Genomic DNA, 72,089 nt, shown 5'->3' on the forward strand with positions numbered 1-72,089 from the left:
CTAATTAACTGCTGGTCTGACTTAGTCTAACCACAAATTTCTAAGAATTCACGAGAGTTACACCAGGTTTATCCAACCCAAAGGTCTGCTGGGTCCTCACAGGCTTCAACCACTCTGGGCCCAGTCCTGTCTGAGGCATTTCACAGCCCAGAGCAGTTTTCAGGCAGCTCTTCGGCTTCAAGCACAGTTCAGCAAACATTCATTCATGATGACTCCATGCTCATTCATTCATGATGACTCCATGCTCATTTAGACTCTAAGGAGCCTGATGGGAAAGGCTCCCTGGGGGGCTGGAGTGGGTTAAACTGTCCCCTGCAATGCCAGCATCCTATGTGGGTGCTAGTTCGTGTCCCGGCTGCTCCACCTCTCATCCAGCTCCTTATTAATTGCCTGGGAAAGCAGTGGGAGATGGCCCACGTCCTTGAGCCCCTGTACCCATGTGGGAGACCCAGAAGAAGCTCCTGGCTCCTGGCTTCAGCCTGGCCCAGTCTGTGCCACTGCAGCCATTTGGAGAGTGAACCAGTGGATAGAAGTCCGATATCTCTCCCTCTCTCTCACTCTTGCTCTCACTCTGTAACTCTGCCTTTCAAATAAATGAAAAAAATCTGTAAAAAAAAAAATGCTCCTGGCCCAGGATAATTTACAATGTAGTACACGAGACAGAAGACTTGACCCAAGTTACAGTGGTTGGAGTCAAGATCCTTGGAGCAGGTAAGAAGAGAGGATTTATCTCGGGGATGAAATCTGAACTGAACCTTCAAGGAGAAGCGAATCGTCAAATAGGGGCTATTTTGCCAAATCAATGGTTAACAATGTTATACCACTACAGTTTTAATGACCTTAGATGACTTTAAAACTTACTGTATACGGGTAAGATGGTCATTTTTCCATTCAATTACTGTTTATAACCATTGTCTATTTCCACTAAATTAGGGTCTTTCTGATTTTTAAGTGTTAAACCTCTTATTTGGTGAAGTATTAAGCCTTTTTACTGTAATGTAAACTATGTCATCTCCAAAACCAAAAAAGGGAGAAGGGAAGGGGGTGGGAGGCAGGGGAGGAGGGAGTAAGGGAGTAAGGGAATATCATCAAGTTCTTAGAATTGTATCTACGAATCACACTGAATCTGTAAAACTAATTAAAATTAAAATTTATAAGAATGTTTTAAAAAGAAGGCTGTTTTCTGGTCCAGGCCACAGCACATGAAATGTGGGGAAAGAAGAGCGAGAGGCAGCCAGTGGGCAGCCCAGGGGTGGGCACATGGGCTGAAGGTGCCCCTGCAGGGTTCTCAAGGGCAGAGCCAGGATGGGGCTTGTTCTAGACAATCTGGGGTCTTCCAACGTTGTAAACCAAGACAACAAGATCATCGGTAGCTTTTAGAAGCATGCCTGTGACTGTGTGACAGAGAGAAGGAGAAGGTGCAAGAGAGAGGCCACGCACGAACGGGACACTGCAGTGACCCAAGCCGAGACGGAACAATGAGGCCCGGTCTACAGGAGCTGAGTATGGGCATGGTGAGGAGCGCGGAGAAGGGCGAGGTGAAGTCAGCGAGAGTAATGACCCCAGGCTAACCTGGCCATCTGGCTGGGAGCGCAAACAAACCCTTTTGTCAGTTGTAAGCCCCAATTTTCCTTCCTTTTACAAACTGCTGTTAGAGAGGCAGAGACAGGGATCCCATAGTTTGGTTTTTCCCCAAATGCCCACAACATCCAAGGCTGAGACAGGCTGAGCTCAAGACCCAGGATCTCCACCCAGCTCTCCCACGTGGGTGGTAGTGACAACTCCCTGGGCTATCACACTGCTGCCTCCCACGGGATCCTCCCTCCGAGCATGTGTAGGGAGTGTGCCCTTACTCCCACGCTGACTCCAGACATTGCAGCCAGAAAGATAAAAAAGCAAAATTCCACGGTGAAATGTATGGAGTTTGAGGTCATTTCCGATGGCAAGCACAGGAAGGTGTTACAGAAGATCCTGACCCTTGCTCAGGGCTTTAGAGCTGCTGCACGCACCTTCCCGATTCAGTCACAGTATTTTCAGAACGTCAGCGTCAGAGCACTCTGCCACACACTGAAGACCAAGGCACGAAACCACCTTCCCGGCAGTACAAACTACAGGCGGCAGGACCAGATGTGCCTCTTTTGTTTTCCCCAGTGTTCTCAAAGAAGGCACCAAAGGTGGGGTCTTATGGTGGCCTCCAGTGAATATTTTTATTCCATTCTAATTGGAACGTTGTAAAATAAAAAGAAACAGTAACTCTTCAGAAGAAAATATTATTTGTATTGGTGATGGCCCTGGTTTAAGAACTCCACAATGAATACGAGCTAAACAGCCTCAAACAAAACTCCAGAGTTGGGAAGACTTGCCAACTGGTAATTCGCAGGGTTACAGAAGTAGAAGGACTTCATGTGGACTTTCAAAGAAAAGGAAACATTACTGAAGCTGAGCATGCACATGAATGTTTTCTAGACTTTGCACATGACTCTTGTCCCTAGCTAAGAGGCAGAGTCCGGAAACAGAGCCTGGAATGACCATGAGCTCTTCTCACAGAAGGAACCATCAGGCTCCCCGACATCACCCTCTCCCCAGAACACCTCCACATATAAACGATAAAGCCAAACACTGCCTCGGCCCTGTGGACTCCGTTACTAAGCCTTGTGCAGAGGCACCTTGCAGCTGCTGATGCCAGCCTTTGGGAGCAGATCCCTACCAAGCCACAGAGGAAGGATGGAGAACTGTGTGCTTCAGGATTCTGCTCCCAGGAACACCCAGATGCCCTTAGGCATCAGCCAACCAGAGCTGTGGCCTCGTCCCTCCCTCACCTGCTTTCCTTGGATTAGTCCAGAAGACACTGATGGAAAGAAAGAAAAGTTACAAGGGAGAGGATGCAAGATTACTGAATGGAGAGGACCTGCACGCACCTCCAACACAGACAACAGCAAAAACAAAAACCAAAAAGCTGAATAACAAAGGAAACATCACTCTTCCAGGAGATCCACTGAGGCTAAACTTCAGTAATCGAGTGCCAAGAACTGAAAATAACAGAGTCTGGCGTAGAGAGAGGAACAAAGAACAGCACAGCTCCAACCCTGGCTCCCTAGCAGGGGACTTGGCCTTGCCTGGAAGACCTCAGTGACTCTCATCCTCTCCACAGAGCACTGCTGACAAGAACCAAGATACAGAACGACTTGGGTGTCTGTCATCAGATGAATGAATAAAGAAAATATGGTATATATACACAATGGGATACTACTACTATTTGTATACTGAAATAAAAGAAATTCTGTCATTGCAGCAAAAGGGTAAACGAAATAAGACAAACAGAAAGACAAATACTCCATATTCTCCCTCATATGTGGGAGCTTAAAAAAAACTTAATATGAACACAGAGGTGAACACTGATAAGAAGGAATAAAGGGAGTTTTGAGAACAGGTGCCACATCAGAGTTAGATCAAAGGAGTAAGATCCTAGTGTGTAACAGGGCACAACGGGCTGACAACAGTTCACAATGACCTAGTATATATTTTAAGAACAAACAGAAGAAAGGAGTTCTGAGGGAGTTCTGAGTCTCCCATCAAAAAGTCATGTCAAAGGGGGGATGGGGCAGGGATTTGTCACAGTGGCAAAGCTGGCACTTGGGAGGCCCACATCCCACAGTGGGGTGTCAGGTTTGAGGCCTGCCTACTTCACTTCCCATCCATCTTCCTGTGAAAGCATACCACGGGAGGCAGCAGATGATGACTTAAGTATGCGGGTCCCTGTAACCACACGGAAAACTGGGCTGCATTCCGGCCTCCTGGCTTCGACGGGACCAGCCTGGCCACTGCCGGCATTTGCAGAGCCAATCAGCAGACGGAAGCAATGTCTTTCTTTCCAATAGAAACAGTAAAAAGTTGTTTGGAACAGAGATGTTAGTTATCCTGATTTGATCAGTATGCACTTCATACATGTATTGAAGTGTCATCATGCAGCCCACAAATGGGTACAATTACTAATATTGTTTCATTTATAAGGAAGAAATGTATAAAACAGTGGGAAATCATTAGAACTGGTGTCAAGCACTGGCCCAACTGAGCAGGGTGGACTCCGGGCACCATCATTAATGTGCATGTATGAGGTGATGACAAGTGATATGTACACAATGTATACATGTATACAATGCTAATACCGTCACATCTCATTTTACAGCCAACCACTGCACAGCAGATAACACATTAAGGCAATGCCAAGAGATGAATAGAGGTAGTTCCTGTCCTCATGGACTTTGTCGTTTAGGAGGGCACAGAGGGCATTAGCCAGGCGCTAGTACCACCTAAGGATGAGGACTGAACCCCACCCAATCACTGAGCCCATTTCTCATTTGTAAATATCACAGCCTGATTGGCCTGTCTAGAAAACAGCTTATCTGTTACTCATTTCAGATCAAGGGGGAAGCTTCTAGAAGTGCAGAATTTTGGTTTATGAAGCAGCAGAAGATCAGGTGATTATCTGGCACTTAGACAACTTGCTCGACATGAAGATAGAGTTGTGAACCTCACAAAACTGGGAACACTCTTCAGAATTCAGTGCTTCCTGCTATTGACTGCAGGTCCTACAGGAATGTTCTCCTTTAAAACACACTCACAATATGCCTCCCACTTAATCCCTCAGTGTTAGCCAGGTGAGCTAAGAACTGGAGGAAAGCACGGGTCTTACCTTCATCTACTTTGGATCTGAAGTCATCCATTCCTGCACTGTCTCTGTCGTCTCGTCCTCTAGAAAACGGAGGACACTCCAGAAGTACAGCTAGGGAGCAGCTGCACAGCTCACAGTTCATGTGTCACTGTCTTCAGTCAGAACGCCAACGACGTCCAAACCATTACTGCACAGAATTCAGGTACCGCAAGGAGGTGGAAAAAACAACAACAAAATACCTCATGAAAGTGGAGCTAAGTGTAGGAGCAAGCATTCGGTGCACCTGTGGGGACACCCACATCCCGTACTGGAATGCCTGGGTTCAAGTCCTCGTTTCATTTCCAGTTCTCGTTTCCTGCAGATAAACAGCAGGTAACTGCTCAGTACTTGGTTCTGTAGCACCCATGTGGGAGACCCAGATAGAGTTTCAGGCTCCTGGCTTCAACCTGGCTGTTGTAGGCATTTGGGGGGTGAATCAGTAGATGGAAAATCTCTCTCTAAATAAATAAATAAGAAACAAATAATGAAAACTTCTAATATACATGTCAGGACTGGGATTATTGTCCACTGGTTAGTACACTAAGAAGCCAGTATCAATGTCACACTGCTTGGGTTTGATGCCTCCAGCTCCTGAATCCAGGTTCCTACTAATGCAGAACCCTGGGAAACAGCCGGGATGGTTAAGGTAACGGGGCTTATGCCAGCCTCCTGGGAGATCTGGATTGGCTTCACACAGACACAGCCATTATGGGAATTTGAGGCGTGAACCAGTGTGTGAGACCCTGCCTCTCAAATAAGTTACTGCATCAGCTAAATTTAACTTGGTGTAAAAATACTTAGCTTCAAATCAACACTTTGGAGACCCTTCATATTTGGAATCACCTGTGATAATTTTGTAAATATAAATAAGGGGAAAAGGGTCTAAATATCTATGACATTCCCAAGGGAACATACTTATTTTGTGATGGATTGGGAACGTACTCCAGATCTCCTCCTTCCCACTCCCGTGTTCTTTCATGGGTTCCAAACACAGACAAACAAAAAATGCAATTCTTCCATCCTAGGCAAGTGAGCTTAGCAAGTTTGAAATTGGAACACAGAGTAAGAAGAAGCATCCAGGAAACTGTGCCGTCTACGTCAGACACCTACCAGGTCTAAAGATGATGATTCTGTGGAATGGGTATAACTGATCGTCGCCGGGGTGTGTGGACTGCACCGCCCAGCGGGTGGGTAGACTCTTGTCTTGGCACCTTGGAAGTTCCCCTCCAATGTACAGTCCTAAAACAGCATTGGGACAAAATCACAGTCGATTCTGCACGCCCCTGTGAGTCCATGAGATGCTGTATGTATCCATTAAACAACCAGCTGTCTCGGTGTTTCTTCTCTACTTGATTCTGTCCAAACCTCTAACAGAGTTTGGAAAGAGACAGGCAGGAGGCTGCGGGAGTGGAATAAGCTCCTTCCTCGTGAAAACCAAGACCGGAACCTCTCGGTGGTTGAGGTGAGGACGGTTTTCCACTCTGCGAATTCTCCCGAGTGTCAGAGCCAGGCAGCCTGGCTGAGCACGCCATGGCCAGCTCGCCCCCTTCGGTGAGCTGAGGCCTGCTCCCTCCAGAGAAACCACCGTGGACAGCGACACTAACCATCCCTCTTGCCTTGTGTTACCCAGATCACGTCTCCCAGCTCTGAAACAGACACCGCACACTGGGGTCCCTGCGGTGTGTGCTGTTGGGAGCTCGGAGAACCTGCTGGCTCCATGATCTTACCGGTCCGTCCTGGGTACCGGGCAGGGTATGACCATTTCACATCTCTGGTGAGACACTGATACTCCACCTCCAGGGCTCCCGGCCCTAAGAGCAGGGCAGGCACCTGCTCCGGGCGCACCGGCCAGCGCACACCCGCCCGCGCCCCGCCAGCGAGCCGGCCCGGGGGGGGCCCTGCACGGGGCGCCCCCGACGCTGCGGCAGCGCGCTCGGCCCTGCGTGGGCCCGGACACGGCCCACGACGCCCGGGCCCGGTGCCCCCGAGCGTCCCGCCGAGCGCCAGGAGCCCGCAGCGCCGCAGGCGGCTCCGTCCCCAGGGGCCACCCGGGCCATGGCCGCCGCCGTCCCTGGGCGCCCGGGGAGGCCGTTGCCGCCCAGCCCGGCTCGCGCCGGCTCGCGGGCGCCCCCACGTGGCCGCCGCGCGCAGCGGGAGGGGCCGGGCCCTGCAGCTGCTCTGCGGGGCGGCGCGCACACCGGCTCGGGGCGCTCTGCGCTCTCGGGAGCCCGGGCCGGGGCCCTGGCTCCGTGATCCTGGCCGCTGTCGCCGGCCTGCCCCAGGCCGCTCTGCGGGCCCCTCCGCTCCCGGCCATTGCGGGTGCACGGAGAAGCGGGGGCGCTCTAGGGCACCTGCCAGACGTCGCACCCCCGGCTCGGGCCCACAGGTGCGAACCCGCCTCCAGCGCCTGAGCGAGAGTCAGGGCTGCACACACAGCGCCGTCACCTCCTCTGCCCCAGCCTGCAGGAGCCTGGGCCCAGCCGGCGCCCCAGGACCAGGGCGGCTGGAGAGGAAGAGAAGCGGGAGAGGACTCGCGGCCGCAGCCACGGGCGAGCACCGGCCTGGACCTGGGGGAACAGCAGCCTGGACCTGGGGGAGCACTGGCCTGGACCTGGAAGCTGAGGGCGACCCGCTGCCTCCCGGGGAGGCGCCGCCCCGACCTCCGACGACCTGGAGTGAGCAGGCCCGGGGCCTCGGCTGAGCGTCTGCTCAGGACTGCGCTGTCCGGGCGCCCACAGCCCTGTGCCAGGCCCCCAGCAGGGCGCCTGGACTCAGGGAGCCGCGGGCCAACGACCTGCTGGGCGGACACGGAGATGCGGAGGCAGCAGTCAGCTGTCTGCCCGCACCACGCCCCAGGTTCTGCTCTGAGATGGCGGTGAGCGGCCCCAGCTCCCAGACTGGCCTGCATTGCTATAGGAGGAGACGTGGGCACCGGGGAGAGCATCACCCAGGGCCCCAGGAACCCCGAGACCCCCTCAGTAAAATGGAAGTCTTGGAGGATAAAGCAGGCGGCAGGGTGGGCTCTGTGCCTCTCTCCCCAGCTGGGGCAGAGAGTGCAGACTGCCTGACCCGGCCCTTGGGTGCTGCGTGGCTCCCAGCGGCTGCTGCCACCCATGCCGGCCAGATCTGTCTGCCCCTGCACATCCCTCCCACGTCCAATGTCAGTGAGACCCCTGACTCTAATCCTCTGGCTGTCCCCGACTCTCCTCCCTCGTTATGTCCCAGACAGTGTGCAGGCTCCTCCGTCAGTCAGAGTCCAAGGCCCTGTCCACCAGCTGGTCACCTTCCCTCTCCACAGTGCAGCAGGACATGAGCCCAGTGGACGGGAGGTGGGCCCACCATGTCTCCAGCCCAGGTGGCCTGGCAGCCTGCCCAGCCTCCACACCTGCACCCCCGGTACATAAAGCTCCCTCAGTGGCCCAGGGGCCTCCCACTGGTTGGGGGGCCGGATTCTGTCTTGGTTGCTCCTCTTCCAGTCCAGCTTTCTGCTGTGGCCCAGGAGTGCAGTGGAGGATGGCCCAAGTGCTTGGGCCCTGCACCCGCATGGGAGACCAGGAGAAGCATCTGGCTCCTGCCTTCGGATCAGCGCGATGAGCCGGCCACAGCAGCCGTTGGAGGGTGAACCAACGGCAAAAAGGAAGACCTTTCTCTCTGTCTCTCTCTCACTATCCACTCTGCCTGTCCAAAAAAAAAAAAAAAAAAAAAATTTGCTAAGTAACTAGACCTCAAGTTTTCTCACTCACATAAAACATAAAAAGGCAACTAGGTGAGGACATGAGTATGTTAGTTTGCTTCATTGTGATTACTTTATGATATATACTTATATCAAAATATCACAGCTGTATGCCTCAAATACATGTATTTATTGTATCTTCTTCAGACATATCATGACTAGTATGAGTTTGCATTGATGCAAACAAATTGAAATCTATGCATAGTTTTTTGTAATTATGCATATGTTTGTAATATCCATGAACTTCTTAAATGTGTGTGTGTGTGTTGCACACATGTGTATCAAATTTAATTTATCCATTCCTCTGTCAGTCAATACATAGGTTGTTTCCGTATCTTGGCCATGTGAATGATGCAGCAATGAACAATGAGTCAAACATCTCTCCTGAGAGTGATTTTGATCCCTTTGCATATATACACCCAGTTGAGGTTTGTTGGGTCATACAGCCATTCTATTTGTAATTTTGTAGGTGTTTCCATGTGGCTTTCCACAATGGGTGTACAAACTTACATCCCCACCAACCAAGTATAAGGATTTCTTTTTCAAAATATCCTTGCCAACCTTTGTTCTCTTGATTTTATTTAATAAAGACTACCCTGACAGTTGAGAGGGGTATGCTGTCATGATTTTGATTTACATTTCTCTAATGATTAGCATTGTTAAGCATTTTTCTATATACATGTTTATCACTGAATGCTTTTTTTATTTTTTAGAAAAAAAATAGTCTATTCAGGTCCTTTATAATTATATGAGTTCCTTACATATCTTGCATATTAAACTTTATTGAACATACAATTTTCAAATATTTTCTCTGGAGGGCTGGCACTATAACATAATAGGTCAAGCCTCCGCCTGCAGTGCCAGCATCCCATATCAGCACAGGTATGTGTCCCGGCTGCTCCTCTTCTGATGCGGTTCTTTGGTAATAGACTGGGAATGCAGTGGAGGATGGCCCAGATGCTTGGGCCGCTGCTCCTATGTGAGAGACCAGGAAGAAGCGCCTGGCTCCTTGCTTCGGACAAGCCCAGCTCCAGTCTTTGTGGCCATCGGGGAGTGAACCAGCAGATGAAAGATCTCTTTCTCTGTCTCTCTCTCTCACTCTCTCTGTAGCTCTGCCTATCAAATAAATAAATAAATCTTTAAAACAACTTTTTTCTCTGATTCCATAGGTCACCTTTTTATTTTCTTGAGTATTTCTTTTGCTCTGAAGTTTGATGTAGTCCCACTTGTTTATCTTTGCTGTGTGTGCTTTGGGTGTCAAATGCAAAAAAATAGTTGCCAAAGGTGACGTCAGGTAGTTTTTCCTCTACATTTTCTTGTAGGGGTTTTGTTGTTTCAGGTCTTACATTTAGGTCTCTAATCCATTTTCTTCTTATTCTTTTTTTTTAAGATTCACCTACTTATTTGAGAGACAGAGCCACAGCCAGAGAGAGGGAAAGACAGAAAGAGAGGTCTTCCATCCACTAGCCCACTCTCCAAAAGGACATGAACTGGTGCCCACATGCGATGCTGGCACCACAGGTGGAGGCCCAGCCCACTACAGCATAGCACTGGCCCTCTAATCCATTTAGAGTTGTTTTTCCTATGTGGGGTAAGATAAGGATTCAATTCCACTCTTACACTGTGGGTATCCAGTTCTCAGCACCATTTATGAGAAAGACTAAACATCTCCCATGTGTTCTCTAGGTACCATCAATAGGATCAGTTAACTGCAAAGTCAATGATTTATGTATTAATCATCCTTCATTACAACAAAATAACTTAGGCAACTAATCTTATAAAGAGAAATATTTTATTTAGCTCACAGTTCTGGAGGTTCAAGTTCAGGATCAGGTGGCCCCATTGACTTGGCACCTGTGAGAGCTGTGGATGGCGGTGGAGCACATGTGAAGGCACATCACATAGTGAACCAGAAAGAGAAAAAGGATGCCAACTCAGGCTCAAATAAACCACCATCTCATGAAAATTATCACTTGAGGGCACATCCCCAGTGACCCCAGCATGCCCCGCTAGGCCTACCTACTAAACATCATAATTGAACCCTAACGCCATACACTTGTGGCATGGGGATTTAATCATATGTGTGCAATCAGGAGCCAAATAATATTCAAGCCATAGCAATTAAATTCTAGGCACACACAATAGTGATCTACTCATCTTTATGTCTCTTCCTATGCCAATATCAATGTTTTAATTCCTATGACTTTTGTAATACTTGTACTATAATTTGAAATCTAATAGCATTTTGCCTCTAGCGTTTTTCTTTATAGTCAAAAGTGCTTTGCCCATATGGGACTTCAGTAGTTCTTCTGAAATTTTAGGATTGTTTTCTTCTAAAATTAACACTAAATTGAGGGAGTGGTGCATCACACCTACAAGGTTATAGTCACCACACTCATGAGGTCATGTGTTTCTCCAAAAGAGAACATATTGAGGTTTGGCCTTGTTACAAAAGGTTTCTTTTCCAGGAACTACAGCAAAAAGAATTTTTTGCCTACAGCAGAAAGAAATTACCACCTACACAGAGCCCCCAAACTGAATCACACCTTGCCATACCAAAATACCATAAAGAACAAGCTATCCAACTGAAGGATAGTCATGACTATTTTAGACCAGCTAGGAATTTGGACATGAGCTAAACACTCAGCTCTCAGGTCTAACCGCAATTTCTAATAACTTTTACCTCTAACTCCTTGGGGAGCTTGGGAATTAAGCAGTAGCTGCCCTTCTCTTTGCTTTGTGTTTTGCAATAAATGCCTCCTTTCAAATACCACCCTGAGAGACTTAGACCCCAATACAATAGTACTGGGGGAATTCAATACTCCACTCTCAGAGATAGACAGATCAACAGGACAGAAGATCAACAAGGAGACAGTAGATTTAAATGACACTATAGCCCAAATGGATCTAACAGATATCTACAGAACATTTAATCCTACATCTAAAGACTTTACATTCTTCTCAGCAGTATATGGAACCTTCTCTAGGATTGACCACATACTAGGCCATAAAGCAAGTCTCAGCAAATTCAAAAGAATTAGAATCATACCATGCAGCTTCTCAGACCACAAAGTAATGAAATTGAAAATTAGCAACTCGGGAATCCCCAGAGCACGTGCAAACACATGGAGATTGAACAACATGCTCCTGAATGAACAATGGGTCACAGAAGAAATTAAAAGAGAAATCAAAAGTTTTCTGGAAGTAAATGAGGATAAAAGCACAACATACCAAAACCTATGGGATACAACAAAAGCAGTGTTAAGAGGAAAGTTTATATCAATAGGTGCCTACATCAAGAAATTGGAAAGGCACCAAATAGAAGAGCTTTCAGGTCATCTCAAGGATCTGGAAAATCTGCAGAAAACCAAACCCAAACCCAGTAGGAGAAGAGAAATAATTAAAATCAAAGAAGAAATCAGCAGGATTGAATCCAAAAAAACATTACAAAAAATCAGCCAAACAAGGAGCTGGTTTTTTGAAACAGTAAACAAAATTGACACCCCATTGGCCCAACTAACTAAAAAAAGAAGAGAAAAGACCCAAATCAATAGGATCAGAGATGAAAAGGGAAACGTAACAACAGACACCACAGAAATAAAAAGAATCATCAGAAATTACTACAAGGACTTGTATGCCAGCAAACAGGGACATCTATCAGAAATGGACAGATTCTTGGACACATACAACCTACCTAAATTGAGCCAGGAAGACATAGAAAACCTAAACAGACCCATAACTGAGACAGAAATTGAAACAGTAATAAAGGCCCTCCCAACAAAGAAAAGCCCAGGATCAGATGGATTCACTGCTGAGTTCTACCAGACATTTAGAGAAGAACTAACTCCAGTTCCTCTCAAACTATTCAAAACAATCGAAAAAGAGGGAATCCTCCCAAATTCTTTCTATGAAGCCAGCATCACCTTAATTCCTAAGCCGGGAAAAGATGCAGCATTGAAAGAGAATTACAGACCAATATCCCTGATGAACATAGATGCAAAAATCCTCAATAAAATTCTGGCCAATAGAATGCAACAACACATCAGAAAGATCATCCACCCAGACCAAGTGGGGTTTATCCCTGGTATGCAGGGATGGTTCAACATTCACAAAACAATCAATGTAATACACTACATTAACAGACTGCAGAAGAAAAACCATATGATTCTCTCAATAGATGCAGAGAAAGCATTTGATAAAATACAACACCCTTTCATGATGAAAACTCTAAGCAAACTGGGTTTGGAAGGAACATTCCTCAATACAATCAAAGCAATATATAAAAAACCCACGGCCAACATCCTATTGAATGGGGAAAAGTTGGAAGCATTTCCGCTGAGATCTGGTACCAGACAGGGATGCCCACTCTCACCACTGCTATTCAATATAGTTCTGGAAGTTTTAGCCAGAGCTATTAGGCAAGAAAAAGAAATTAAAGGGATACAAATTGGGAAGGAAGAACTCAAACTATCCCTCTTTGCAGATGATATGATTCTTTATTTAGGGGACCCAAAGAACTCTACTAAGAGACTACTGGAACTCATCGAAGAGTTTGGCAAAGTAGCAGGATATAAAATCAATGCACAAAAATAAACAGCCTTTGTATACACAGACAATGCCATGGCGGAGGAAGAACTTCTAAGATCAATCCCATTCACAATAGCTACAAAAACAATCAAATACCTTGGAATAAACTTAACCAAGGACGTTAAAGATCTCTACGATGAAAACTACAAAACCTTAAAGAAAGAAATAGAAGAGGATACCAAAAAATGGAGAAATCTTCCATGCTCATGGATTGGAAGAATCAATATCATCAAAATGTCTATTCTCCCAAAAGCAATTTATACATTCAATGCAATACCAATCAAGATACCGAAGACCTTCTTCTCAGATCTGGAAAAAATGATGCTGAAATTCATATGGAGACACAGAAGACCTCGAATAGCCAAAGAAATCTTGTACAATAAAAACAAAGCCGGAGGCATCACAATACCAGATTTCAGGGCATACTACAGGGCAGTTGTTATCAAAACAGCATGCTACTGGTACAGAAACAGATGGATAGACCAATGGAACAGAATAGAAACACCAGAAATCAATCCAAACATCTACAGCCAACTTATATTTGATCAAAGATCCAAAACTAATCCCTGGAATAAGGACAGCCTATTCAATAAATGGTGCTGGGAAAATTGGATTTCCACATGCAGAAGCTTGAAGCAAGACCCATACCTTTCACCTTACACAAAAATTCACTCAACGTGGATTAAAGACTTAAATCTACGACCCGAAACCATCAAATTATTAGAGAGCATTGGAGAAACCCTGCAAGATATAGGTACAGGCAAAGACTTCTTGGAAAAGACCCAGGAGCACAGGCAGTCAAAACCAAAATTAACATTTGGGATTGCATCAAATTGAGAAGTTTCTGTACTTCAAAAGAAACAGTCAGGAAAGTGAATAGGAAACCGACAGAATGAGAAAAAATATTTGCAAACTATACTACAGATAAAGGGTTGATAACCAGAATCTACAAAGAAATCAAGAAAATCCACAACAACAGAACAACCCACTTAAGAGATGGGCTAAGGACCTCAATAGACATTTTTCGAAAGAAGAAATTCAAATGGCCAACAGACACATGAAAAAATGTTCAAGATCACTAGCAATCAGAGAAATGCAAATCAAAACCACAATGAGGTTTCACCTCATCCCGGTGAGAATGGCTCACATTCAGAAATCTACCAACAATAGATGCTGGAGAGGATGGGGGAAAAAGGGACACTAACCCACTGTTGGTGGGAATGCAAACTGATTAAGCCACTATGGAAGTCAGTCTGGAGATTCCTCAGAAACCTGAACATAACCCTACCATACAACCCAGCCATCCCACTCCTTGGAATTTACCCAAAGGAAATTAATTTGGCTAATAAAAAAGCCATCTGCACATTAATGTTTATTGCAGCTCAATTCACAATAGCTAAGACCTGGAACCAACCCAAATGCCCATCAACAGCAGACTGGATAAAGAAATTATGGGACATGTACTCCATAGAATATTATACAGCAGTAAGGAACAATGAAACCCAGTCATTTGCAACAAGATGGAGGAATCTGGAAAACATCATGCTGAGTGAATTAAGCCAGTCCCAAAGAGACAAATATCATTTGTTTTCCCTGATCGGCGACAACTGAGCACCAAAGGGGAATCCTGTTGAAGTGAAATGGACACTATAAGAAACAATGACCTGATCAGCTTTTGTCCTGACTCTAGATGTACAATGTAATACTTTATCCTTTTTAGTATTTGTTGTTGTTGTTGTTCTAGTACTAGTGGTTGAACTCTGTAATTAACACACAATTATTCTTAGGTGTTTAAATTTTAACTGAAAAGTGATCCCTGTTAAATATTAAAGTGGAAAAAGAGAGGGAGGAGATGTACAATTTGGGACATGCACAATCTGACTTGCCCCAAATGATGGAGTTAGAAATGTGCCAGGGGATTCCAAGGTGGCATGTACCAATGCCATCTCACTAGTCCAAGTGATCAATTTCAGTTCACATTCGATGGCTCTGATAGGTCTAAGAATCAAAGGGATCACACAAACAAGACAAGTGTCTGCTAATACTAACTGATAGAATCAAAAAGGGAGAGAAAGATCCAACATGGGAAGTGGGATACACAGCAGACTCATAGAATGGCAGATGTCCTAAACAACACTCTGGCCTCAGAATCAGCCCCTAAGGCATTCGGATCTGGCTGAAGAGCCCATGAGAGTATTGTAGGCATGGAAAGCCAAGATACCATGGAAAAGAAAAAAAAAAAAGAAGAAGAAAACCTAAATGAAAGATCTCTGTGAGTGAGATCCCAGTGGAAACAACGGGCCCATCAAAGAAGGAGGTACCTTTCTCTGAAGGGAGGAGAGAACTTCCACTTTGACTATGACCCTATCGGAATAAGATCCAAGTCAGCGAACTCTAAAGGCTTCCATAGCCCTGGCAACTCATGACTAGAGCCTAGGGAGATTACTGACGCCATGAACAGGAGTGTCAAATTGTTAAGTCAGCAACAGAAGTCACTGTGTACTTACATCCCATGTGGGATCTGTCCTTAATGTGTTGTCTAATGTACAGTGATGCTATAACTAGTACTGAGACAGTATTTTTACACTTTGTATTTCTGTGTGGGTACAAACTGATGAGATCTTTACTAATTATATACTGAATCGATCTTCTGTATATAAAGATAATTGGAAATGAAAAAAAAAAACCTGGTGTTAAATTGGAAATGGCATAGAAAATTAATTAATTTAAAAAAATATTATGTAGGATCTCTGTCTTTAATGTGCTGTACACTCTTATTTAATGCTATAGCTAGTACTCCAACAGTATTTTTTTTTCACTTTGTGTTGCTATATGGGAGCAAACTGTTGAAATTGTTACCTAATATATACTAAACTGATCTTCTGTATATAAAGAGAATTGAAAATGAATCATGATGTGATTGGAAGGGGAGAGGGAGCGGGAAAGGGGAGGGTTGTGGGTGGGAGGGAAGTTTTGGGAGGGGGAAGCCATTGTAACCCATAAGCTGTACTTTGGAAATTTATATTCATTAAATAAAAGTTAAATTAAAAAAAAATACCACCCTGACATCAGTCATTGGCTTTCTGAATATCCGGGAAGTGGAGCAGGTTTGGGAGGTCTATAGCAACTCCTCCAAGTAGTTTGATGGTGGGGAAGTATTCAATATCAGAAATTACATTAAATGTACAGATTGCTTTGGATAGTATGGATATTATAACAATACTGAATTATGTATTAATGCATGAATTTGTGTCCTCTTCAATTTCTTTCATCAATGTTTCATATTATCAGTATATATATTATATAAATGTATGTGTGAGCACATGTGTGTGTGTGTGTGTTTAGATAGAGAGAGAGACATAGAGAAAGGCCTTCCACCCACTGGTTCACTCCCCAAATGGGCACAATGGCCAGAGCTGAGCCAATCTGAAGCTTGAAGTCAGGGGCCAGGAGCCAGGAGCCAGGAGCCTCCTCTGGGTCTCCTACGAAGGTGCAGAGGCCCAAGCACTTGGGCATGTTCTACTGCTTTTCCAGTCCATCAGCACAGAGCTGGATAGGAAAAGGAGCAGCCAAGACAAAAATTGGCACCCATATGGGATGCTGGCACAGCAGGTAGAGGTAGCCTACTATGCCATGCGCCAGCCTCAGTATACATACATTTTACCTTCTTGCTTAAATTTATTCCTAGATATTTTATTCTTTCTGATGTAATTATAAATGCAACTGCTTTCTTAAATTCTTTTCCAAATGGCTCATTTTTAGGATATATAAATATAATTAATTATGTATCATAAAACTTTACTGAATTTAACAATTGTAATACTTTTCAAAAATTTATTTATTTGAAAGAGTTACAGGGAGAGAAGGGGGAACAGAGAGAGAGTGAGAGATTGACCTTCCATCTGTTGGTTCACTCCCCAGTGGCTGCTATGGTTGGGGCTGGGCCAGGCTGAAACCAGGAGCCAAGAACCCTTTCTGGGTCTGCAACATGGGTGACAGTAGCCCAGGCACTTAAGCCATCTTCCACTGCTCTCCAAAGCACATTATCGGGGAGCTGGATCAGAAATGGAGCAGCTGGAGCTTGAACTGGTGATCATATGGGATGCTGATGTCACAGGTGGCAGCTTAACTTTCTATGTCACAATGTCAACCCCGTAAGAGATTTTTTATTGGAGTCTTTAATATTTGCTACATATACAATCTGAAAAAAAGACAATTACTCCTTCCTTTTCAATTTAGGTGACTTTATATGTCATTTTCTAGCTGAATTGATCTGGCTAGGACCTTAAGTCATAATCATACCAGAAAAAAAAAAAAAGCTGCAGAGGTGAATCATCATTAGATTTCTCAAAAGTAATTCTTTAAGATGAAATGAAAACAGACTAATTAGTAAAGTGAAGCTATATGTATGTATAAAAATCACTGATAAAGTAAGTATATAGTCAAAATAACTGATACTGTAATAGTGCTGTGTAAAACAATTCTAACTCCAGAATAAAGGCCAAAAAAGTTTTTAAAGTAACTATGATAATTTTCTATCAGATGTACAATATAAAATATATCAGCTATGACATCTAAAAACATACAAATGGGGGGCATAGTGAAAGGATAGAGTTATTGTATAAGATGAAAGTTAACAGTTTAATGGCAATAATAAGTTCTTAAGTATCAATAATTACTTTAGATGACAATAAACTAAATGTGTCAACTCAAAGACAATCAAAGAGTGGCTTGGGCCAGTGTTGTGGTACAGTGGGTTATGCCACCTCCTTTGATGCTGGCATCCCATATAAGCACTGGCTCAAGGTCTGGCTACTCCACTTTCGATCCACCACCCTGCTAATATGCCTGGGAAAGCAGTGGAGCCGGCCCAAATGCTTGGACCCCCACCACCAACATCAGAGACCCAGATGAAGTTCCTGGCTTCTGGCATCAGCCTGGCCCAACCCTGTTCATTGTGGCCATTTGGGGAGTGAACCAGCAGATAGAAGATCTCTTTCTGTCTCTTTCTTTCCCTCTCTCTCTTTGTCACTTTGCCTTTCAAGTAAATAAAATAAATATTTAAGAAAAGAAGACTCAATTCACTTTTCAGGACACATGTGGACAGCAAGTGAAGTAATGGAATCAAAACCACAGCAGGAGTATTCTTACATCCAACAAAATAGACATTAGTCAAAAACTATAACACCACAAAAAGGTCATTATATAAAATTATTACTCATCAAGAAGATATAATAACTGAAAATATACATGCACCCAACATTGGTACACCTAAATATATAAAGCAAGTATTAATGATTTGAAGAGAGAAATAGACAGCATTATAATAACAATAAGAGACTTTGCTACCCAACTTTTAACAATGGATCTGGGGGCCAGCATTGTAGCGTAGCAGGCTAAACCCCAATCTGCAATGCCAGAATTCTAACGGGCACCAGTTTGTGTCCCAGCTGTTCCATTTCCAATCTTGGGAAAGCAGTTGAAGATGGCCCAAGTCTTTAGGCCCCTGCATTCATGTGGGGAAATTCAGATAGAGTTCCAGGTTCCTTGCTTCAGTCTGGCCCAGCTCCAGACAATATGGCCATATGGGGAGCGAACCAACGAATAGAAGATCTTTCTCTCTCTCTCCCTTCCTCTCCCTCTCTCTATATAACTTGCCTTTCAAATAAACATAAAAATCTTTTTTATAAAAAAGTAAATATAAGAATTTGAGTTTTTGACAGGGTAAAATAATTTTTAAAAGCTCATTTATTGAGATATGATTCATACAGCACAAATAAACATTCAAAGCACAACTACAGTGTTTCCGTGTACTCACAGAGCTGAGAAACATCACCATGATGTATTTGATACTCTTCTTCTTTCCTTAAAGAAACTCTGTACCCACTAGCAGTCACTCCTCATTCCCACTCTCCTGCCTCCCCCCCATCCTTAAGCAATCATTAATCTACTTTCCTTTCTCTATAGAGTTGCTTCTTATGAATATTTTATATAAATGGGATCATACAATTTGCAACCTTTTGTAATAACTGGCTTCTTTCAGTTAGCATAATGTTTTCAAAGTTCATTCCTGTTACATCAGTTCTTTGTATTACCAACTATCATTCCATTGTATAGATAGATGACATTTTGTTCATCCAATCATAAGGTGATGGGTACTTGGGTTGTTTTTACCTTTTGGCTATTGTGAATAGTGCTGCTGTAACATTCCTGTGCAAGCTTTTGTTTGAATACCTTGTTTTTATTCTTTTTTTTTTATTTTATTTTTGATAGGCAGAGTGGACAGTGAGAGAGAGACAGAGAGAAAGGTCTTCCTTTTGCCGTTGGTTCACCCTCCAATGGCCGCTGCGGTAGCGCGCTGCGGCCGGCGCACCACGCTGTTCCGATGGCAGGAGCCAGGTGCTTCTCCTGGTCTCCCATGGGGTGCAGGGCCCAAGCACTTGGGCCATCCTCCACTGCACTCCCTGGCCACAGCAGAGAGCTGGCCTGGAAGAGGGGCAACCGGGACAGGATCGGTGCCCCGACCGGGACTAGAACCCGGTGTGCCGGCGCCGCAAGGCGGAGGATTAGCCTGTTGAGCCACGGTGCCTTGTTTTTATTCTAACACAATTTTATAATCAAAGTCTTCTTTGGAACACAACCACAACCTAAGGCATGGCATTCTCTAGTTTTTGTTCTAATAAAAGTCAGTCCCTCAAATAGAGCTTCAGAACATTTTGCTCATATGAACTGCACTTCCAGCTGATCAGAACCCATGAGTTGGGGCAAGGACTTGTTTCTCCAAAGTGACCACGTCCCCCTCCCATCTAGGAGTAGGGTGGTAATCTCCTATTTGTACATGGAATCTGCATCATAGGAGTGGTCTGGATGGAACAACTGGCACCCTGGTATTCACTCCTGATCCTGGAGGTAGAGCTTCTACACTAAGTTTAGGGCTGATTTGAAGAGAAGGGACCTTGAACTCTTAGATGGGCTGCACAGAGAAGAATTTCTACAGCATGGGGCTGGGGCTGAGGGTATTGAGAACCTCCAACAGTCTGTTGGGATGAAACTAGAGCCCAAGACTAGGAGCTGGAGGAAAGGTACAAAATGGACTGAGTCCTGGATCAAACCCTACAGACTGCTGTTGATTTCTCACAAGAATTTAGTATCTAATGGATGAATGTCTTTTCATTTGCTTTATGCCCCTAAGACCATTTCCAATGACTTTAGATAATCACATTCCATGATTTTCACTACATTGTTTTCCCAAGGAGTACATCTCCTGAGCTAATTACTTCACCACTGCAGAATTCATGAATTCATTCATTCATATTTAAGTTCAAAAATGATAGTAATTTGGACAGGATACTTGTATTTCAGTCATCATAAGTTTTTCCCAATTCAGAAAATATTCTCTTTTCTCAAAAGATACTCAGGCATGACTGAGCTCCAGCTTTGATTTCATGGATATTTACCCAAACTCAGCCTTGCTTCTTCTGCACTTGATTTCTTTGTTTTGAAACCATTTTAACCAACTCTTGGGAAAACAAAGACATATGAAAGGTAGGAAACCACGGACAAAAACCTTAAGAGTGATGACTGCTGTTTCCCATTTCTATTTTCATATGTCTACAGGAGTGTGGTTGGCTCAGAGAGAAGTGGAAAGTATGAGTACACAGATCCTCATTCCTCTAGGGAAGAGCTGGGATAGGGATTTAGGGAGGACTATGGTTTCCAACTGAAGCTTACATAGATGTGGATATGGTGAAGGCTGCCAGGATAAAATCCCAAACACAGTGATATCAAGGTCCTGAACTGACTTTGTTAGAGAGCACAGCTTCTACAAGGGAGAACAGTGTCTCCTGACCCTTGACCATGAGTCCCATCCCATGTCAGCTGTTACTCAGCCAAGCATTCCTTCCTGTTGGGTTGAGCAAGACAGCAATGCTGAGCCTTGAGAACCTCTGAGCAGAGGCTGGTGCTTGGGATCTGTCCTCTGAGGAGTACGGATGGGAATGTTGGCCTCAGAGTCTGTGCCCTCCCTGAGCAGAGGCTTTGTGGCTAGAACACCAGGGGTGGATCCCATGATACAATCTTTCTTTGAGAATTTCAAAGAAGGAAAAATTGAAAATATTTGTTGATCTTTAAAATTAATAAAAAGGGGGGTTGGCACTGTGGTATAGAAGGTAAAGCCTCTGCCTGCAGTGCTGGCATCCCATATGGGTGCTGGTTCGAGTCTCAGCTGCTCCACTTCTGACTCAGCTCCCTGCTAATGTGCCTGGGAATGCAGTAGAAGATGGTCCAAATCCTTGGGCTCTTGAACCCTGGTTCAGGGCTCCTGGCTCCTAGTTACTGGCTCTAGCCTGGCCCAGCCCTGGCCATTGTGGCCATTTGGGGAGTGAACCAGCAAACGAAAGCTCGCTCTCTCTCTCTCTCTGTCCTTGTCTCTCTGTATTTCTACCTTTCAAATAAATAAATTTATCTTTTTTTTTTTGACAGGCAGAGTGGACAGTGAGAGAGAGACAGAGAGAAAGGTCTTCCTTTACCATTGGTTCACCCTCCAATGGCCGCTGTGGCCGGCGCATCACGCTGATCCGAAGCCAGGAGCCAGGTGCTTCCTCCTGGTCTCCCATGCGGGTGCAGGGCCCAAGGACTTGGGCCATCCTCCACTGCACTCCCGGGCCACAGCAAAGAGCTGGACTGGAAGAGGAGCAATCGGGATAGAATTCGGTGCCCTGACTGGGACTAGAACCCAGTGTGCCGATGCCAAAGGCGAAGGATTAGCCTATTGAGCTGCGGCGCCGGGCAATAAATGTATCTTTAAAAAATTAATAAAAGGTTGGGACTGGTGCCGTGGCTCACTTTGTTAATCCTCCGCCTGTGGCGCCGGCATCCTGTGTGGGCGCCAGGTTCTGGTCCCAGTTGGCGGCCACTTGGGGGTGAACCAACAGAGGGAGGAGGACCTTTCTCTCTGTCTCTCTCTCTCACTAACTCTGCCTGTCAAAAAAATTAATAAAAGGAACAATTTTCTGTTATTTAAAATGAAGAGACACATGATTCTTGGATGATAAATGAGAGAAGTGAGTCCCAGTCCCTCATTCTTTTTTCTTTTCTATTTTTCTCAGCAGCAAGGCAGAACAAGAGGAGAAGGAAATTATTTAATGTGTGAGAGTGTCTATACATGACTAAAACAATTAAAATCTTATTCTAATATTCAAAATGGCAACAAAATATTACTATGAGTTGAAGCATATTAAACTTACAAGTTCTCACCAAAATTAAAAAAAAAAAAACAGAATCCCAATCCTCTTGAATGACAGGAATAGAAAATCCTGTGAGCTAAACCCAGCCTAGTAGCAAAGACAAAATCTGAGGCCAGAATCTGTCTTTTTGGCAGAGATAGAACCCTCACCAGAAGCAGCAAAGTTCACAATGAGTTCCTCTATCAAAATGATAGTTCCTCTATCAAAATAAGATTGGGAGTTCAATCCAGGAGAACTTACCCTGAAATCCAGCATACCTCAGGAGATGGAAGAAGCAAAGAGGTCCAGACCATTACCACATGCCATGTCAACAAGGACTAGGAGATGGAGGAAGCTCATTCTGCATCCTGGAGAATATACCAAGGATGCTGACTCAGAAAAAAATCAACCCACACATGGGCAAAGAAGAGTAAGATTTTGGGGAGGAAGTGGAAAGTTTTAGGTTTGCAAGCCAGGAGACACAAAATTCAATCAACTTCAAAAATGTCCTCCAAGTTGTTAGAAAATGATATCTGGTGTTATAGCCTAAACTGCAAGATGGGTTGTTAACTACATCTTCTGTTTGTCAGGAATAATGATTTGTACAGCAAAGTAGGGAATGGGACACAGTCTCTGGAAGCATGGGGAATGTGTTCACCAACTGTTGCCAAGATCAGTGAATTTCATTCCAGGAAGAGTTTAGCTTGGTTTACGAGGTCTTCTCTGAGGTAGGTATGTGCCAAACAGCCTAATTCAGTAGATCAGCTGCATAGGTGCCCAAGGCCCATTTTCCCCCCCCCAAGGTCTACTTTTAACAAAAGCCCCCTCAACTCCATTTTGAGTGTACCAAATCAGTGATGCCCTACTTAATTTTCTTCTTCAACACATGTTAACAAAATACATGGTATACATTCTTTACACTATATTTACCTTGCCAGATCCTGTTCAAAGTGCTTTAACAATTCATGAGAACGCGTTTACTATTCCCAAGTGTAAGGGGTGGCGGTAAAGTGCACTATATTGCCTCCTACTTTTTATTTTTTAATAGATGAGGAAGCAGGGAAAAGAGAGGAGAGCTTGGATTTGAACTCCCAGAAGTTTGGTTCCAAAGCCAAGCCTTAACTACCGCTCTCTAGTTTCCTCTTCTAACACACACAAGTACCTAGACAAATACGAATATGTGTGCACACACATAACATATGTGTGGGTACTTAAAAAGCTTGTGGAAAAATGGAGCTTTTATTTTGCTGCAATGAATTAAATCCATGAATAGCTTTTATAAATGAACATTTTCCATGACCCCACATAGCATAGATTTCAATAGTTTTTGCACCAAAATACATTTATCTTTCAATGCCATTTTCTGCTAAACACCCACCTCTCATGAACTGTTTGAAGTACTCTCATATATATACAAATATTTTATTTTATATTTATTTTATTGAAGGGAGAGGAAGAGCAACCTGCTAAAACCAGAGGGAACAAGCAAACACCAGGACTACACTGCATCTTAGAGAGTGACAGCATGAAAAATACTCCACGGCTAAGAATCTAGATCAATGGTAAACTTAGAATAGTCATAGTGGAGGAGTAAAATGATAGCCAAATTGCTTCTGAACTCATCTTCTAGAAAACAAAGTGATAATGTTTTAAGATTTATTGGCCGGTGCCGCGGCTCAACAGGCTAATCCTCCACCTGCGGCACCAGCACCCTGGGTCCCGGTCGGGGCACCGATTTCTGTCCCGGTTGCTCCTCTTCCAGTCCAGCTCTCTGCAGTGGCCCAGGAGTGCAGTGGAGGATGGCCCAAGTCCTTGGGCACTGTACCTACATGGGAGACCAGGAGAAGCACCTGGCTCCTGGCTTCGGATCAGCATGGTGCGCTGGCCGTAGAGGCCATTGGGGGGGTGAACCAACGGAAAAAGGAAGACCTTTCTCTCTGTCTCTCTCACTGTCCACTCTGCCTGTCCAAAAAAATATATATATTTATTTATTTATCGGAAAGTCAGAATTACACAGAGAAGGAAAGGCAGAGAGAGGGATAGAAAAGTCTTCCATCCGCTGGTCAACTCTCCAACTGGCCACAACAGCCGTAACTGTGCCATCCAAAGCCAGGAGCCAGGAGCTTCCTCTGGGTCTCCCATGTGGGTGCAAGGGCCCAAGGACTTGGGCCATCCTCCACTGCTTGCCCAGGCCATAGCAGAGAGCTGGATCAGAAGTGGAGCAGTTGGGACTCAAACCAGCATCCATATGGGATGCTGGTACTGTGGATGGCGGCTTTACCCACTACGTCACAGTGCCAGCCCCATAAAATGACAATTTTAAAAGCAATTGGGGAATAGCATTTGATTGCCTCTTGGAACACACCCATCCCATATAAGAGTGCCTGGGTTTAAGTTCTGGCTTCAATCTCAATTACAAATTCCTATTAAGTGCACATTTTGGGAGGCTACAGATGATGGCTCACATAGTTGGGGGTCTGCCACCCATGTAGAAAACCCAGACTGAGTTCCTGGCTCCTGGCTTAAGCCTCACCTGGCCCTGGCTGTTACAAATATTTGGGGAAGGGAACCAGCAGATAAGAACTCTCTCTGTCTGTCTCTCTGACTTTCAAATACACTAAATGAATAAAAAATTTAAAAATAAATATGTAAAAGCAATTGGCCAGAGGAAGAATCTGCTGTGTATCAACTCTTTAGGTTAATTAGTATCTAGCAGGTTGACTGCCCCCCATCCTATTAAATTATGCTTTTTCCTAGTAAGCACAGCGAAGATTCAATGCCTTTCTACTGGGATTCCTATGCCAAATAATTTTTATGTCATATACCATGACATGGACAGACTCACATTTTGTATATTACAAATTAAACTATATTGTCATTGTAAAAGAGCAGACGTGGCCGGCGCCATGGCTCACTTGGCTAATCCTCTGCCTGCGGTGCCGGCACCCCGGGTTCTAGTCCCAGTTGGGGCGCTGGATTCTGTCCCGGTTGCTCATCTTCCAGTCTAGCTCTCTGCTGTGGCCCAGGAGTGCAGTGGAGGATGGCCCAAGTGCTTGGGCCCTGCACCCGTATGGGAGACCAGGAAGAAGCACCTGGCTCCTGGCTTCGGATCGGGCAGTGCGCCAGCCGTGGCGGCCATTTGGGGGGTGAACCAATGGAAGGAAGACCTTTCTCTCTGTCTCTCTCTCACTGTCTAACTCTGCCTGTCAAAAAAACAAAAACAAAAAGAGCAGAGGTGGTGGCCAGCATTGTGGCACAGTGGCTATAGGCACTGCCTGAGATGCCTGCATCCCATACGGGCACCTGTTTGAGTCCTGGCTGCTCCACTTCCAATCCAGCTCCCTGATAATGCGCCTGGGAAAGCAGTGGAGGTGGCCCAAGTGTTTGGGCCCCTGCACCCACATGGGAGACTGGGAAGAAGCTGCTAGCTCTTGGCTTCTGGCTGTTGAGGCCATTTGGGGAATGAACCAGTGGATGGAAGATCTCTTTCTCTGCCTCTTCCTCTTTCACTATCATTCTGCCTTTCAAATAAATAAGTGTTCAAAGAAAAAAGTAAAGAGGTGACACTGCTGCCCACAATAACCCAAAAGGTTTAGAAACCATGAATTTTGCTGATATCTATACTAATAAAAGGGCATGTGTATAAAAACAAAAGTGAATTTTCTCTACAACATCTGTTAATTATCTAGTTCTCTGCAAATGCTCACCACCCACCCCTTCCCGGAGTTTTTAAGAGTATCAAGGGATTTGTCTCCTTTCAACTATTTCCAGCCATCCTTTCAAAATTCAAATCTATTTTTCCATAGTAACAACTGTATTTTTATAACATGTAGATATACAAGGATTAAAAAGAAAAAAAGGTGATGGCACTCAGGAGGGGCCACAGGGCTAGCCAGCAGCAATACCCAGGATGTTGGCCTTCAGAACAGCTCCATCTACTTCCCAGACATGCCTCCAAAATTCAAATCTCACTACATCATGTTCACTGGCTTCCTCTGCATTCAATAAAAGCTAGAAACCCCAGCTCTGCTTAAATAAGGACTTGTAGCATTTCTTCCTGTCCAACTTTAATCACTTCTCACCTTGGCTGCTTCTGGTATCGCCCCACTTTCCTCTAGCGTCAGCAAAATTACCTCTTCCTGTCATTTATGTCTTTTTTTTTTTTTTTTTAAGTTTTGTCTATTTGAAAGGTATAGTGACAGAAAGCAGAGGAGGGGCAAAGACAGAGATCTTCTATCCGGTATTACTCCCCAGCTGGCAGCATCAGCCAGGGCTGGGCCAGGCCTGAAGCCCAGGAGCCAGGAGCTCCATCCAGGTCTCCCACACGGATGTCAGAGACTCAACGACCTGAGCCGTCATCTGCAGCTTCCCAGGGTGCATAGGCAGAGAGCTGGGGCTACGACTGGCCCTTCTCTCACCACTCCTCCCGCATGGGATGGGCACCCAAGCGCCCTCTGTGCCACCGATCCGGTTCCAGCTCTACATTCTTTGAGGTCGAGGCTCCCCACGGCCCCTCCGCCAGCCTAGCAGGCTTGTGCCCTTTAACGGTTCCCAAGTAATTCCTATGTACTCCCCCAAAGTCTGACTGAAACGCCACTCGCCACCTGAACGGCAGACGGCGCGTAGCTGGGGGCAGCACCTGCACGCACAGACCTCAGGCGGATTCACCGCGAAGCTAAAATGGCCGCAGCGACTGCACCTGCTGGGTCGGGCCTAAGTGACATAGTTCTAGTGGTGTCTGAGAAGAGGGTGGCTTTAACAACAGCCTGTCACTTCACTCCGATCCTCAACTTGGTCATACAGAGGGAAACACAGCCTAAGGGCCTGAAAAGAATCGGAGCAGGGTGCCGACGGCAGTTAGCTAACCAGCCCTGGGCGCCCAGACCACGGAGGGCACGGGCCTCAGCAGCGCCACTGCGCAGGCGCAGCCCTCTTGCCCCACTTCCGGCGGAACCTCGCGGAACCTCGCGATACCCGGAAGCCTCGCGCTCTTTGGCATGCGGCGTCTTTGCCGCCCGAGGTTGGCGTGCGCTGGCGTGTGTGTGGTGTCTGCCACTTGTGTCCGGCGCGCTCTGTGGGCACTGAACCGCCGCGCCCTCTGCTCCGGTAAGTGGAGAGGGCCCCGGAGAGAGGCCACGCAGGGCCTGGGCCGGGGCGGCCTGGGTGTTGTCCGTGAGGCGTTGGCTCACTGTCGCGTCGCTCGTCCGTGACGGAGTCGCCTCAGCCTCGGAGGCGGCCCTGAAGTCCTGGCCCCAGATTTGTGGAGATCCAAGGCGGTTAGTGGGCCTGTAGGAACATTTCCATCCGAGGGACTGCCTTAATCGATCACGTGAGTCTTCCGAGAATTCCGCGTGGTTGGCGGCGGGTGATGGGGGGGGTTAAGGGAGGGGAGTGGTGAGTGGTGCCCCCACCCCTGCCCTTTGAGAACCCTCTACCCTCCATCCATGTACCCCCTCGAGCAGCTGGAAGTCACCAGGAGCTGCCATCGCTGCGTGTAATGTGGGCTGGGAGGGAGAGAGCTCACAGAGTGCGCTTTGTTTTAGTAGTTCCGTGTTGGAATTTTGTACACATGGAAAGGATTTTAATATAAAAGAAAAGATTCGTTGGAAAGTTTCTGAAGCTTCTCCTCTTACTCAAAAATTAGGAAAATTTCCTAAGGCACATTCTTAACAGTGAACGTGTTTGCAGTTTATGCCTTTACTAGTTACTGAGGATTTAGCGATCATGTGAGAGCAGTTAGGCTAAATACTAGTGCATTTTAATGTAAATAAATATGTATATATATAATATATAACATGATAAAATGTAACATGGTGTAATGGATTTGCAGTTGTTCCTAGCTATCCACTGGAGATTGCTTCCAGAACCCCCTGCAGATACAAAAATCCACAGATGAACTCTAGTTCCTTATATAAAATGGCACAGTATTTGCATATTACCTACCCATGTCCTGTTGTATACTTTAAATCATCTCTAGATTATTTGTAATGCCTAATATGTTGTAAACACTATGTGGATAGCTATGTGCATTTAGGAAATAATAAGGGAATAAGTACATGTGTGTTCAGTATAGACAGTACTCCCCTGAATATTTTTTATCTGAGGTTGATTGAACTCAGAAATAATAGAACCCACAGATAAAAGGCTGACTCTCCTTGAATTTGGCTAGAGTTGTAAGAGCTCTTGAGATTTCATGAGATAGTCTTACACTTTTTATTGTGCACATGTTTAAAGCTGAGTACTGTACCTTACATTTTGTTCTCATTTATGCTTACAGCATAAAATAGCATTATTCCCTCTTTCTAAAAAGAAAACAGCTTCAAAGAATGAATTTGGTCAAATACGTAACTAGTTAGGCAGAAGAGCTGGCAGAAAACCCAGTTCTATTAGATACTGCCAGCTCTCAATTTGTGTTTTATCTGTGCTTACCGTTACAGTGCCAGAATTTGTAAACTCATCTTTCCCTTTTAAAATTTTTGAGATAAGAGATTAAATATGAACCAGTGAAAACAAAATAAACAAACAAAAAAAAATAAGGTGCTTTGATATATAAAGCTCTGGGAGTATGAAGGACAGTGTAGCTTAGTGATTAGGTATAATCCCAGCGGCTATGTCAGTTGATGTAATGTTGGATAAGCATGTTCAGATTCTTGTACACTCAAATTTTACAATTGAAGATAATATCTCCTAACTTACAAAGTTGTTCTCATGGTTTAATTAGAATCTGTAACTGTATTGAAAAGCCTAAGTATAGTTCCTGACACATAATAAACCATCCCAGAGAACATTTTTTTTTTTTTTTTTGGGCGTAGTCTCCTAAAGGAGCAAAGCTCAGTCTGAGGAACAAAGTAAGGAAAGGATGACTTAAAGAGTGGTTTGTACTCTGTCCTTAGATTCAATCCTTAAGGCTTCCTGATTGGGCTGAAAGGCCTGCAAGAGCATCTCAGGCATGGAAAGCCAAGACTGTGGCAAAAAATTATCCTACACAGAGGATCTCTATGAGACCTTAGTGGAAAGAAAGAGTCATCAAAGAAGGAGATACTCTTCTTTGAAGGGAGGAGAGAACATCCACTTTGCTTATGGCCATGTCCAAATACTGATGAATTCCATGGTCACAAAAGGCTTCCATAGCCTTGGAAGCCCAAGGCAAGAGCCTCGAGTGGTCAATGTCATAAATAAGAGTTAATTGTTAAAGGAACAACAGAAGTCATTGTGTACTTGCTCCCCATGGAGGACCTCTGTCCCTAATGAATTGTAATATGAGAATCAACTGTAAATTTTCTTCCCAAACTGTACTCTATATGTTGTGTGTGTGCATGGGTGCAAATTGTTGAAGTCTATGCTTAGCATGGAGTTGGTCCTCTGTATATAAAGTCAAACTAAAAATAAACCATAATGAAGGAGGAGATGGGAGAGGGAGGAGGGATGGGAGTTGGGGGGTAAGGGGGGTAGAACCACTATATTCCTGAAGTTGTATCTAAGAAAAAAATGCATTCATTAAATAAAAACTTGAAAGAAAGAAAGGAAAAAGAAAAAAAAAGTGGTTTGTGTAGACAGAAGAGCATCACACCTATGTTTAAAAAATGAAAAGGTCAAGTACTTTAGTCAGATGAAGATGAGGAAATACAAAGGGCATTATACAGTAAGCTGAGGAGGAGAGGTGTGCTTTGTCCTGATCTGTTATTAAAGACTTAACCAGTTTAAAAAGTAAAGGTTCGAGTGACAAGTTCAGCTATATCAAAAAGCTCTAGGCTTCAGGCATGGAAAGCTAAGACACCGTGACAAAAAAAAGTTCTACATGAAGGATCTCTGTGAGTGAGACCCCAGTGGAAAGAATGGCCATCAAAGAAGGATGTACTTTTCTCTATAAAGAGAGAAGAGAACTTCCACTTTGCTTATGGCCTTGTGCAAATACTAATGGAGTTTGTGGACTCAAAGGGCTTCCATAGCCTAGGCAGCTTATTTCAAGAGCCTTGGGTGGTTGCTGACATCATACATAAGAGTGTTAATCGTTAAGTTAACAAGTCACTGTGTACTAACTCCCCATGCAGGACTTCTGTTCTCAATGAGTTGTGTTGAGAGTTAACTGTAAAACCAGTTATGAGGTGTGTGTGTGTGTGTGCGCACCCACAAATTGTTGAAATCATTACTTAGTATAAAGTTGGTCTTCTGTATGCAAAGTTAATTGGAAATCTTAATAGAGAATGGGACTGGCAAGGGGAGAGGGAGGAAAAGGGGGGTGGGACTATCAGTGGGAGGGCTGTTATGGTGGGAAGAATAATTATATTCCTAAAGTTATGCTTATGAGATTTGTATTCCTTACAAAATAAATTTAAAAAAATAAGATCTAAGAAAAAAGAAGCAATAGGCAAATTAGAACTTAAGATTGTCTACAGGACAAAGTTGGAGGCAGAAGACTTTATCGTAAATTGAAAAATATTTAAAAGAACTAATGAGCAAATCATTGTATAGACATTATTTGAATATATATACCAATATATATCTAACATGAAAGTTCCTCTTGTCAGGAATAATGGGCATGTTTTAGCTACCATTTATATAATACTTTCATTACAGAAAAAGATTATTATAATTTCTATTTTACATGTCAAAGAAGTGAATTTAAAGCTATGAATTCTCCATAAAGACACCCAGGAAGTAGTTGAGCCAGGATTCAAACTTTGTGTCCTCTTAGTAGTATGAATCCTTACATTGTAAAAACACTGCTTCCTATACCATTTTGCTGTGATAGTTTTTGCTTATGCAAGCCCAAAACACTGAGTCAAACCTTGATTTGTGAATAATTATAAGGAGAGACATTGCATTTTTCCTATTCTTCTGATAAGAAAGTCTATATAGTAAAAGAACCTGCTAAATCATCGAGACAAAGCCTAGTTCCTATGTTGAAGCCATGCCCATACTATTGCTTTGTTACTGATTTATGAGGAATTGGAGAAGAGAAAGAATAGTTGAAAAAGTATCTAGTAGTATATGATAGAATGATTTGAAAGATACTGTATTGGTGGTGAGGTGGCTCATACAGTTGACAGAGGAATTTGATTTCCTTAAAATTGAGTTTCTTGAAAACAGTAAGTTTCTCTCCTTCACTTCTTCTCTCTTTTTTTTTTTTTACAGGTAGAGTTAGTGAGAGACAGAGAGAAAGGTCTTTTTCCATTGGTTCACCCCCCAAATGGCTGCCGCAGCTGGCACGCTGCACCAATGCAAAGCCAGGAGCCAGGTGCTTCCTCCTGGTCTCCCATGCAGGTGCAAGGCCCAAGCACTTCAGTCATCCTCCACTGCTCTCCCAGGCCATAGCAGAGAGCTAGACTAGAAGAGGAGCAACTGGCACAGAATCCAGCACCCCAACTGGGACTAGAACCCAGAGTGCCGGCGCTGCAGGCAGAGGATTAGCCAAGTGAGCCACGGTGCTGGCCCCTTCACTTCTTATTTTTAAAATTTCAAAAGAAAAATGGTGATGGGTAGCTGGCATTTAGCCTAGCTGTTAAGATGTCTGTGTCTCACATTGGATTAGCTACTTTGTGCTAATGCAGGCTGTGGAACATGGTAGTTAGTTCTCAAGTATTTGGATTCCAGCTACCCATGTGGGAGACCTGCCAGACCAGTCCTGGCCCCTGGAAGGCATTTGGGGGGAATGAACCAGATGCTAGGAGCTCACTTTTTAAGATTTTATTTTTATTATTTCTTTGAAAGAGAGAAAGAGAAATATTTCCCATCTTCTGGTTCATTTCCCAAATGGTCGTAACTTGGGCCAGGGATGGGCCAGGTGGAAGCCAAGAGCCTAGAACTCTATTCAGGATGTTAGGAGCCCAAGCACTTGGGCCATCTTCTGCTGCTTTCCCAGGCTGTTATCAGAGAGCTGGATAGAAAGTGGAGCTGCCAGGACTTGAACCAATACTGATAGAGGATGCTGGCATTGGCTGGCACCGCGGCTCAATAGGCTAATCCTCCGCCTGTGGCGCCGGCACACCGGGTTCTAGTCCTGGTCTGGGCCAGATTCTGTCCTGGTTGCTCCTCTTCCAGTCCAGCTCTCTGCTGTGGCCCAGGAGTGCAGTGGAGGATGGCCCAAGTGCTTGGGCCCTGCACCCACATGGAAGACCAGGAAGAGGCACCTGGCTCCTGGCGTTGGATCGTTGCGGCGTGCCGGCCGCAGCGGCCATTGTGGGGTGAACCAACAGCAAAGGATGACCTTTCTCTCTGTCTCTCTCTCTCACTGTCCACTCTGTCAAAAAAAAAAGAAAAAAAAAAAAGGATGCTGGCATTGCAGGCAGCTGTGTTCTGCTGTACAACAATGTGGTTCCCAAAACATTCATATCTATGATAATTATGTTGCTTCCAGTTTAACACTGATATAGTATTATGTGATTATAACCCAAACTAAAATTATCACATTTGTCCTCAAAGTTCTGTTTTTTATTTGAGAGTCAGAGAAACTCCTACCTGTGGTTCACTCCCCCAAATTTCCACAAAGGTAGAGTGGGAGGCAGATAACTCTGCAACCAGATCTCCCTTATGGGTGGTAGGAACCCTCAGCTACTTGTATCATTACCCCTGGCTTTCAAGATCTACATTAGCAGGAATCAGGAGCCAGGGTTTGGACTCAAGTACTCCAGTATGGGGGCACAGGCCCTATAAGTGACTTCTTAACTGTTATGCCATATACTTTCCACCACAAAAATTTTAAGATCTCAGATCTGATAGAAGATGACAATGTTTATTTGTCATGTTTCTTACATCTTAAATCTAGAACTTTGTTTTTAAGGACATTAACATTTTTGAAAATATATACCAGTTGCGTTACAGAGTACCCTGCAATCCAGGTTATATTAATTTTCTCATAATTAGATTCATACTAGATATTTTGGAGCAAGATTTAATAAGTTACATTCGAGAGGCTGGTGCTGTGGCTCACTTGGTTAATCTCTGCCTATGGCGCCGATATCCCATATGGGCCCCGGGTTCTAGTCCCAGTTGCTCCTCTTCCAGTACAGCTCTCTGCTATGGCCTGGGAGAGCAGTGGAGGATGGCCCAAGTGCTTCGGCACCTGCACCCACATGGGAGACCAGGAGGAAGCGCCTGGCTACTGGCTTCGGATGGGCACAGCACCAACCATGGCGGTCATTTGGGGAGTGAACCAACAGAAGGAAGACCTTTCTCTCTGTCTCTCACTCTCTCACTGTCTGTAACTCTACCTGTCAAATAAAAAAAAAATAAGTTACACTCGAGTGAATCTCTACCATATGAATTCTCTGGGTTTACAAGGATTCTATCCAGTTATTGTAACTTTCCTTGATTATTCTTGTATGAATGTTATAATGCATTGATGAGTTTAGAGTCAGTTTTAATCTAAATATCTTCTCTCATCTGTAGGGAGGATTTTTTTATCTTGGATCTGAAGATAGTTTCTTGAGCAAGAAAGCTGTTAAGCTGGACTTCGGATCATAAGTGAGAAGAGCAGTAGCTCAGCTGCTGTGTTTTAATATACAGAGGCTACAGGCTGTGGAGCATTCGTGGCAGCAGACCCTGGAGCTGAGGTTCAGAGTGCTAATCACATTTTCAGAGGCGACCATCATCATGCCAAGCCAGTGAGACTGAAAGCTGGTAGCTTTTAAGGTCTAGGGGAGGATTTCTATCGTGTACTTGGTCTTGAGCTCTCAAGAGCCAGGTCTCACTAAAAGAAGTGTTACCTTACCTACCACCTTTTCTTAAAGCTCCATGGAGTTTTTGACAGTCTTGTCAGACCTCCAAGCAGAGGCTAAATGTCTCATCTGTCTGGAATACTTGAAAGACCCAGTGACCATCCACTGTGGGCATAACTTCTGTTTCTCCTGCATCAGTATGTCCTGGAAGGATCTAAATGATAGTTTCCCTTGTCCTTTTTGCCATTTACGCTGTCCAGAAAGGAAATTCATGAGCAATAACCAGCTGAGTAATTTGACTGAAATTGCCAAGCTACTCCAAATAAGAAGAAGTAAAAGGAAAAGGCAGGAAGAGAAGCTTATGTGTGAGAAACACCATCAGATTATGACTTTATTCTGTCAGAAGGACCTAGAGGTTTTATGTCCACAGTGCAGTTTCTCTGCTGATCACCTCCATCACTATATTTGGCCCATAGAGGAGGCTGCCCCCTATCATAGGAAAAACTTGGAGTGTTACATTATGGCATGGAAAGAGAAAATAGAGCACAGTTTAAGAGTGATCACTATGCATACCACAAAATCACTGGAACTGAAGATAAAGGCAGAACATAGAAGAGAAGAAATCAAGGCTGAATTCGAGCAATTTATGTTGTTTCTCCAAAATGAGCGAGAGAATGTACTGAGACAATTACAAGATGATGAGATGGGTATTTTGGTAAAACTAAGTGAAAACCTAACAAAATTTTCAGATCATGCCACCTCATTAAAGCACTTCATAAAAGAGATAAAGAGAAAACGCATAGAGTCAGATCTGGAGTTGCTGGCAGATATTAAGAGTGTCTACCTCAGATATAAAAACTTAAAATGCCCTGAACTGTTTTCATTTCAATTAAAAGACTATGGTTACCGTCTTCCACCACAATATTCTGGCCTGAATAAAATTATCCAGCGATTTCAAGTTGATGTAATTCTAGATCCTGACACAGCACATCGTAAACTTGTTGTCTCAGGAGATGGGAAATCTGTGAAATACGGAAATATAACGCAAAAGTTACCACCTAACCCAAAAAGATTTTATCTCTGCCCAGCTGTTCTAGGTTCTAAGGAATATAATTCTGGCAGGCAGTACTGGGAGGTAGAAGTCAAAGATAAGTATGAATGGATTATAGGTGTCTGTACAGAATCTCTTCCCAGAAAAAGAAAGAGTCATAATCAACCAATTTTAGTACAGGATGGGTTATGGGGAATTGGGCTATGGGGTCAGGGTAATTATGTTGCAGTAGGTCCTAGGAAAATTCAGCTTCTGCCACATGTAACACCAAATAAGATTGGCATTTTTTTAGACTTTGAAATGGGTGAGGTTTCCTTTTATAATCTTAACGATAGATCTATTCTGTACACTTTTAGTGATTATTTTACAGGAGTACTTTGGCCCTATTTCTACACTGGAACTGACTCAAAACCTCTTCAAATCTGTACAGTTACAGATTTTGAATGATGAAATATTGGATCATTTCTTTTTCTCTTAATGGACATGACCAAAATGGTGAATCTATAGTGTTGATGATTTTTTTTTTTCAATTTTTCCTGCAAACCAGAATAGTTTATGTCTCAGTTTCAGCAGCTTATAAAAAGTGTGGTTATATAGCCTATTTTATGGAGTAGATTATGAGGCTCAGTTGGAAAATGCTTTAGAAATTCTTAGATCTTAAGCCTTTATTCATAAAACATGCATGAATACTCTGGGGCCACCTGCTCTGTCTAGGAAGTTTCCACTTTTGCTGGCCTTAGTCTTTCTCAGTTACAATGTATTGTATATGTATGCATGTATGTCAGTATTGACTTAGTTTTGTGGAAAATGAGTTAATGCTCTTACAGTTTTCTTTACCACACATATATCTATATATATACAGTCAGTAGTCTTTCCTTGGTTCCCATTTGGAGAAAGTGCCTTTGAGCTGCGTTCACCTGTTGTCTTTTATGTCATGTGGAGATCTGACCTCTCATCACAATCCCCTGTTAACTTGGTTTCATGGTTTTCTTCTAAAGTTCATTTATATTAATTCAGGGATTTATATCTTTTAGCAGATACACAGATATGTAAGATTTCAAAACACATGTCAAGAAAAAAGACTGCTGAGTTTTTGAATTGGATTGTGTTGTGTATTTTTGGTTAATTTGGGGATGATTGACAATATTGAGTCTTATAGTCCATAAATCATTTATTTGCATCTTTAGTATCTCTGAAATGTTCCATAATTTTCCATCATGTCTTTACCTCTTGTCAGGCTTATCCCTAAGTATTTGAATTTTTTAATGCTTCTTCATGATATTTGACTTCAGTTTTCTGACTGTTCACTGCTAGTAAATAGAAAATTGATTTTCGTACATTAATATTGTATCCAAGTCCTGCCAATTTTACTTCTAATAGCTTATTTTAGATTCCTTTGCATTTTCTGATAATATGACACCTCCAGCTAAATACATCTATACTTCTTTCTCATAATCTAGAGCCTTTTCCTTTTTTAATTATTTTATGTTTAATATTGACAGTTCCATATTATCTAACCATTTCCCCACTGATGCGTGTTTATTTTGGACATTCTGATTTTTGTAAATAATGCAAAATGAGTATTTTTCATATGTACATAGCCTCAACAAGGTGTTTTTATAAAAGTGTGTAGAACATAATTAAAAAAAAACCAACCATGTGCTAATGATGTACTTTTTAAGTTTCATTTGTATCCCTTATAAAACCCAACTTCTTTACTCCCTGTCCTAGCTGATTTCCTCCATTATTTTTGGTTTGATAGTTTTTTTTCCCTCCTTAAACTTTTGCCATTGTATCTTTCTATCCCTAAGCAGTATGTTGTTTACTTCCAAATGTTTTAGTACTTTATGTAATGTTAATGATACTGAATTGTTAATGTGTCTTATATTTTTTCCATTCAACTTCATGTTTATGTGGTACACCCATTCTTTTCCCTAAGATTGTACTTCATTTCTCTTCCATATCTGATGGATACTCAGTTGAGAACTTTCACAAGGGTGGCTCCTGCTTTCTTTAGAATGTGAATTGTTGGGTCTTCATCTTTATTGGATAATGTCAGGTTATTTTCCAGTGTGATATGTCTGTTCACAATCTTATCCATAGGGTATAAACATTCAGTGCTATTAGTCCTCAATAATATTTGTTTGTTTATATTTTAAAAACCTGCAGTGCATCATGCCATCATCCCACATAAGTGCTGGTTCAAGTGCTGGCTACTCCACTCCTGCTCCTGGTAATGAGCCAGAGAAAACAGGAGAAGATGGCCCAAAGTACTTGGACCCTTGCCACTCACATAAGAGACCTAGATGAAGCTTCTGGCTTTGATGTGGCCCAGCACTTGCCACTGGTGTCATTTTGGGAGTTAACCAGCAAATGAAAGCTATCTCTAACTCTGCCTTTCAAACCAATAAATATTTTTTAAAAGATTATAATTTGCAAGAAGTGAAATGTTGCTTCTACTTATTATTATAGTATTTTCATGTTTTACAATTATTATTAATTATCTTCTGTGAAATACTTTTTTCCTATTTTTCTGTTGGTCTGCCTATCTTGTCAATTTATTTTAGCTTTTAACATTTTATAGTTTCAGTCCTTTGGCAGTTATAGTCACTGCAGGACTCTTCAAACTTAGACTTCTCTCAGTGGTGTCTTCAACAGTTCATAGGTTTAACGTTTTTATCTGTCTTTCCCTTTGTTATTTGGATTCTTTAAGAAATCTTCTGTACAAATGATGTTAAGATAACTGTACTTCAAAACCCTTTTGTATCTACTTGGAATTGACTTTGTGTTTAAGAATATGATAGAACATGCCTGTACTATATGTAGCATAAAAATAACCATGTTGGGGCCCCCAGCACTGTGGCACAGCAGGTTAAAGCCCTGGCTTGCAGCACTGGCATCCCATATGGGCACCAGTTTGAATCCTAGCTGCTGCTCTTCTGATCCAGCTCTCTGCTATGGCCTGGAAAAGCAGTAGAAGATGGTCCATGTGCTTGGGCCCCTGCACCCACATGGGAAACCCAGAAACAGGTCCTGGCTCCTGGCAGCAAATCAGCTCTGGCCAAGGTGGCCATTTGGGGAGTGAACCAGCAGATGGAAGACACTCCCTCCCCCCCCCACCCTGCCCCGGGTGACTCTTTCAAATAAATCTGAAAAGCAAATCATGTGTCACAACATCATTTATCAATGGATCATTCCTCCACATCTCAACAATGATACCTGCGCCATATCTGTTATCTAGTCTATTGGACTATACATGGGCTGCTGCCACACTCATAAATATTATAGCACTCTATAGGCTGGCGCTGTAGCACAGCAGGTTAAAACCCTGGCCTGAAGCTCTGGCATCCCATATGGGGGCCGGTTCTAGCCCCAACTGCTCCTCTTCCAATCCAGCTCTCTGCTGTGGCCTGGGAAAGCAGTAGAAGATGGCCCAAGTCCTTGGGCCCCTGCACCCATGTGGGAGATCCAGAAGAAGTTCCTGGCTCCTGGCTTCAGATCGGCACAGGTCTGGGCATTGTGGCCATCTGGGGAGTGAACCAGCATATGGAAGACCTCTCTCTCTGTCTCTACCTCTTTCTCTAACTCTGTCTTTCAAATAAATAAAATAAATCTTGTTAAAAAAAAATACTGTAGCAGGCCGGCACCGTGGCTTAAAGGGTAATCCTCCGCCTTGTGGCGCCAGCACACCGGGTTCTAGTCCCAGTTGGGGTGCCGGATTCTGTCCCGGTGGCCCCTCCCGGGAAGGCAGTGGAGGATGGCCCAAATCCTTGGGCCCTGCACCCGCATGGGAGACCAGGAGAAGCACCTGGCTCCTGGCTTCGGATCAGCGCGGTGCGCCGGCCGCAGCGGCCATTGGAGGGTGAACCAAAGGCAAAAAGGAAGACCTTTCTCTCTCTCTCTCTCTCTCTCTCTCACTATCCACTCTGCCTGTCAAAAAAAAAAAAAAATACTGTAGCACTAATTCTTTGTATCTGATGACAGTTTTCATCAGATAAATTTTAGAATGAGCATGCCGGCTTAAGTATTTTAATTGCTTGCCAGTCTATGACAATCTATGTTTTTATATCTAAGTTGCTTAATGACATATCCCAGTGGACTTTCTTAGGTCAAGCTAAACATTTAGATTCACAGGTCTACCACAGGACACACGTGAAATCAGGATTACTCAGCGGGATGTTGAACAAGAAACAGCTTGCCATAAGGTAGTTCCATACAATGCTCTTCCAGTGGGAACCCAATCGAATTATCCAGGAGTACCTACTGGGTTTCCTATGAGATGCCTCAGGTAGAAGTCAATGGGACATCAAGCAGGAAAAGAAGCAACTCTGGTTGAAAACATCACATCCAGTGCAGGTGTCTGGTGCAGCAGTTAAGCAGCCTCTTGGGATGCCTTCAACCCGTGGTGAAGTGCCTAGTGTGAGTCCTGGCTCCACTCCACGTTCCGTCTTCCTGCTAATGTGCACCTTTGGAGGCAGCAGGGGATGGCTGCCACCCACGTCGGACACCCAGATGGAGTTGTAGTTTCCTGAGTTTGGCCTGGCCCAGCATTTGGCTGTTGTACACATTGGGAATGAGCCAGCAGGTTGAAAGATACCTCCCTATTCCCACCACTGCCTTGCCTTTCAGATAAAGTACTTTTTAAAAATGGTTAATTTTTACAAATTGCCTTATGCCTTGGTGGCATGAAATACAGCCAGATCTTGTTGCAATATTTTTGGCACTTTTCATTTATATTCACTTTAGAGTAAATGTTGATTATTCATAATCAGTGTTTTCTACAACCTAGGAAAGAGACAAGAAAACCACTAATACACAATCCAAGAGGATTAAAAGAGACAAAAGCAAGACAGACTAGCCAATCAGTTATTGGCATAGTATTCAATCCGATTGCAGATGTGAGGTTGTAATGCACAGATTTGTAGAACTTAAAAATACCCTTTCCCTGGGATGCGGGAAATGTTGGCAGAAAAACAGGGTTAGAAGATATGTGATCTGATTCAACATGTTGGGAATAATCAAACTATTTTTCCAAATTTAAATTGTATTCTGACATTGTACCTTCATAAGAAATTTTACGAGGGGCCATGCCATGGTGTGGCCAGTAAGGCTGCCACCTCTGGGCCTGGCATCCCATGTGGGCACTGATTGGACTCCCAGTTGCTCCTCTTTCTATCCAGTTCTCTGCTGTGGCCTGGGAAAGCAGTGGAAGATGGCCCATGTGCTCACACCTCTGCACCCGCACACCTCTGCACCCGCATGGCAGGTCTGGAAGAAGCTTCTGACTCCTGGCTTCAGACTGGCCCAGCTCTGGCCATTGTGGCCATTTAGGGAATGAACCAGCAGATGGAAGACCTCCCTCTGTAACTCTATCTCAAATAAATAAATCCTTAAAAAAAAATTGAGTACTACTTGGAATCAAGGGTATATGTGGAAATTCCTTTATATATAAAATATATATGTATATATATATATATATACATATATTTGGAAATTCCTTTTCTAAACCACGTAAAACGGCTAGAAGACATAGACAACTTCAACAAATTTTGGTACAAATGTACAATGGGCTATCATGCAACTCTTTTGGGGTAATATAGGAATAAATGCTTGTATATGGCATGAGTAAATAAATACCAAAAATAAACTATGCGGAAAAACTGAGATTAAAAATGAATCATACCCCCAGGCCAGCACCGTGGCTTTACAGGCTAATCTTCCGCCTTGTGGCACCGGCACACCAGGTTCTAGTCCCAGTTGGGGCGCCGGATTCTGTCACAGTTGCCCCTCTTCCAGGCCAGCTCTCTGCTATGGCCCGGGAAGGCAGTGGAGGATGGCCCAAGTCCTTGGGCCCTGCACCCGCATGGGAAACCAGGAGAAGCACCTGGCTCCAGGCTTCGGATCAGCGAGATGCGTCAGCTGCAGCGTCAATTGGAGGGTGAACCAACGGCAACAAGGAAGACCTTTCTCTCTCTCTCTCTCTCACTATCCACTCTGCCTGTCAAAAAAAAAAAAATATATATATATATATATCTCTAGTTAGCAGATTGCATTTGGCCCTAGAGGAACTATAAATGTGCCAGGAATACTGATGCGGTCACTACAGTTGGTCTGTTGGGTGGATATTTTGTGTCCCTTGAAAAGACACCACAGAGACTACACCATGATACATGAAGCCTTCTAGCCAGGGCCGTTCCCATACTTCCCAGGGAAGTGCACTAATGGCAAAAAGGAAGACCTTTCTCTCTCTCTCTCTCTCTCTCTCTCTCTCTCTCTCTCTCTCTCTCACTATCAACTCTGCCTGTCAAAAATAAAAATAAAAAATTTTTTAAAAAATGAATCATACCCCCAGTGATCTCTCTGAAGTTATGTCACTCTTTACATCATTACCTGAATTCCTTTTTACATCAATCATCACTCTTTGATGTTACATATTTACATTTGCTTCTGACTGTAATCCTGAAAGATAATCCCCAATGTCATCCTAAATGTTTAAATACCAAAAGATCAAAATCTGTCATCCAAAATCCCCCCCCAAAAAAAACCACAATCCCAAAAATTTAGAACCCAAAATGTTGAAATCCTAATACTCAAAATTCTATAAACAATTCCCCTTTTTAAAAAAAATGCAGTATAAGAGATAGTTAAACTCTGGAGAAGACATGAGCCACATTATATGGCCATGGTAAACACTTCACTTTAAAAATGCATTTGTCGCTATAACTAGTACTCCAACAGTATTTTTTCACTTTGTGTTGCTATGTGGGGGCAAACTGTTGAAATCTTTATATATACTAAACTGATTTTCTGTATATAAAGAGAATTGAAAATGAATCTTGATGTGAATGGTAGGGGAGAGGGAGCGGGAAAGGGGAGGGTTGCGGGTGGGAGGGAAGTTATGGGGGGGGAAGCCATTGTAATCCATAAGCGGTACTTTGGAAATTCATATTCATTAAAGATTAAAAAAAATGAATTTGTCTATCTTGGCATTCCTTCCAGTTCATGAAATTCCAGAAACCTTTAAGGAATTAAAGGCATCATCTTCCCAAAGAAGCCATGAAGGTACTGACTGGTCCAAAATTAATTATGTGCACCCTAGGATAAGAAGACATTCAACTGTTGCTGCTCAACCATCACTAATGTTTCCACCAAATTGGTAGCCTGTATATAGAGTCCCATGTGGAATGGATTTCTTTGTTCCTTAAGCAACACAAGAGCATTGCACAAAAGATGTGAAAATGTAACAGAGAATGCTCAGGTCAGTGGATGTTGCAGAAAATTTTCAAATAAAAGCAGCACCCCACAGAAAATGAATGTGAACATGGTCACCAGGGATGGCTGTGCCATAAAAGCAACACAAACTGTTCATTGCAAGGCAAGACTTCCAAATGTGAGGACCAGGGACGCCAGCTCTTATGCATTCCCTACAGGAAATTGCATAAGCTGTCCTGGTAATACGTTTGCATGTATAATTTTATTTTTAGGGTTTTTTAAGCTTTTTTTAGCTTCCCACTGTTTTAAATATTTGAGAGGCAGAAAAAACAAAGAATGAGGGAAGCCCATTCACTTTTCCACTCCCCTAAATGCCTGCCCTTTCCTACTATTTTGAACTGCCAGCATTTTTTATAATTTGTTACACTAGGTATTTTAGGTTCACATTGTTTCTAACACTGAAGGGTTAAGTCGTTTACTACTGTAGAGAGTTCTCATTCATTTGGTGTATTTTTTTGCAAATCTAACTCCATTAAAGTGCACTATCATAATGCTGACTACGCCATTAAAGTACATTATCAGAACACAAAATCTACGCATTGTGCATGTATGTAAACATGTTGAAAACTTCCTTAAATTTCTTTTTACTACCTCTGCATTTGTGAAAAAGAAGTGTCTCAAGATCTCAGCTCTTCGAGTGACTGCAAATGTGGTAGCCACCCATTGTGGGTTTTTTCTTGTCAGTTTTCCAGTTAATTTCTTTCCCAGCATGAAATCATTGCTGAAAGCGCTTGATAGCTTTATCTCCTGTCAAGATTTGATTGATCTCATCAAGATTTAGGCTGTCCATGGCAGTAGTTCAAATGACTGCAATTATACAGTTAGTTGTATACAATCACCATGGTGCTATGTTTACACATTTTGCTTTTTGACCTAGGAGCAGTCTATATTTTATAGCCAATATGCATTATTTTTCCCAATAAATGTAGGTATTCCCAATTGGGGGAAAGACTTTACAATATGAAAGACCATCACTACAGCAGATTAAATGGAGTCCTTCCAAGATCCTTATTTACCTAGATCCTAAGAATATGACCTTATTTGGAAATAGGGTCTTTGCAGATGCAATTGGTTTTGATGAGATTATATTCTATTAGGGTAAAGACTAAATCCAATGACTGGTGTCTTCATAAGAAAATTAAGGAACACATTTATAGACTGAGGAGAGTAACATGTAAAAGCAGAGGCAGACACTGGGGTGACAGAGTTACAAGCCAAGTAATGCCAAGGATCGTGGCAGTCACTGGGAACATGGAAGCATGGAAGGATTATCTCCTAAAGATTCAAGGGGACTGTTCCTGCTCACAGATCGATTTTGGACTTCACAACTCCATGATTGTAAGACAAAGTATTTTAATTTATTAAGCCACCCAGCTATAGTAATGTGTTACACTCGTAGCAGCTCTAGAAAATCTAATATGACCACTATATATATATATACATATATATATATTTTAAAATGGGGGCAAAATCAGGTTAACAGAAATATAAGACAATTTACACTAATTCTACATTCAAAAATACATTAATAGACACATCTGAGCATATACAATTGAAATATGTTTCTTGTTTTTATTTAAGTGTTCTGATTCATTCAAATAAACTCTTGAATATAATCATTTTTAGATGTATCTTTCTGACAAAATAAAGTACTTGGAAAGGGCATTTGGCATAGTGGTTAAGATGTTGCTTGCCACATCTGCACCCATATTGGAGGAGCTGGGACTTGAACCAGGTGCTCCACTTCTGATTCAGCTTCCTGCTGGTGTGCACATGGGAGGCATCAGGTGATGACTGAAATACTTGGATCCCTGACACCCAAGTGAGACGCTTGGATTCAGTTCCAGACTCATGACTTCAGCCTGGCCCACCCTTGGCTGTTGTCGGTATTTGGGGAGTGGACCCATGGATGGAAGATCTTGTCTTTCTGTCTCTACCTTTCAAATAACAATGGGAAGGGGAAGAGAGAACAGCAAGAAGGTAGTTGAAGGTATTAGAGTGGATGATATCCATGGAGTCTCAGTCATAGTTCCATTAGAGAAGCAAAACCAATAGGGTGAGGAAATAGATGTATTACAAGGAATTTGCTCATGGGATTGTCAGGGCTGCCTAACCATTGTCAAAGTCAATAAAGCAGAACAGGAAGATTATGTGCAACCTGGAACAATAAGGTTAAGGGCAGAAGTTGCTGTCCACAAACAGGAAGGGAAGAGTGAGAGAAGAGGGAAAACTGGACAACTATTGGCTGTTTGGAGTCTCTTGCCAGGAGGACTTCAGTCCCTTTTAATGACTCACGTTATTAGATTACATGCACCAAGTGTACTGTCTCCAAAGTTACTTGTTCAGAGAAATTTTTTCAAGATTTAATTATTTAATAGAGAGCAACTGAGCTTCTATTCACTGGTTCACTCTCTAGGTGGTCACAACGTCCAAGACTGGGCCATGCAAGAGCCAGGAGCTGCATCTGGGTCTTCCATATAGATGGCAGGGACTTAAATATTTGGGCCATCTTCCACTGCTTTTCCCAGGCCATTAGCAGGTAGCTGGTTTGGAAGTGCAGCAGCCAGGACACAATCCAGTGCCCATAGTGGATATCAGTGTCACAGCCTAGGGCTTTACCTGCTACACTACAACTATTGGCCCCAATGATCAAGCACTGTTAATGACATCTGATAAACTCTTTCACATTAGTAGCTAGATTAGTGTTTGAGCAAAACAAAACTTGTGCTTCAGCTTATATACTACATGCTACAAAACGATTGTCACCCTTCTTTCCATCCTTACAGTTTAGTCTAGCCACACTGACATATCAAATGCCATTGACAGGGACACCAGGAGCCCCTGGAAAGGAAAGAAAAATTATAGCAAGAAAAAGAGAGACAGAGATAAAAGAACATATGACATAACTCCAGGAGCCCTGAGGGAAGAGGAGATGGGAGAAACATAGGCTATGTAATCTTCAGATGTTGTTGACCCTGTGGACTACACCTGTCTGAGCAATTCCCACACTTCTGTGCAAAACATACTCCAATGTCAGTTGTCTAATTGAGTCATGCCTCATTAGCATACACCTCAGCCAATCAGGGAGAACTTCCTGCTTTACAAATACATAAAATCCTGAACCAGCCAGGCCTGCTGGACAGTGCCTTCAGGGCAGCCCTCCTGGCTGCCACGAGGCTTCCTCTGCCTTCTTCAATAAATGCCATTCACTTTGCTCCTTTCTACCCCTGTGCCTCATTCATCATGGTTGTGAGACAAAAAACCCAGCAGAGAAGAAAAGCTGTAACCCAGAAGACTGCAACACTCAAGAAACCTGGCAGAGAGGAGAGAGCCGTAATACAGAGACTATAACCCAGAGGGCTGCAACATGGAGAGTTTCAACACAAAACAGCTGTAACATGAGAGCTGTGCTGTTCCTAAAGAATCCAACCAGCTATAGTACCTGGCCCCTCTCTGGGGACAAGGCACAGACCCAAGTGACTGGAGCCGAAGACTCCTCATGCCACCACTGATACAACACCAACCCCAGCTTTCCTGCAACATCAGCACCTCGTCAGAAGAGAAGCCATTCTGAATTGTTTGACCAGTCTGCTTTTTCTGTTCATTATCCTTGAAAAGAAACCAGTTTTTAAATATTTGATATACAGGCAAGGCTTTTTGTTTTGTTTTATCCTTTTGGTGCGCACATAATTGGGGAAAACAAAACGAGCTAAGCTCAGATTCCCTCATGACCCAGGCTCCTCCTCATCTTTACCACGAATTCTTTGTAAGGTTGTTCATTTCCTTTTTTGATGTATGAGGCATGATTCAGATGGCATTACCCAGTGGAATTTGGACAGAATTGTTTCTTTTGATCGCATCTTCTCCACACTGATTCGTTAGAAAAAACTGCTTCATTTTCTTCACACTTGAATTTTCTCTTGCTCAAAAATGTTCATAGTAATCATTCAGGATCCAAATCCAAACTCTGAATAGCTCTAGTTCCTCTTTTACTGTCCTTTCTCAGTCTGTTTTGCAGACGGTTCTTGTCAACCTCAGGAGTTGAGATGTTTTCTGAGAATGCAAGGAGGACTAAGAAAGACCTCTCTCAGTAATGTCTGGTCTAGCCGTGTTAGTGATCTGTTACACACTGCCCTGGGATTAATGCGGTATCCAAACACTAGAAGAGCTATCATAACATCCCTGTGAGGTAGCAGTTGTTAATCTCAGTAAGCAAACATGGAAACTGAACCTGAGAGCTGTGAAGCTACATATCCAGGTTCCAGAGCCATGCTGCTCCTTCGCTATGCTCCCAGAGCATCTGGTATCCAGCTATGCCTTGGGAACTTCCAGAACTGTGTTGTTTATGCCTTTAACCTTGTAACCCACATATGGCAATTTACCCACACAAAGTCTAAAAGGGGAAGAACTGAAACTTATGTGAAGTATCTACTTCAGTCTTTTTTTTAAAAAGATTGTTTATTTATTTGACAGGTAGGGTTACAGACAGTGATAGAGAGAGAGCACTTCCTTCTATTGGTTCACTCCCCCAAATGGCCGCCATGGCCAGAGCTATGCCCATCCGAAGCCAGGAGCCAGGTGCCTCTTCCTGGTCTTCCATGCGGGTGCAGGGGCCCAAGCACTTGGGCCATCCTCCACTGCCTTCCCGGGCCACAACAGAGAGCCAGACTTTAAGAGGAGCAACCGGGACTAGAACCCGGTGCCCATATGGGATGCCGGCGCTGCAGGCGGAGGATTAACCAAGTGAACCACGGCGCCGGCCCCTTCAGTCTATTTTTGATAGTGGAAAGGAATATAAATTTAAAGAGAAACATTGCCATCAATGTAAGTTTTGGTATTTGTGTCTCAACACTTGCTACTTACCTAGTTGTCCTTGGAAAAGTTATTTAATTTCTCTAAGGTTTAATCTATTCTTCTGTAAATTAGAGATAATAAAACTCACAGAGTTGTTTGTCTAAACTTCAGATGGTTAAAAAATGAATAGGGCCAGCGCCGTGGCTCACTTGGTTAATCCTCTGTGCGCTGGCATCCCATATAGATGCTGGGTTCTAGTCCCAGTTGCTCCTCTTCCAGTCTGGCTCTCTGCTGTAGCCTGGGAGAGCAGTAGAGGATGGCCCTAGTGCTTGGCTCCTGTACCTGCATGGGAGACCAGGAAGAAGCCCCTGGAGCCTGGCTTCGTATGGCGCAGCGCCGGCCATAGAGGCCATTTTGAGAGTGAACCAACAGAAGGAAGACCTTTCTCTCTCTCTCTCACTGTCTATAACTCTACCTGTCAAATAAAAAAGATTAAACACCTATCTTATTCTTGCGGCTGGTATGTAATTGCTGCTCTATACATATAATTTATTGTTCCACAATAAGCAAGTAGAAGAAGTCAAAATCTCCAGAGTATCGAATGAGTGTAGCGATGATCTACACCCAAAACTTTACTTCTAATTTAAGAACTTCACGATATTCATCAGATTGCTATGTCACCTACATTAACAAAAAAGCAGTGATTATAAAACATGTCTCCCATTATCTGGCTCCTCGTCGTGCTGTGATACAACCATCTGCAAATACCCTGATTTTAGACAAGTCTTGTCCGTCACTATTTTAAAATATCCTCACGAATGTGTGTTACAAAAAGCAGGAAGGCCGATTCCCTGGTAAAGGTCATTGCTGCGGAATCTGCTCGCATAAGGATTGCACAGATCCTTTGTGTGGTTCTTGTGGCAGTGTGGATGAATATTATACCCACTAGGGCTAGTGCCCAGGCACTGGTCTCCTTTGAGGAGAGGAGGTGAGCTGAGACTATGGCAACAGAGCAGAACAAACCTCCTCTCTGATATAAAAGAAAGAGGGGAGTCCTGCACTGTGGCGTAGTGGGTAAAGCTACCACCTGCAGTGCCGGCATCCCATATGGGCACCAATTTTAATCCCAGCTGCTCCACTTCCAATCCAGCTCTCTGCTATGGCCTGGGAAAGCAGTAGAGGATGGCCCAAGTCCTTGGGCTCCTGCACCCACGTGGGAAGACCTGGAGGAAGCTCCTGGCTCCTGGCTTTAGATCAGCACAGTTCCAGCCATTGCAGCCACTTTGGGAGTGAACCAGCACATGGAAGACCTCTCTCTCTCTCTCTCTCATTCTCTGCCTCTCCTTCTCCCTCTGTGTAACTCTAACTTTCAAATTAATAAAAATAAATCTTTAAAAAAGAGAGATTTTATGGTGCCGTGGCTTAACAGGCTAATCCTCCGCCTTGTGGCGCCGGCACACCAGGTTCTAGTCCCGGTTGGGGCGCCAGATTCTATCCCGGTTTCCCCCCTTCCAGGCCAGCTCTCTGCTATGGCCCGGGAAGGCAGTGGAGGATGGCCCAAGTCCTTGGGCCCTGCACCCACATGGGAGACCAGGAGAAGCACCTGGCTCCTGGCTTTGGATCAGCACAATGCACCGGCCACAGTGGCCATTGGAGGGTGAACCAACGGCAAAGGAAGACCTTTCTCTCTGTCTCTCTCTCTCTCACTATCCACTCTGCCTGTCAAAGAAAAAAATCAAATTGGTGGGGGCCAGCACCGTGGCTCACTTGGTTAATTCTCTGCATGCGGTGCCAGCACCCCATATGGGCACTGGGTTCTAGTCCCGGTTGCTCTTCTTCCAGTCCAGCTCTCTGTTGTGGCCCGGGAGGGCAGTGGAGGGTGGCCCAAGTGCTTGGGCCCCTGCACCCGCATGGGAAACCAGTTAGAAGCACCTGGCTCCTGGCTTTGGATCGACGCAGTGCGAGCCGTGACGACCATTGGGAAGTGAACCAACGGAAGGAAGACCTTTCTCTCTGTCTCTCTGTCTCTCTCTGTCTATAACTCTACCTGTCAAATAAAAAAAAATCAAATTGGTGGATAAAATAAATATGAAGGTGTATCAAAAAGTTCATGGGAGATGGGCATATAGCCTTGCACTGTATCCCCACATCCCACATTGCAGTACACTGTCTCCCACGTGTGGCTGCTGACTCCAGCTTCCTGCCCTATTACACATTATGGGCTCTGAGATACATGCAGACCCTGAGAGACAGAGATGATGACTCAAGTCATTGGATTCCTGCCACCCACGTAGGAGACCCAGATTGCATTCCCAGCTCTCAGTTTCTGTTCTAGCCAAGCTCCAGCCATTGCAGGAATTTGGGGAGTAGACCAGAGGGTGGAAGTGCACTCTCACTCTCTTTTTGCTCTTTTTCTGTCTCTCTGCCTCTCAAGCAAATTAATAAATTCCAGTTAAAGTTTGTGGAAAATAGCACTAAAACATGTTTATTTTGGAAGGAAGAAAAAAGTTGAAATTCATACACACAAAGGATCTTCAAAAACACATGGGTAAAATCATATTTAAAAAAACTAGGCATGGCTTTCAACATTTTTTGGCATTCAAGAAAGCTTATGGTTTATTTCCCATCAAGTTTTTGAAGTACCTTTATATGCAAAACCAATTTTTATCTCTCTCTCTCAAACCAGAATGAGTGCTTTTGAGCATATCTGCAGAGATCATGCTCTGTGACAAGGGCGGCCAGGAAGCACACTCATGACGTGAGCTGTCACCCCTACACCTAAACACCACTGTAGTTGTGGTATTCACCACTGATAACACAATCAGAGGAAGTGCTAAAAAATGCCCCTTATGAGACCAAGGCCTCAGAGGGACTCTTAACCCCTTGGTAAGTTTCTCTAATGTCCACCTATCCTTAGCAAATAGTGCCTTATTAAACTCCTTAAGTTGCCAGCTTTCCTGTGCTTCCTGTTTGGAGTCTAGCTAATATCAAAACAGTGAAATGCAGGAAATCGTGCTTCTCTGTAAACCTTGGATGAGAGTGAGCATCGGTTTGCATATTCTATAAATAACAGGGGGGGAGTCCAGCAATGACCATGCTGAGAAAGTATGTCATCCTTGTGCTATCTAATTATTATTATTTTTTAATTCTGTCAGGGCAGCTGGTTAAGCTACAGCTTGGGATGCTGGCATTCCACGTCAGAGTGCCAGTTCGAGTCCTAGCTACTTGGTTTCTGATGTTTTGTATAATTCACCAGGAGAGTCATATGGTTCTGGATTCCTTTTATGGTAAATTTTAAGAGATTTCTTTCAAGAAATCTGCTCACATGATTATGGGGCTAAATCAGTACTGAGATGATAGAAAGGTGAAAGTCACACCCTTTGCTGTGGGTAGGGAGGTAGCTAGCAAAAGGGGCTGAGGATTGCAAGACAGGCAGAGCAGCCACACAGGTACCACCAAAATTCCACCCCCTGCCACGCAGCTCAGGGCTTCCAACCTGAGAACCCACGCCACTCAGAAATATTCAGCACAGCTGTGGATGGGGTGCCTGTGGATGTCATTGCAATGTCACTATAAATGATGGCTGGCCCACCCTCTCCAATCATTCACCTTTTACCATGACACTTCTAAGTTTTCAAAAAAAGGGGCAAAGGAAATGGGTGGTACTTAAGCTCTGACCCCAAACCCCACCCTCATTGACTATTCAATTAAACGATGCCCCAGACTCCACCCCCACGCATCCCAATAATGTAGACTACCTGAAACCTTGATGATTGCAGCTCTTTACCAGGGTTACCTGCACTTCCTCCTAAGTGTGTACTTTTTGTCTTTGCCTTAAAATAAATCTTGCTTCTTTTATGTAAGTCTCTTCTCTTTTTTTAAGATGTATTTTATTTATTTGAAAGACAGAGTTACAGAGAGAGGTAGAAAGAGAGACAGGTCTTCCATCCGCTGGTTCACTCCCCAAATGGCCGCAACGGCAGGAGCTGTGCCGACCCAAAGCTAGGGGCCAGGAACTTCTTCCAGGGCTCTCATCCAGGTGCAGGGGCCCAAGTCTTCCACTGCTTTCCCAGGTTGGATCGGAAGTGGAGCAGCGGGGACTTGAACCAGCACCCATATGGAATGCTGACACCAAAGGCTGGGGCTTTAACACACTGTGCCATAGAACCGGCCTCCTAAGTCTCTTTTTGAATTCTGTCCACATGGAGACAAGAATCTCAACGAAGCCTGCCCAGGGCCACCCCCATGACACTTCTATCTTTTTTATTGTTGTATGCATTCTTTTAATAAATTTTGCATACAAATCCAGTGAAATTATGGATCTGTTTTTTTTTTTTTTTCCTCTCTGTAACTCCAGGTTTCAGTTGCTTTGTCTCTCTCCCTTTTTTATAGTTTTCGTGTGTGTTGCAGCTCCCCAATATACTTCTGGGATGTTCCCTTAACCCTGCTCATTTTTGAGCCTGACTAGAATAAATACTTCCCAGTGCCAAGGGTGCCTAGTGTGTGGTTTTTTTTTGACAGGCAGAGTGGACAGTAAGAGAGACAGAGAGAAAGGTCTTCCTTTGCCGTTGGTTCATCCTCCAATGGCTGCCGCGGACGGCACATCGCGCTGATCCGAAGCCAGGAGCCAGGTGCTTCTCCTGGTCTCCCATGGGGTGCAGGGCCCAAGCACTTGGGCCAAACTCCACTGCACTCCCTGGCCACAGCAGACAGCTGGCCTGCAAGAGGAGCAGCCGGGACAGAATTCGGCGCCCAACTGGGACTAGAACCCAGCGCCCACATCGGATGCCTGTGCCACAGGTGGAGGACTAGCTGAGTAAGCCGTGGCACTGGCCAACTAGTGTGTTTCTCCCTGTATCCTGAGAACCAGGAAATTATTTTATGATGTATTCATTTATTTGAAAGTCAGAGTTAGAGAGGGGGAGATCTTCCATCCATTGGTTCAGCATCCCTTTCTACCTCAACAAAAAATGAACCCATCACACAGTTCAAGAACTTCCTTCAGAAGGGATAATTTCTGAAGGCACTTTGTGGATTTGCATTGAGGTCATAGGGCGGCAGGTGCTATCCTGCTGTCTGTCTGATGAGCAGGCCCTCGATCTCTTCTAAAGAGAAAATAAAGAAGAGGGGGGAAAAAAGAGGTAGGAGGAAGAAGAGAAGGAAGGAGAAGAAAATAAATTTAGAGGGCCTGATGCTGCAATGCAGTGGGTTAATCTTACACCTGCAGCGCTGGCATCCCATATGGCCGCTGGTTCTATACCGGCTGCTCCACTTCCGATCCAGCTCTCTGCTGTGGCCTGGGAAAGCAGTGGAGGATGGCCCTAGTGCTTGGCTCCTGCCCCTGCATGGGAAACTTGGAAGAACCTCTTGACTCCTGGCTCTGAATCGGCCCATTCTGGCCATTGCAGCCATTCCAGTGGATGGAAGACCTCTCTCTCACTGTAACTCTACCTCTCAAATAAATAAAATCTTAAAAGAAAATATACTTTAGAGAAAAACAAGCTGAGACGGAGGATGCCATACATATACCCAGAGGTGACATGGTTTCTTCTGCACATAACCTTGGGTACGCAGTGTGGTTGAGTGGGACCACAAGGGACTAAGAGAGCAGGCAAAGGCGACTCTATGGGAGTGACTACAGTTAGGGCTGGGACAAGGGTCCCTTGCCTGACCAGGGGCTTGCTTGTTTTGATCCTCGCACTTGTACTGACAGGGGGAGCACATGGACTTCCTCCTCAGCTTTCCCAGCATTGGGGCAGAAAGAGCAGGAACATGAACGCTAAGAGTTCAACAGTCAAACATCAAAATGGAATCAGAATCTTTATTCCAAGGCACTTCCAGGAGCACAGAGAGATAAACATGGCCACATACGAAATGATCTTTTATTAGATGATTCATTATTTCTCCCCAAGGATCGTAATGTTAATAAGTGAAAAAGGTAGAATGGAGAAGTAAGCCTGGACCTTTTCTGTAAAGGTAGCAGTGTAGGTATACAAGTGGGATTTGATACTTAAATTAAAGAATGAAATTTCTCCTAATTCATAGTCCAGAAAGACGCCAATCCATCTGTCTTCAATTTCGAACAGGGGAAGGTACTCATCGATTTGCCAGCAGCCGTACTCTGGGCACGGTGCTGTGTTGGCATCGGTGGGGAACGATTCCTGACACACACCCAGCGACCACTGGCCTCTGCCTCTTGAGTGTACCTTCCAAAAGTGCCTCCCACTAGCGAATTTCTCACAACTGCGGACAGCGAAATGCTCATAAGAGGAATCAGGTGGCATCCTTCCTTCCAGCAGCACAGCTTTTCCATCTTCAGAGACCACAAGATCTGGGTGGGCGGTTCCAGGATCCAGGGTCAAATCCACCGGAAACGTGCTCATCATTTTCTGCAGCCCAAACAACCGCGGCAGGACGCAGCACCTCTCCTTTATCTCACAGGGTAAGATCTCTGGAGCTTTTAGCCCTTCATACCTGTGATTGACACTGCGAAGCCCTCTCAGGAAATCCACGTCTGTCTGCAGGCACTTCTCTGCTATTTCACTCAACAGATCTTCCACTGCGGCTATGTGGTCTGAAATCCGACGTTTGTTTTCAACTAGCATGCCTTCAACATCCTGTTCCTTGCAGACTAGCCTGACCTGTGCTTCCTCTTGCTCCCTTCTCAGGATGCAGTAAAGAGACAGAAATTTAGACTGTGCCTTCCGCCTCCAGTTATTCAGCCGGCTCCTCAGTTCATCACATTCCCTAGGTTGCATATCACGTGCCATTTCAGCATCTTCAACTTGCTCTTTCAGCCACTCAATGTCCATTCCCAGAATCCTCTTGTGATGAGCTGCAGCTTTCTCAATGGGCACCAGGTGGTGATCCTCGTGGGCCCTGGAGACCCTGCACTGGGGACACAGCAGCTCCAGGTCCTGCTCACAGAAGAAGTCCAGGACCTGGCCGTGCGTCTCACACAGGGGTTTCCTCTCATTCCCTGTGGCGGGAAGCTGCATCACAATATCTATCATTCGCAATAACTGGGTATTACTCTTGAGGTTTCTCGAAGGGCAGTGGTACTGGCAGACGGGACAGGGGAAGACATCATCTAAATCTTCCCAGCACTGTTGGATGCAGCAACAGCAGAAGTTATGGCCACACTCGGTGGTCACTGGGTCACTCATGTAGTCCAGGCATATGGGGCAGCTGGCCTGTGCTTGGAGCACAGACAGGGAAGCTGCAAAGGCCATTATGTGAGGACAGGCTCTCTTTGGTCAGTCTGGTTCTCTAGGAATTCCAGGGACAGTGGGAATCTGGTGACTCCAGCACTCTCTCCTGAAGGGCCCTGGGGTCTGCAGGAAACTATGGCCCCACACACCTGTGTCCTCGCCTGTCCCTTCAGCTATCAGGAGGTGCGACCCAGCAATCACTGGTCCCCAGCCCCAGATCCACCTTCCCTCAGATTCAAGCTTGGTGGTTTAGTCTTCTTTCTTATGAAAGAGCCACGATCATGGAGGGAGTGCCAGACGTTGAGACAGGCCGACTGCACAGGTTTCTTCAACATAAAATAAGAAGGAAAAAGGACAATATTTATATAAAGCAATGAAGACCATGTGTGTATTTCACAAATGTTATCTAGATTTTTCCTGATCTAAACACACATTGCTAGAGAAAAAAAAAAAAAAAGGGAAAGAACTCTCATGATAACAATCATGCCTGATGAGGATATTATGATTATCACCTTGATAATAAAAACAAGGATGGTGGGGCCAGTGCTATGGCACAGCGGGTTAACACCCTGGCCTGAAGTGCCGGCATCCCATATGGGCACCAGTTCTAGTCCCAGCTGCTCCTCTTCCAATCCAGCTCTCTGCTATGGCCTAGGAAAGCAGAAGATGACCCTGCACCCACGTGGGAGACCAGGAAGAAGCTCCTGGCTCCTGGCTTCAGATCAGCACAGCTCCTTCCATTGCGGCCATCTGGGGAGTGAACCATCGTGTGGAAGACCTCTCTCTCTCTGCTTCTCCTCTCTGTGTAACTTTCAAATAAATCCTTTTTTTTTTTTTTTATTTTAAAAAAAGAGAAGGATGGATAAGTGGAGCAGTAATTGGGTGTCCACTTGGGGTACCCACATCCCACATTCAAGTCAGCTCCTTTGCTCCTGCTCCAGCTTCCGGCTAATGCATACCCAGGTGGCAACACAGGAGGACTTCAGTACTTGGACCTCTGCCACCCATATGCAAAACCTGGATAGAGTTCTAGGCTCCTAGCTATGGCCTGGCCAGGCCCCATGCCAGCTATTGCAGACATTTTGGGAGTGAACCAGTGGATGCCAGATAGAAACCTTTACATTTCAAAGAAAATGGAAAAAAATGAACTTTTTCAGAAGGAACCTCGTGTGTGTATATATTTACAGACAACATAGCCATATATATTTGATGTGAGTACCATGCATTTCATCTTCAATAAAATAATGAAATAATCACATACACCTAAGTAAAACATATGGAATTCGTGATTAGAAAGACAAAACACAAATGAGCATTCTCTGGCTCTCAGCAGACTCTCAGCACTGTGTACTTCCCCACACCTGCCTTGTGCACAGCCCGAGTGCCACCCTGGCCAGTGCAGATTCCCCCCTATCCTGCTTCCTGAGCCATGGTGAGGCCCCTAAAGATCACCCACATTGAGCCAGCACCTGAGAAGAATCCCCATGGAGCAGCCCCCTAGCCTGGCCCAAGACCCCCTGCCCCTTCCAGCTGGGTCCCATCTATCAGGCTGCTATGGTACCAACGGTGTTCACTGAACACCAAAATCTGCTGGGGTACTAGCTCTGCCAACCGGGGGGCGGGGGGTTGTCCTGCTCCTCCAGCCCCCAGATGTGGGTGGTGGTCCCCTGAGCATGAACCGGGGCTGAAGGTTTCTCCTGTTCTTGCAGCTCAGGCAACACAATCTCTCTGTGGGCCTGGGGCTCGGGCTCTGGCTCTTGCAATGCGTAATCCTGCAGGGAGCTTCCTTTTCTGGCCCCCACTGCACCCAGATGCCCCCAGCTCCAGGGCAGTCCCAGGCTCCCACCTGCATTTCCCATCTTCCTCCCTGACTGCACTTCCGCACTGGAGGTGGGGTGGGTGGGGGCTGGAAGGTTTGACTCCTCCATCACTGCTCCTGGGAAACCCCTCTGATGGGATCTGTTGCCTGATTTCACCCTGCCCTTTCTGCAGGAGGGGGTGTGGGGGTGGTCCTGGAGCCTGGCTGGGAGACTGCCCGCCTAGCCCATGCAGGAGGTGAAGAGTGACCGCACACCATGCCTCCCGGCAAAGACCCTATGACCTGACTGCTGGCGGCGGCAGGAGCCCCAGGCACTTTGCCCCCATCCTGCTTCCCCTGGAAGGGTCTTGGAATTGCCAATCAGTGAAACAGCTCCTGGCTGTGGCCCACACCCATTAAGGATCACCTAGAAGGCTTAAGTAGGCTACGTGACCTTCAAGCATCGAAGGGCCAATATTGGCTTCATCCTATATATAGAATTAGTGTTGCCCTGAACTACCTACGCCCCCTCTGCCTGCCATATAAAGTTGTGCTTGATTGCTTTTTTTTTTTTTTTTTTGACAGGCAGAGTTAGACAGTAAGAGAGACAGAGAAAGGTCTTCCTTTTAACATTGGTTCACCCCCCAAGTGGCCGCCGTGGCCAGCGCGCTGTGCCGATCTGACGCCAGGAGCCAGGTGCCTCCTCCCGGTCTCCCATGTGGTTGCAGGGCCCGAGGACCTAGGCCATCTTCCACTGCACTCCCGGGCCACAGCAGAGAGCTGGACTGGAAGAGGAGCAACTGGGACAGAATCCGGCGCACGGACTGGGACTATAACCTGGGGTGCCAGCGCCGCAGGCAGAGAACCGGCACACTGAGCCGCGAGCCAGCCTCTTGATTGTTAATAAACGGACTTGTTCACCGAACCTCACCATCACCTCACCACCCCAGCACTGCGGGTCTCGCAGGACAGTCCGCAGGGGGTTACAAGACACGTAGAGGAGGGCTGTGCCTGCACAGTGAGAGGGCAGGTGCAAGAGCAGGCTTGCAAGGTGCAGTGACACAAGCTCCCTCTGGGTCACCTGGAAACCTGAAGACTGACATTTTGTTAGCTCCTTGGCCGCCCCCTCGACTCTAAATGGTTTCAGCTACTGCCCCAGTGATGCCATGGAGCTCTGGAAAGGGTATGGCTCTGGGACTAGAGCCTCTGTCCATGGGGTAAATGCTGACCTTAGCACCCACTGTCTGGGAGCCTGGGGTAAGTGTCTAATACAGCCACCCAACTCTAGGGAGATCTGGTAAATGAAGACATTGCAGAGTAGGGAAACTGATCCCACACAAGGTGCATGGAGTGAAACTGGAGGTCAGGACTTCAGTAGGAGACAGGCTAGAATACAGAAATGCCTGGTCCTTCAAGCTGCTACCAGGTAGTAAAGGGTTGGTGGGGATGAGGGCCTGATCGGCAAGACTGGCGCCTTCTCCTAGAAGCAGTTTCCCATTCTGATGGAAGCTGTGAGGCTGCATAGATTCAGCAGACTTTCAGGGCTGAGGAAACCACACTTGGAATTCAGGACACCCACAGGAAATGCGTCCTGGCAACCCCCAGGTTGGAAATAAGACCAAAGAACCGCTATGCAGTCGAAGGCAGGAGTCTGTTGATTCAGCCACTTCAGACCCGGGGGGAAACCTGAGCTTCCCTGAGTCTGGGTGGGTAGCTCCAGGCTGTGACTGCCAACTCAAAGTGTTCAAAATGTACATGTGGGGCCGGCACTTGGCTCACTTGGTTAATCCTCCCCCTGTGGTGCCAGCATCCCATATGGGCGCCGGTTCTAGTCCTGGTTGTTCCTCTTCCAGTCCAGCTCTCTGCTGTGGCCCGGGAGTGCAGTGGAGGATGGCCCAAGTGCTTGGGCCCTGCACCCGCATGGGAGAGCAGGAGGAAGCACCTGGCTCCTGGCTTCGGATCGGTGTAGCTCCAGCCATAGCAGCCATTTGGGGGGTGAGCCAACAGAAAGAAGACCTTTCTCTCTGTCTCTCTCTCACTCTCCAACTGTCAAATTATAAAAAAAGAGTAAATTGCATGGGCCCTGGAGGCGTCACCACAGAGACCCTGCAGGGGCCGGTGGTGTGGCTTAGCGGGGAAGTCCGAAGTCTGCTGCCTCCAGTGCCGTGACCCATACAGGCACCAATTCGAGTCCCTGCTGCTCCACTTCTGTTCCAGCTCTCTGCTCTGGCCCAAGTCCTTGAGCCCATGCACCTACGTGGGAAGACCTGGAGGAAGCTCCTGGCTCCTGATCGGCACAGCTCTGGCCATTGTAGCTATCTGGGGAGTGAACCAGCGGATGGAAGATCTCTATCTGCCTCTCCTCTCCCTGTATAACTCTTTCAAATAAATAAATCATTTAAAAAAAGGGACCAGGAAAATGCAGATAATAGAAACAAAGACGGACAATTAGGAAAACAGAACAGATAGATTATTTTAAATACTCCAGCAGCAGAGTGGAGAAGAGGAGAAAGGGTTCGACTCTGATTGGCCAAGATCTCAGAGCTGACAAAGGCAGGGCAGGGGCAGGAAGCCTGGGGTAGGGAGAACTGGGACCCTGACCAACCTGCCTGGGTTGAAACCCTGCTCCTCCATTGCACATGACTGCTCAGAGAGGATTTCCTGAGAGCCAGGCTGTTCCACCCTCGGGACACATGCTCAGGACACACGCCTTTGTTCTCACCACTACCACCCTCCCCCAAGGCTTCTGCCTTGCCCTTCATTGTGCCTGCACCAGCCCTGACCTCCAGGGCCTGCTGGAATCCCGTCTGCACACAGAAATCCCATCACAGGACAGCTGTTCCCAGGGTGAGGCCCAGCCCCTCCCCGGGACCCAGCATCACCCAGAACCTTGCTCTGCAGCTCTCACTCGCCTGCCTCTCAGGCAGCGTGAGCTCCCTGGGGCCCAGCCCCTTAGCCCAGGCTGGTCCCTCAGTTCCCGCGTGGGCTGAGGCCAGCTGTCACCTCACTGCTCACTCCGGCTGATCCACGCATCCCCTGCCTCCATGAGAGGTCACTCCCCCTCCCCTACCGCACAGTCTCGGGACAACAAGGACAGTTAGGAATTGTCCTTTTAACTCTGACTGTGGCTGTCATAAACACGTTTGGAGATCTGTGCTCCAGGTTACTGTGGCCTCCATGACCGCATCTCCTAGGGCCTCACCTACACAGCCCCATGACTCAAATCTTGCCAGGTTCCACGCCCCTCAGGATGAGTGACTGGAGGCTGGTGTGGTGGTGAAGCAGGTAAAGCTGCCGCCTGCGATGCCCACATTTGTCCCAGCTGTTCCACTTCCATCCAGCTCCCTACTAATGGACCAGGAAAGCAGCGGAGGATGGCCCAAGTACTTAGGCCCCTGTCCCCACATGGGAGACCTGAAAAAAGCTCTTGTCTCCTAGCTTCCATTGGCCTAGCCTACCCAGGCCATTGCAGACATTTAGGGAGTGAACCAGCAGCTGAAGATCTCTTTCCCTCTCTGTCCCTACCCTCCCCCACTCCCCCCCACCCCCCCACCCCCGCCCCGTTTGTTTTTAAGATTTCTTTCTTTGTTAGAAAGGCAAACAAACAAGAAGATGTGAGTGACTCAGCCCCCATGTCTTAATGCCCACAGGTTAGATGAGGGTTGACAGTCTCAGCCAGGCCCCATGGGCTCCCTCCTTTGCCACGGAGCCTCCAGCCCTCCCTCACTGTACCCCCTGGGCACACTCGGCCTCAGGCCAGCCCCTCCCGCAGCTGGGCAGACACAGAGGCTGCTCCCACTCTCCCATTAGGACACAGTGGGGAGCTGGGTTTTGTAGCAATTCCTTTTTATCCATTTATTTATTTTTAATTTGAGAGGTAGTGTTTTAGACCATGAGAGGGAGAATCAGGGAGAGGGAAGAAGTCTTCCATGTGCTGGTTCACTCCCCACATGGCTACAATGGCCCAAACTGTACCAATCTGAAGCCAGGAGCCAGGTGATTCTTCCAAGTCTCCCAAGTGCGTGCAGGGGCCCAAGCAAAGCACTTTTGGGTCATCTTGCCCTGGTTTCCAGGCCACAGCAGAGAGCTGTAGCAATTCCATTTCAGAACACCTGGGTCGGGGCCGGCGCTGCAGCACAGTACGTTAATCTTCCACCTGTGGTGCCGGCATCCCAAATGGACACCGGTTCTAGACCCGGCTGCTCTCTTCCCGTCCAGCTCTCTGCTAGGGCCAGGGAAAACAGTAGAAGATGGCCCACGTGCTTGGGCCCCTGCACCAACGTGGGAGACCGAGAAGCTCCTGGCTTCAGTCATTTGGGGAGTGAACCAGCGGAAGGAAGACCTTTCAAATAAATAAATAAATCTTTAAAAAAAATGAGAGGTAGAGTTACAGACAGTGAGAGGGAGCTGCACTGATACCAGGCCAGGAACCAGGAGCTTCTTTCAGGTCTCCCATGCGGGTGCAGGGACGGCTGGAGCCCTTATGGGAAACCGGCACTTCAGGCCAGGGCTTTAACCTGCTGCGCCACAGTGCCGGGCCCTGTAGCATTCCTTTTAGGAGCACCTGGGTCAGCCATTGATGTGGCTCAGTAGGTTAATCATCCGCCAGCGGTGCCGGCATCCCGTATGGGCACCGGATTCTGTCCTGGCTGCTCCTCTTCCCATCCAGCTCTCTGCTGTGGCCTGGGAAGGCAGTGGAGGATGGCCCAAGTGCTTGGGCCCTGAACCCGCATGGGAAGCTCCTTGGCTTCGGAGCCTTCTGGGCGTGAACCAGCGGAAGGAAGACCTTTCTCTCTGTCTCTCCCTCTCGCTATAATGCTACCTCTCAAATAAATAAAACCTTAAAGAAAGGGAGCTCCCGGGCCCCACAATACCTAAGCTGCCCTGAGATGTGGTTTCCCCGAAAGCGCGATCTCAGACCTCGCACAGAGCAGCGCCGGCCGACTCGGGACTCCGCTCCTGCTCCCGGCCCTCCCCTTCCCGCTTACCTGCAGCCGGTGATCCTAGCAGTCCCGAGCAGGTCCGGGTGTTTCTGCAGCCTGTCTAGGTCCACACTGTCTGCTTAGCTGTGAGCTGCCTAAATAGGCTGGCGGGAGGGCGGGCATCTTCAGTCCCTGCCCCACAGCTGGAAGCCCCGCCCTGAGGAGGGTCACCCTGGGCGGGGTCACAGTGTCCTTGAGGGGCTGCTGCTGGGGAGGGAATCACCTGAGATCCCATCAGGCCAGGGTGGGCCTGGTGGTGAGAAGCTGATCTCATCTCTGCCTCTCAAGCCTCCATTAATCCCCAATGTGCTTAGAATGCCTGAATCCTGTCTGCTGTGGGGAAACTGAGGTCTCCAAGACCGGGGAGCTTGGCCTCTCTGGTGTCACCCTGTGTTTCGTGAACAGTGTCCTGTGCAGGGCGAGGAGTGGGCGGCTCCACCCTGAGCAGGCAGACGTGGGGCTGAGCGCACCCCGGCTCCTTGCCCCTGACAGCTGGCTGAGCCTGTCCTTGTCACTGCAGAGCCCTCGCTGGGGGAAGGCAGGCAGACAGGGTGGTGGCTGGAGAGCACTCTGCGCACCTCACACACAGGGCCAGACCGTGGGAACAATCCAAGCCAGGGACAGTTGTGCAGCTATGATGGCTGGGACTCCCGGAGCCACTGACTCTGAGCAAGGAAGGAGCTGGGAATAAGGAGCCCTTGCAGGGAAAGAACCCCAGACACCAGCGCGTCAGCAGAAAGCCCCGAGCCATGAGGCGGCCAAGCCAGAGTGCTGTGGCTTCTGAGCCCCTGATGACGCCTTTTCAGGTTGATGTCTCAGGGTTAGAGTGACTCCCACTCTCCGCAATCCTCCACCCCATTCCCATCCGGAGGCAAATCCAGATCCTGCCTGTGCCCAGTGCCCTGGTGACCTCTGTACCCACTTAGCCTGCCTGGCCTCTTCAGTGACTCACTCCTATAACCTTCTCCCTCACCCTATTCCACTCCCTATGTGTTTTCTTGTTTACATTGCAATTCTAATCCTGTTCCTTGAAACAGGAGGAGCAGTTTCTTTTGCTCTTGCAAGAGGTAATCTGTTTGCCAAGCTCCAGAAGAGCCTGCACAGTGCGGTTCCCCACCCATTCTCAATCTCCACCCCCACTACCCCGCTCTCTTTCCCCCTCCTTCAGCATACAGCAGCACAGGTCTTTGCATAGGCAGCCCCTCCCCCACACACATCACAGGAACTCATGTGTCTGATAAACACAGGGTATTCTATATGTATACCTCGTTTTTCATAAGAACCCAGTCTAACGGTCACTTTCTCTGGGAAGCTCTGAACTCTGAAATTCTGTGACTCATCAATTTATTTGGAGATTTTCTTTTTCTGTTTATTTATTTGAAAGGCAGATTACAGACACAGAGAAGGGCGGAAAGATGGGAGAGAGAGCTCTTCCACCCACTGGTTCACCCCTGAAATGTTGCAATGGCCAGACCTGGGCTGATCCAAAGCTAGGAGACAGTGAGCTTCTTCTGGGTCCCCCAGGCAGGGCCAGGGGCCCTCGCACCTGGGCCATCCTCCACTGCCCTCCCAGGCCATTAGCAGGGAGCTGAATTGGAAGCGGAGCAGCTGGGACTCAAACTGGTGCCCATTTGGGATGCCGGCTCTGCACGCAGAGGCTCAACCTACCACGCCACAGCTCCAGTCTTGGAGAATGTTTTCCTTACATGGATTGAAATTCATAACTGACTTCTAATATGTCACCTATATGCTTTTAAAATTCAAACGCAATCATCAATGGATAATGAGATTTTAAGGAATGACAAACATAATGCAGGAGTGTGGTTCCAGGGCTGGCGCTGTGGTGCAGCGGGTTAAAGCCCTTGCCTGAAATCCCAGCATCCCATGTGGGCGCCGGTTCTAATCCAGGCTGTTCCTCTTCCCATCCAGCTCTCAGCTATGGCCTGGGAAAGCAGTAGTTGATGGCCCAACTCCTTGGGCCCCTGCACCCATGTGGAATCCCAGAAGAAGCTCCTGGATCCTGGCTTTGGATCGGCGCAGCTCTGGCCATTGCGGACATCTGGGGAGTCAAGCAGTGGATGGAAGACCTCTCTCTGTCTCTACCTCTCTCTGTAACTCTATCTTTCAAATAAATAAAATAAATCTTTAAAGAAAGACATTTAAAAAAAGAGTATGATCCCATAACATTCTTTTGCCACATGGTGTGGCTGCCATCTTGCTTTGGGTCAGTACACCCTATGATGTTTGCATGGTGACAAAATCACTTCATGATACTATCTTTTGTACCTGAGTGAGGGCAAACAGAGGAGCACCATACACTGATAAAGTCTGCTGGTCCTTTATTACGGCGGTGGAGAGTGGGCTTGTGCCCTAAAGAACTCTCGACCCTGAAGCCCAAAGCAAAAGGGTCCACAAAAACAGAAGGGGTAATACATGGTTGCTAGGATCAGCGGGAATGCATGGTTACCATGGTCAAGCTAACCTAAGGCCTACGTGAAACTAATATCAATTATAACCTTGACGATACAAGTACAATATTTTTAAAGATTTATTTATTTCTTCGTAAGGCAGAGTTACAGAGGTGCAGAGGCAGAGAGAGAGAGTCTTCCACCCACTGGTTCATTCCCCAAATGGCCGTAACAGCTGGAGCTGCACCAATCTGAAGCCAGGGGCTTCTTCCAGGTCCCCCACAGGGCTACAGGGGGCCAAGAATTTGGGCCATCTTCTTCTGCCTTTTCAGGCCATAGCAGAGAGGCCATAGCAGAGAGCTGGATGTAAGTGGAGCAGCTGGGACTCAAACCAGTGCCTGTATGGGATGCTGGCACTTCTGGCAGTGGCCCTACCTGCCACACCACAGTGCCGGTCACAACAATTAGAATTTTTTTTTAAAAGTTTTTTATTTTATTTTTTTAAAGATTTATTTATTTATTTGAAAGTCAGAGCTACACAGAGAGAGGAGAAGCAGAGAGAGAGAGAGAGAGAGAAAATTTGGCGAACCCTAAAGGCTTCCATTGCGTCGGCAACTCATGACTAGAGCCTAGGGAGATTACTGACGCCATAAACAAGAGTGTCAAATTGTTAAGTCAACAACAGGAGTCACTGTGTACTTATGTCTCATGTGGGATCTGTCCTTAATGTGTTGTCCAATGTGAAGCAATGCTATAACTAGTACTGAAACAGTATTTTTACACCTTGTGTTTCTGTGTGGGTGCAAACTGATGAAATCTTTACTTAGTATATACTGAATCAATCTTCTGTATATAAAGATAATTGAAACTGAAAATAAAAAAATTTGGTTTCAACTTGGAAATTGCATAACAATTAATCAATTCTAAAAAAATATCATGTAGGATCTCTGTCCATAATGTGCTGTACACTGTGATTTAATGCTATAACTAGTACTCCAACAGTATTTTTCACTTTGTGTTGCTATGTGGGGGCAAACTGTTGAAATCTTTACTTAATATATACTAAACTGATCTTCTGTATATGAAGAGAATTGAAAATGAATCTTGATGTGAACGGAAGGGGAGAGGGAGCGGGAAAGGGGAGGGTTGCGGGTGGGAGGGAAGTTATGGGGGGGGGGGAAGCCATTGTAATCCATAAGCGGTACTTTGGAAATTTATATTCATTAAATAATTAAAAAAAAAAAAAAAGAAAAGTCTTCCATCCAGTGGTTCACTCCCCAATTGGTTGCAATGGCCGGAGCTGTGCCGATCCAAAGCCAGGAGCCAGGAGCTTCCTCCCGATCTCCCATGAGGGTGCAGGGGCCCAAGGACTTGGGCCATCCTCCACTGCTTGCCCAGGCCATAGCAGAGAGCTGGATCAGAAGAGGAGCATCTGGGACCTGAACCAGCGCCCATAGGGGATGCCGGTGCTTCAGGCCAGGGTGTTAACCTGCTGTGCCACAGTGCCAGCCCCCAACAATTACAAATTTAACAATTTCAGTTATAATCTTGACATTACTCCAGCTATTGGTCTAAATCATATGTGGTACATAGACAAATTACAATCTTATTAACCCAAGTACAGTCAATCTGTTTTTAAGCTTGAGTGACCATGCTAGGGGGTTTCTGTGCTCTGCAAAGTGTGAAGCAGTGGACTGCTATTGTCTGAATTTTTGAGATCAGAGTTTCAGACCAGAGTCTCACGGTGGGGGGTGCTTTCTCAAGATGGACTCCCTGCCGTCAAGGTGTCAGTTCAATGCATTCCTCAGAACACCCCATCATGAAGCCGCATACCACTGTATTTCACGTGTGCTTCCAATCTATAAAACAGATTACATCTCAAAATATGAGTTTACAAATATCAGGAGAAAAAATAATAAGGACTGACAGATTAAGTATGTGTGTAGTTGGCCAAGCTTGTCAGTGGCTCTAATTTTGTGCAGACCTTCACAATGCTCTCTGCTTTGAACTTTCCCAGCTAAGTCAACAATGATTTGGGAGACTCACAGAAGACAGATTTTCTATGTTGAAAAGTCAACTGGCTCATAGAGGAGTCTAAAGGGATTTGCTGCTGGGAGTGACCCGGAGCCCTCTGCAGGGAGGAGCCCTTGTGTGGCTGAGCCCGTCTGATGGAAGCTCAACTTGCTGAATCTGCTTCCTTCAGAGGCTGGGCTCAGGCCAGAAGTCCAGGTCCTTCAGACTGGGTCCACACACTCTTGTCTGGGCAGAGGCTAATGTGAGGCCCTCGATCAACAACACCCATCCTTTGCCACCTGTTGCCCTCAGAGGTCCCACATCTACTTAGCACTTCCCACGCCTGCCCATCTTACCGCTGGCTGGGCTAGGGAGTCTTTAAGGTCTGGGATTTTTGTGTTGGCCAATGTGGCACAGCAGGGTAAGCTGCCACTCAGGATGCCCGCAAGAACATATGGGAGTGCTGGGCTCACATTCTGGCTCCTCTTCTTTCAGCTCCCTGTTAAAGTGCCTACGAAACAGCGGATGATGGTCCACGTGCTTGGTCCCCTGCTATCCACATGGGCGATGTCAGGCTTTGGCCGACCAGTCTTGAGAGGCCGCTGCTGCTGCTGCAGTTTGGAGAGTGAACCAGTAAACGGAAGCTGCCTCTGCCCTCTTTCTCTGTTAACTGCTTTTAAAATAAATAAATTGAAAGAGAAAAAAGATCTAGGATCTCTGATGAGGGCGGATGAATGGGCCTGACCTAGAGTCTGGGAGCTCTCAGGGGCTCTGCCCACACAGTGACTGTCGTCCCCCATAGTGGACCTTGAGTGAGAGGCGGGGGCGGGGGGCTCATCTGCGCACATAATCAGTCAAATGTGTGCCCTGCCCAGGACTGGACACCTGCTTCATCTCACTTCCCCTACACGGCAACTGTGTTCTCACCTAGAGATGGCACCGGCAGAGGATGGCTGGGGATGTAGAGACAGAGAATGGAATGGCAGCCCTCCAAATACCACTCAGATCCAACAAGCACAGGCACCACATGTCCTGCCTCCCTCCCAGGGACACGGAAAGCCCTGCCTGACCTACCCGGAGTACTTCTTTCCTTGGGACAGAAGTATGAGGTGTCAGCCTACCCCTACTCCTGCCTCCAGCTCCAGAGACCTGGGACCTCAGGACGGTTCACAGGACCTCCCCTCTTCCTACCAGCCCAGGTGTTCTACTTGATAAAGAGGGTGGCAGCTTCCAATTCATGGTGACATTTTCTGGAGAAGGCCAGGGCTGCTGCTTATCCTTCCTCCTACTTCTCCATCCACCTGTAGGTGCAGACAAATGCAGTTTTGTTTCTCCAGTTCCATCTTCTCCCCACAAGGCTAACTCATAGAGAAAGGAACTAAGCCCCTTGTACCAAAGCTCTATGGATTGGCTGGCACTGTGGCTCACTTGGCTAATCCTCCGCCTGCAGTGCCGGCACCCCAGGTTCTAGTTCCAGTTGGGGAGCCTGGTACTAGTCCTGGTTGCCCCTCTTCCAGTCCAGCTCTCTGCTGTGGCCCAGGAGGGCAGTGGAAGATGGCCCAAGTCCTTGGGCCCCTGCACCCATGTGGAAGACCCGGAAGAAGCACCTGGCTCCTGGCTGCAGATCGGCGCAGCTCTAGCCGTTGCAGCCAGTTGGGGAGTGAACCAGTGGATGGAGGACTTCTCTCTCTGTCTCTACCCCTCACCATAACTCTGTCTTTCAAATAAATAAAATAAATCTTTGGAAAAAAAAAGTTCTATGGATCTGGCAGGGGACCTACAATCTTCAGTTAACATAAAACGGTTTTGAAAGAGTTTTGCATGGAAAATTATTTTCTTTGTGTAAATAAAGTATTCTGGGGTCAAGTGGGTTGAGGTGCCAAGTGTCAGAGTTATCCCTCATTAGGACACTGGTTCAAGCCCCAGCTGTTCCATTTCTGATCCAACTTCCTGTTCATGTGCTTAGGAGGGCACTGGGAAGATGGCTCAGGTGCTTGGACCCTTGCCACCCATGTTGGAAACAGATGGTGTTCCTTGCTCCTGGCTTTTGCCTGGCCACTGTGGCCATTTGCAGGGTAAACCAGCTGATAGAAGAATCTCTCTCTCTCTTTCTCTTTCCCTCCCCGCCTCCCTTTCAAAGAAGTAAAATAGATCTTTAAACAACAGCAGATCAGCAAGCTGCAGCTGGGTTCCTGAGCCGACAGAGGGCCAGGTGCATGGGCCAAGGCAAGTTCTGAGGGCTGCCCCTGTGCTGCCTGACCATGCGCCGGGCTACTAGATGGTTTCCGAGAACATGAGCACAGGCTGAGGTTCTGGACGAAATCTGTGGCTTTGATCTAGTGATCAGTGCGAACTGCCATTAGAAACACCAGACCGTCTGCGCCTAAAGTGAATTCCGCCTCCTAGGGTGTGTTCTGTAACCTGCACTTCAATTCCCGTCATGGCCCTGGGGAGGATGAAATCACTGGTGAACCATCAGTCCAACCAGGAGGATGAGACACCTGTAGCAGCTGCAGCCATGCTAAGGTGAGAACACCTGACAAGGATGTGGCATACCACGTATCAGCACCACCAAGGGTGGAGGAGCCTTTCTCTTTAAGAGTTAATTATGTATACAGGGTTGGAAAGCTGCCGCCTGCGGTGCTGGCATCCCATATGGGTGCTGGTTCGACTCCCAGCTGCTCTACTTCGAATCCAGCTCTCTGCAATGGCCTGGGAAAGCGGTGGAAGATGGTCCAGGTCGTTGGGCCCCTGCACCCATGTGGGAGACCCGAAAGAAGCTCTTGACTCCTCGCTTCAGATTGGCTCAGCTCCTGCCATTGCAGCCAACTGGGGAGTGAACAGGCGGATGGAAGACCTCTCTCTCTCTCTCTCTCTCAACTTTCAAATAAATAAATATTAAAAAAGAGTTAATTATTTATTGAAAGGCAGAGTGACAGAGAGAAGGGGAGAGACACAGAGAGAGACAGACATCCTCCATCTGCAGATTCACTCTCTAAATACCTGCAATAGCTGGGGCGGGCCCACTCCCAAGCCAGGATCCCAGAACTGCATCTGGGTCTCACATGTGAGTGGCAGGAATCGAATTACTCTGGCCATCATCTGGACACATTAGCAGGAAGCAGGATGAGAGAAAAAGAGTAGCTGGGACTCAAGCTGGCACTCCAACACAGGATGCAAGCGTCCCAAGTAGTGGCTCAATCCACTGCGCCACACACCTGTTCCAGTTACTACTTTTATCCCTCTCTAATTCCTCTAAGAACTGAGACCTAGGGGACTGCACTGCATCTCTTCATGGCCCAGGAACGGAGCTGCACCAAAGATCTTAAAATCCTCAGGGAAAGGGCATTTAGCACAGTGGTTAGGACGCCGCTGGGGGCTCCACTCTGAATTCCAGCGCAGTGGTTAGGACGCCGCTGGGGGCTCCACTCTGAATTCCAGCTTTCTGAGGATTCTCACCCAGGCAGGCAGCAGTGATCACTCAAATACTACTTCCCGGCCCTCAGCTGGGAGACTTGGATTGAAGTCTACATTCCTGGCTTTAGCCTGGCCAACTCGGGCTATTGCAGCCATTGGGGGAGTGAAGCATGGATGGAAGATTAACCCCCTTTCACATTTTGGGGGAATGCCTCCAAAATGGAAAATATTCACCTACATAAATGTTGAAATATCATTACATTATGCATAAAAGTAACGAGAGCACATGAACAACAGGCCTAGTATTAAGATTCTAAGAAAAGACCATTAATATATAGTTTTATTTTAAAAAACTCCAAAAGAAGGGTAGGCATTTGACACCGTGGGTAAGATGCCTGGACACCCACATCCCGAATCTGAGGGCCCGGGTACAAGCCCCAGCTTTGTTTCTGATTCCAGATTCCTGCTAATGCACCCTCAGGGAGGCAGCAGGTGATGACTCAAAAACTTGGGTCCCTGGAACCCACATGGGAGACCTGCATGCAGTTCTTGGCTCCTGGCTTCAACCTGGCCAAGCTCTGACGGTTACAGGCATTTGGGGACTCAGTCAGCAGAGCTTGCTCGCTTCCTCTCTGCCTTTCAAATAAATAATTGTTATTTCTAAGAGTCTCCAAAATAAATGTCTTCACTTTTAAGTAAGATTTCACGTATTTTGTTGTAGTGACTGCAAGTTAATGCAGCGGTCAACTTAGGCCTGAGAGTACTGACCAACAGCTCCATAGGCACATTTTATAGAACAGAGAGCCATTACTCAAGAATTATTCACTTCAGGGTAAAAAGATACTGAAAATCAAAGTCAAGTGACCTCTCTTAGCTTTTATCTGTCGCTTGTCTCTCTCTCTCTCTCTCTCTCTCTCTCTGTTTGGACAGGCAGAGTGGACAGTGACAGAGAGAGACAGAGAGAAAGGTCTTCCTTTGCTGTTGGTTCACCCCCCCCCCCAATGGCCGCGCACCGTGCTGATTCGAAGCCAGGAGCCAGGTGCTTCTCCTGGTTTCCTATGCGGGTGCAGGGGCCCAAACACTTGGGCCATCCTCCACTGCCTTCCCGGGCCACAGCAGAGAGCTGGCCTGGAAGAGGAGCAACCGGGACAGAATCTGGCGCCTCGACCGGGACTAGAACCTGGTGTGCTGGTGCCACAGGTGGAGGATTAGCCTAGTGAGCTGCAGAGCCGGCCTTGTCTCTCTTTTTTTCTTCTCAGTAATGGCAGGAAAGTCCAGGGGCTCCCTCTTGGCTCACATGAATCCACACGAGCCTGTCTGCTCTTACTCCTACCCCCACCTTGTAACCAAAATAGGAACTGCCAGCCAGTCTCTTTCCCTACAGTGATGTAGTTTGAGTGCCCCCAAAGCCCCACGGACGTGATCCTGTTGGCTTCCTTCCCCATGTGTTTCCCAGAGAGCGTGCCCCAGAGAGGTGTGTGTGCAAGTAACCCTCACCTGTGTCACGACACTCTCTGCAGCTGAGCCTGTGCCCTGGTGAGGGTAGGGAGAAAGGGAAAAACATGGGAAGAATATAGCCCTTCCCCCACATGGAGAACTCCTCCACTCCCCTCCCACCCACACACAAGAGGTAGTTCTAAAAGTTTGCGGGAAAACAGAATGAAAGGACAAGTTAATTTTGGTACAGATGTTGTACCTGAGCGAGTATGTACAAAGGAGCTCCACATATTGATAAAATTTGATGGTCCTTTATTTGCCGGCGGTGGAGAGTGGGCTCATGCCCTAAAGAACTCTCGACCCTGAAGCCCAAAGCAACAGGGTTTATAAAGGCAAAAACCACAAAATCAGGAGGGGAATTCATGGTTGCTAGGAACAGGGGGAACATGGTTACTGTGGTCAAGCTGACCTAAAACCTATGCAAAACTAGTATCAATTATAATCTTGACAATACCAGTTACAATCTTATAATCCTGACATTAACCCAGGTATTGGTTTTAATTATATGTAGGACATAGACAAATTACATTTTTATCATTAACCCAGGTGCAACCTTTCTACTTTCAAGCTTGAACAATTATGCTAGGGGGTTCCTATGCTCTGCCAAGTGTGATGTAGTGGACTGCTATTGTTCTACTGTTTTAGATCATAGTTTCAGACCAGTCTCTCATGGTGGGGGGGGTGCTTTCCCAGAATGGAGTCTTAAGTGCTCCAAAATGGAGTTCCTACTGTCAAGGTGCTACTTCACAGAAAACTTTTAAATCCATGCATAGATTAGCTATTGGAGCTTCAGGTGACTTGCAGTTAACTTCCTAACTGTGTTCCTTAGCAACTTCACAGGTAGGCAGGACACTTGTTGCTAGCAACATTTCTTATGGAAAAAAAATAATCACTAGGGTGCTGTAGCATAGAGGGTTAAGCCACATCCTGAGATGCCGGAAACCCGTATGGGCACCAATTTGAGTCCTGGATGCTCCACTTCCAATCCAGCTCCCTGTTAATGTTCCTGGGAGGGCAGTGGAAGACGGTTCAGGTGCTTGGACCCCTGCATCTAGGTGGGGTTCCTGGATGAAGCTCCTGGCTTCAGCCTGGCCCAGCACTAGCTGTTGTGGCCATCTGGAGAGTGCACCAGTGGATGGAAACTCACTCTCTCTGTAACTCATTCAAATAAACAAAGATTCTTTTAAAAAAATTATCTCTAGGCCGGCGCCGTGGCTTCACAGGCTAATCCTCCGCCTTGCGGCGCTGGCACACCGGGTTTTAGTCCCAGTTGGGGCGCCGGATTCTGTCCCGGTTGCCCCTCTTCCAGGCCAGCTCTCTGCTATGGCCCGGGAAGGCAGTGGAGGATGGCCCAAGTCCTTGGGCCCTGCACCCGCATGGGAAACCAGGAGAAGCACTTGGCTCCAGGCTTCGGATCAGCGAGATGCGCCAGCTGCAGCGGCCATTGGAGGGTGAACCAATGGCAAAAAGGAAGACCTTTCTCTCTGTCTCTCTCTCTCACTATCCACTCTGCCTGTCAAAAAAAAAATATATATATATATATATATATATATATATATATATATATATCTAGTTAGCAGATTGCATTTGGCCCTAGAGGAACTATAAATGTGCCAGGAATACTGATGTGGTCACTACAGTTGGTCTGTTGGGTGGATATTTTGTGTCCCTTGAAAAGACACCACAAAGACTACACCATGATACATGAAGCCTTCTAGCCAGGGCCATTCCCAT

The 72,089-nt window shown here is 45.9% G+C and overlaps 2 protein-coding genes across 2 annotated transcripts; one reads left to right on the forward strand and one right to left on the reverse strand.

Annotated features, from left to right (window-relative positions):
* Positions 1–33,988: 33,988 nt before the first annotated feature.
* Positions 33,989–35,410, forward strand: LOC133765441 (tripartite motif-containing protein 60-like). Its single transcript, XM_062198997.1, has one exon. It carries the CDS (start codon positions 33,989–33,991, stop codon positions 35,408–35,410), a length of 1,422 nt encoding a protein of 473 aa, XP_062054981.1.
* Positions 35,411–52,926: 17,516 nt separating this feature from the next.
* On the reverse strand, positions 52,927–54,261 carry LOC133765812 (tripartite motif-containing protein 75-like). The gene has a single exon (XM_062199339.1). The coding sequence runs from the start codon at positions 54,259–54,261 to the stop codon at positions 52,927–52,929; it is 1,335 nt and encodes a 444-aa protein (XP_062055323.1).
* Positions 54,262–72,089: the final 17,828 nt, after the last annotated feature.

The sequence above is a fragment of the Lepus europaeus genome, chromosome 8, assembly GCF_033115175.1.
Source record: "Lepus europaeus isolate LE1 chromosome 8, mLepTim1.pri, whole genome shotgun sequence".
NCBI lineage: Eukaryota > Metazoa > Chordata > Mammalia > Lagomorpha > Leporidae > Lepus > Lepus europaeus.

Excerpts from the sequence above, each read along its gene's own strand:
- LOC133765812 (XM_062199339.1), bottom strand. The coding sequence starts at position 54,261 with ATGGCCTTTGCAGCTTCCCTGTCTGTGCTCCAAGCACAGGCCAGCTGC.
- LOC133765441 (XM_062198997.1), top strand. The coding sequence starts at position 33,989 with ATGGAGTTTTTGACAGTCTTGTCAGACCTCCAAGCAGAGGCTAAATGT.